The sequence below is a fragment of the Nycticebus coucang genome, chromosome X, assembly GCF_027406575.1.
Source record: "Nycticebus coucang isolate mNycCou1 chromosome X, mNycCou1.pri, whole genome shotgun sequence".
NCBI classification, from domain to species: Eukaryota; Metazoa; Chordata; class Mammalia; order Primates; family Lorisidae; genus Nycticebus; species Nycticebus coucang.
The window spans coordinates 107700866-107772954 of NC_069804.1; positions in this window are offsets into that span (position 1 = coordinate 107700866).

A 72089-nucleotide genomic window follows, 5' to 3' on the forward strand; every position below is an offset into this window, starting at 1 on the left:
GCTTTGTTAACCTGTGTGATGAAAATGTGTCAAATGATCCATAAAACTAGTGTATGGTGCCCCATGATGGCATTAGTGTACACAGCTATGATTTAATAAAAAAAAAAAATTAGATCTCTTGAAGAGACTAATATCAAGCACCAAAATTGAAAAAACAATAAAAAGCTTCTAACAAAAAATAAATGTCCTGGATCAGATGGTTCGACTCCAGAATTCTACCAAACATTCAACTTCATATCTACGTTGTGGAACCTAATCCAAAATATTGACATTGAAGAAACCCTTCCCAACTTGTTCTGTGAAGCATATATCACCCTGATATCAAAATCAGTCAAGGATCCAACAACAACAAAAAAGAAAACTAAAAACCAAAATAATTAATGAATCATTAATGAAATGCTCACAAAAATCCTCCAAACAGAATATAGCTATACATCAAAAAATTATATATTATGATCAGGTAAACTTTATTCTAGGGATACTAAGTTGGTTGAATATAGGCAAATTGAAAAATGTAATTCACCACATGAATAGAAGCAAAAACAAAGACCATATCATCCTGTCAATAGATGCATAAAAATCATTTGACAAAATACAGCATCCTTTTCTGGTAATAACACTTAAGAAAATAGGCATAGATGGGAAATTTCTGAAACTGTTTGATGCTATCTATAACAAACTCCAAGCCAACATCATACTGAATGGAGTAAAACTGAAAGCATATCCACATAGAACTTGAACCAAATAAGGATATCCACTATTGCCACTACTATTTAACATAGCACTAGACGTCCTAGCCATTGCAATCAGGCAAGAGAAGGAGATCAAAGGTAATAAAATGGGGATAGAAGAGGTCAAGCTTTTACTCTTTCCTGATGATATGATTTAATACTTAGAAAGTGCCAGAGACTCAGCTATGAGACTCCTGGAAGTGATCATGAAATACAGTAATGTATCAGAATATAATATCAAAGTGTATATATCAGTAGTAGCTTTCATATATGCCAACAACATTCAAATTGACAATCAAAGACACAATTCCCTTTATAGTAGTTTCAAAGGAAATGAAATGCCTGGGAATATACCTAACAAAGGATGTGAAGGATATCTACAGAAAGTACTATGAAACCATGAGAAAATAAATAGCTGAAAATGTTCACAAATGGAAGAACATACCATGCTCCTTCCTGGGAAGAATCAACATTGTTAAAATATGAATACAACTCAAAGTGGTCTACAGATTTAATCCAATCCCCATTAATACATCAACATCATACTTCGCAGAACTTAAAAATAATTGCTTTTTGTTTCATATGGAACCAGATAAAACCCTGAATAGCCAATGCTATTCTTAAAAATAAAAACAAATCTGGAGAAATCATTTTAGTGGACTTAAGGTTACACAGAAGTCTATAGTAATCAAAACAGCACAAAAATACTGGTAGATGGTACTGGCACAAAAATAAAGACATATATCTATGGAACAGAATAGAAAAACTAGAGATGAAACAAACATCACCATCTGATCTTTGATAAAGCAAACAAAAGCATACAGTTGAGGAAAAAAATCTCTATTTAATAAATAGTGCTGGGAGAACTGGTCAGCCTCATGTTCTAATGGACCTGAACCTCTACAAAAATTGACTCACAAGAACCAAAGAATAAAGGGAACTTAAACTATCAACAAGAAAAGAGCAAACAATTCCATTTATTATTGGGCAAAATACATGAATAGAACCTTCCCCCAAGGAGGCAGATGATGGCCAACAAACCCATGAAAAAATATTCATTTGCCCTATTCATCAGAGAAATGCAAATGAAAACCACCCTGAGATATTACCTAACCGCAGTGAGAATAGTTTACATTAGAAAGTCCTAAAGATGCAGATGCTGGCAGGAGTATGGAGAGAAGGGAATCCTTTTACACTGCTGGTGGGATCGCAAACTAATTCAACCTTTTAGGAAAGAATTATGGAGAATCCTCAAAGAGATAAAAGTAGAAAAAGTATCCAATCTACTCAGCCCTACTATGAAACTAATTTATGGCTTTCACATGAAAGCTATAACCCAGTTATAACCTAAGAATATGGGGACGGGAGAGAGGGAGGGGGGAGGATGGGCAGAGGGAGTGTGATTGGTGGGATTACACCTACGGTGCATCTTAAAAGTGTACTTGTGAGACTTAGTAAATGTAGAATATAAATGTCTTAACACAATAACTAAGAAAATGCCAGGAAGGCTATGTGTGATGAAAATATGTCAAATGGTCTATAAAACTAGTGTATGGTGTCCCATGATCACATTGATGTACATAGCTATGATTTAATAATAATAAATAAATTAATTAATTAATTAATTAAATCAAATTAAAAAGTAGACCTTCCATTTAATCCCCTGATTCCATTACTAGGTGTCTACCTAGAAGAAGGAAAATAACTTTACCATAAGAACATTTGCACTAGAATGTTTATCACAGCTCAATTCACAATTGCCAAGATGTGGAAACTACCCAAATGCTCATCAACTCTCAAATACATAAATAAACTATGGTATTATGTACACTATGGAATACTGTTCAACCATAAGGAAAGATAGAGACTTTACATTTTTTGTATTTACCTGGATGGATTTAGAGAATATCCTTCTGAGTAAAGTATAACAAGAATGGAAAAACAAGCATCCAATGTACTCAATAGTAATATGTAACTAATAGATAAACAACTATGCACCCACACTAGAGAAAAACACAATAAATTTTAAGAAGGTGAGGAGTGGGCAGAAAGGTGGGAGGAACAGGAGACAGAAGGAGGTTTGGTAAGCTCTCCCCTAACAGTCACAAGGTGGGGATATGTGGCACACCTCCTGGGTGAAGGGCTCAACTACAACTTGGACTTTTCCTAATAAATGCAAACAATGCAACCTAATCATATGTACCATTATAGAAATCTGAAATTTTAAAAAAGTTTAAAAAAGAGTAAGAAAGGCAGAGAAAAAAGTCTCAACTAGAAAATATAAAATCATATACTAGAAATTAAATATACAATAATATAACTGTGAAAGTGTACTAAACTTTCTAGATAAAGCAAAAAGGTTGTTTAATTGCTTTAAAGGATTGATCCATGGGCAGACACAGTGGTTCATGTCTGTAATCCTTGCACTTTGGGAGACAGAAGCTGGAGGATTGCTTGCAACCAGGAGTTGAAGATAAGCCTAAGCAAGACTGAGACCCCACTTCTACCAAAACTAAAAAAAAAAAAAAATTGGTAGGCCTGTGGCACACAACTGTAGTCCCAGCTACTAGGAAGTTGGGGTAGGAGAATCACTTGAGCCCAGGAGTTTGAGGTTGAAAAGAGTTATGATGGTATCACTGCACTCTAGCCTGGGCAGCAGAGTGAGATCATGTCATGTCTCAAAACAAACAAACAAACAAACAAAAAAATTCAGGCATTAAACCATTTTTGAAGAACCTGAAATAATTGGAAAACATATACCAGTAAACTACTAACCAAGAGAAATCTGTTATGAAAGGATTTTAAGGCAGAAGTGTTTTGAGGAATAAAAAGGGCTATCTTATAATGATAAAGTACATCTTACCTAAAAGATAGTAAAATTTTAAACATATGCAAGAAATAACATAATTATAAAGTGAAACATATAAATTCCCACTGTTAGTGTAAGATTTTTCAAATGATCATTTCAATGAGTGGTACATCAAGTAGACAAAAACTTTAATAAAGATATGGGAAGTTTAAATACCACAACAAAGAAGCTTAATTTAATGAATTTATTAATAATCCTGAATCTAAGGAGTGGAAAATAAACATTTTCCTCAAGTGCACATAGACCATTTATGGAAATTGAGCATAAAGTAATCCACATATAATGTTACAATAAATTTGTAAAAATAATTTATAGACCACATTCTAAACAGTGTTACAGTTTTTATAAAACAAATTAGCTAAAAATAGCACCATACTTCTGAAAATTTTGCAAAAAGTACTCTCTATAACTCATAGGTCAAAGAATCATAATGAAAAAAATACAAAATACTTAGTACTAAACAAAAACAAAGGTAACACTTAATAAAATTTGTGAGATGCAAGTAGGATAGAGTTTAGAGGAAATTTTCTGGCCTTAAATGTTTATACTCAAAAGGATTAGAAGAGACTAAAAATTAATAAGATTATTATTAACCCTGAGAAATTGAAAAAATATCAACAGAAGGGGCGGCGCCTGTGGCTCAGCGGGTAGGGCGCCGGTCCCATATGCCGGAGGTGGCGGGTTCAAACCCAGCCCCGGCCAAATTAAAAAAAAAAAAAAATATCAACAGAATAAATTCAAGGACAGCGAGTGTCAGAAAAATAATAAAAATTGAAGAGAAATGAACTTTCACAAAGAAAAATTCATGATGTTAGAAAGTCTTTGCTATAGAAGGGTTAAACAAAAAACAAATCACAAATAGATTAGTCTTTGGCACGACTTGTCAGAAAGGAACGGGCAAGTATTAGGATAAACAAGCAGCATTAAAAATGAAATGGGGCATTTCATCTCAAATAGATATGCAGTAGAATTTAAAGCATAATGACTACAACTATGAACAATTTTATGTCAACAAGTCTGGAGAAAGAAGACAAAATTGACTATTTTGTGTAACCTCAAAACTGAGTCAATACAAAAATAGAAACCCTGACTAGAATTATAACCACTGAAGTAATCAAGTAAATAGTTAAAACCCTTTCCCATCCAGCCCCTGATACACAAGATAATGGGTCCAGACTTTCACACATTCATTCTACCTAACACTGGAAGAACTGATAATTTAAAATGTTGAAACACCTTCCAGATATTAGAACAGAGAATTCTTCCCAACTCATTTTCTGAGGATAGCATATGCTTGACACTGAAAACAGATAAAGAAATTTGGAGAGAAAAAGTTATTGGCTAATGCCATTTTCAGAATACAGATGCAAAAATTAACCAGGTAACACTTAAAAAGATGGAGACTTTACATCATTTGTATTAACCTGGAGGGAGCTGGAACACATTCTTTTTAGTAAAGCATCATAAGAATGGAGAAGTAAGAATCCAATATACTCAATTCTAATATGAAGGCAGTAGATGAACTAATAGAAGGGGGGTAGGGGAATGAGCAAGTGGGGAGAGGAGAGGAGAGAGAGGGATGGGGAGTGTATGGCACACCTCTTGGAGATGGGAAACAATTATAAAAGAGACTTTATCTAAGAAATGCAATAAGTGTAACATAATTCTTTGTACCCTCAATCACTCCCATACAATAAAAAAAATTTCAAAAAAATTGACCAGATATAAGCAATAGAATGGAGACTATATACTAAAGATCATGACCAAATTGAATTTATCCTATCAAAGCAAAGCTGATTTAACATTTGAAAATATATTTATATAATTAAATATATTAATGGATTAAATGCAGAAAAACTGTATAATTACCTCATTAGATGTAGAAAAATCATTTGACAAAATTTGTCATGTTCAGTTAGCATATTGAAAAGGGTAAAACACTACTTTATTCTCATTAAGAGTATTTTCCAAAAACTCTAGTAAATATTATACTTAATAATATAATGTTAGAAGCTTTTTATGTACAAATTAAAAGTGAGACAAAGATGCTTGCTATCACCACTTCTCATCAACATTATAATGAATATCTCAGTCAAGTCAGTGGGGTGATCACTTACAAGAAGGAAAGAAATGAAACAAAATGTTCATTACTTGCTGTCAAGAAGATTGCACACATGAAAAATCCAAGAGAATTGATAAGTTTTCAGAAAGGTCTGTGAATATAAGATCAATATTTCAAAACCAATTGCATTCCTAATCACTAGCAGCAAATAGTTATAAAATGTAATATTACAAAGGATGTCACTTAAAATAGTATCAAATATTAGGTACCTAGAAATTCAACAGATGTGCAAGACTTTTAAAAAAATCATTTGAAAATTCAGTTGAAAGGCATTAAAGAAAATACACATAGCTGTAGAGAAAACTTCATGTCCATGGCTTGGAAGAATTGATGTCATAAAGATGTGAACTTATACTAGTTATTCTATAAATTTAATTCACTTCAATTTCAATCAATGTTTTTTTTGCAGAAATTGACAAATTTATTTTAAAATTTATGTGGTATTCTTCAGGATTCTCTGAAGAAACGAGCAACAGGAAACATATACAGGTATATATGTATGTATGAGGGGGAGATTTAATGTAAGAATTGGCTTTTGTGATTATGGAGGTCAAGAAGTCTCCTGACTTTGATCTTTAAGCTAGAGAATTAGAGAAATTAGCAGTGTAACTCAGTTCAAAGTCCTGATAACCAGGGGAGCCACTGGTACAAATCCCAGTTGGAGTCCAAAAGCCTCACTTCAATGTATAAGGACAGGAAAAAAAATAGATATCCTAGCTCAAACAGAAGCAAATTTACTCTCCCTTCACTTTGTTGGTGTTTTTGGGCTGTCAAGGAAATAAATAATGCCTATCATCATTGGTGAGGGTTATTTTTATTCATTCCATCTATTCAAATGCTAATCTCTTCCAGAAACATTCTGACAAACACATTTGGAAATAATGTTTTACCTGTTATCTGAGCATCCCTTAGCCTGGTCAACACATAAAATTAATCAAATCAAGAGTATTGAAATACAATGGGCCAAGAATAGGTGAAACATACTTAGAAAAGAGGAATGAAGTGGAGGAATTTCCCTAATATATATTAACATACCAGAAAAGTATTGAAGTTATTCCAGTGTTGTATTGGCTCAGAGATAGGCAGACAAACTAAAAGAACAAAACAAAACACAGAAATGTGTGTGCCCTGATAAAAAATTGGTAAGTGAATTTTTTAATAAATTAGGCTTAGAATATGAATTATCTATACAAAAAATGTAATAAGCCTTATATCTAATTGTATCCAAAAAGAAATTTCAGTTGATTTTAGGCTTAAGTATATAAAAAAAAAACTTTTAAACTTTTAAAATATAAAAATATGTGCATATATCAATCACTTTGAGTAAAGAAGACAAAAGATGCTAATCCTTACAACCTCATAAAACACATCGATAAATTGAACCAAATTAAAACAAACAAGCCAACAAAATTACTGTGCATAATGAAAATATTATAAACAAAATTAAAGCAAAAAACCAACTAGAAGAAAATATTTGCAAAACATATACTTTACAACAAACTAATATCCAATATTCCAAATTTGTAAATAATTACTGCAAAATAAAAATCCAACATTAATGCAAAAATAAATACTATATATAAATGTATAGTTCATAAAAGTGGCCCAAAGCATGTGAAAAGACACTCAAATTCACTAATATTCAGTGAAATGGAGACTAAAGCTAGAAACATACCATTTTCCATTCACTAAAATTCAGAAATTTAAGTCTGATTGTATGAATTGTTGTCGAAGGTGTAGAACGTTGAAAATGTTCAGTCCATCTGGAAAATAATTTGACATTATGTGATAAATTTGAACATTAGCATACCCTGTGGCCTAGAAATTCTAGTAATAATATCAGCTTCAAAGAAATTTGTGCACATGGGTACAAGGAGATATATATAATAATGTTTATAGAACATTATTTGTGAAGGCAAAACAGAGGAAACATTAATGTATACCAAAAAAATTAAAAAGAATGGATAATTAACTTGTGTTATATTAATTCAAAAGAATACCACCTTAAAATGAAAATTAATGATATGGATCAACAAATATTAGCATGAAAATATCAAAAATATGGTGTTGAAAAAAACACAACTTGCAAATTCTACCATTTATATGAAGTTTTCAAATATTAAAAGTATTATTATGTTATTTTATTGTGTACATATGTAACATACAGTGTAAAATAGGAATAGAAATAATATAAACCAAAATCAGAACAATGACTTTTCTGGAGTGGAAGGAGGAAAATCTGACTGATAAAGATACACACAAGTCTTCATTGTCTTTATTTTACTCATTTCTAAAGCCGATGAGGGTATTTGCTTTCTTTATTAGATTTTATATTGTTGCTTTATTATATATTTTATGATGTATAAACTCATTCTTAATAAATTTAAAGAAGGGAGAAAGATTTTTTTTCTCTTTTTAATATGCATCTTAGGTGAGGTGCCACCAAATAACCTCCCTCCTCCCAGTCTCCCCTTCCACTCCCCTCTCCCTCCTCTTCCCTCTTTTTTTTCTTTTTCTTTTTTTTTTTTTAATTGTTGGGGATTCATTGAGGGTACAAGAAACCAGGTTACACTGCTTGCATTTGTTAGGTAAAGTTCCTCTTACAATCGTGTCTTGCCCCCAAAAGGTGTGGCACACACCAAGACCCCACCTCCTCCCTCCTTCCCTCTTTCTGCTTTTCCTTTCCTCACCCCTCCCTCTTTATTTCTCTCTCTGCTCCTCCTCCTTCTTTTTATCATTCATATGAATGTGTAGGTGATTATGTTTGTTTCATAGTAGTATTCAGTACACTGGATAGTTTTTCTTCCATTCTTGAGATACTTTACTAAGAAGAATATGTTCCAGCTCCATCCAAATAAACATAAAAGAAGTAAAGTTTCCATCTTTTTCATGGCTGCATGGTATTCCATGGTATACATATACCACAATTTGTTAATCTATTCGTGAGTTTATGGGCACTTGGGCTGCTTCTATGTCTTGGCAATTATGAACTGGGTTGCAATAAACATTCTGGTGCAAATAAATTCATTGTAAAATAATTTTCGGTCATCTGCATATATACTCAGTAGAGGAATTGCAGGATCGAATGGTAGGTCTACTTTTATTTCCTTAAGTATTCTCCAAATTTCTTTGGGGAAAAAGGGCCATATTAGTTTGCATTTCTACCAGCAGTGTAGAAGTGTTCCCTTCTCTCTGCATCCACGCCAACATCTGTACTTTTGTGATTTTGTGATGTGGGCTAATTGGACTGGAGCTAGATGATATCTAAAAGTGGCTTTGATTTGAATTTCTCTGATGATTAAGGATGATGAGCATTTTTTCATGTGTTTGCAGGCCATGCGCCCGTCTTCTTCAGAGAAGTTTCTGTTTAAGTCTCTTGCCCACAAAGAAATGAGGTTATTTGTTCTTTCCTTATTGATTATTTTGAGTTCTCTGTGGATTCTGGTTATCAGACCTTTGTGGGAAATATAACCTGAAAGAATCTTCTTCCATTTGGAAGTTTGTTTGCTTTACTTACTGTGCTCATGGCTATGCAGAACCTTTTTAGTTTGATCAGATCCCAGTAATGTATTTTTGGTGTTGCTTCAATTGCCTGGGGCGTCCTCCTCATAAAATATGTTTTCCTCAAACATTTTTCCTGCACTCTTTCTAGTATTTTTTATAGGTTCATGTCTTAAAGTTTAAATCTTTGATCCAGTGAGAATAAATTTTTGTTAATGGTGAAAGTTGGGGGTCCAATTTCAGTCTTCTACAAGTTGTAAGCTGGTTCACTCAGCATGATTTGTTGAATAGGGAGTCTTTTCCCCAAAGAATATTTTTGATTGGCTTATCAAAGATCAAATGACAATAAATGTCTGGATCATCTCTTGGTTCTCTTTTATGTTCCATAAATCTACCTCTCTGTTTTGTGCCAGTACCATGCTGTTTTGATCACTATAGATTTATAGCATACCCTGAAGTCTGGTAACATGATGCCTCCAGATTTGTTTTTATTTCTGAGTAATGTATTTGCTATTCTAGATTTTTTCTGATCCCATATAAAATAAAGTACTATTATTTTCCAGGACTTTAAAGTATGCCAATGGGGCATTAATAGGGATTGCATTAAATCTGTAGATTGCTTTGGGTAGTATGGACATTTTAACAATGTTGATTTTTCCTAGCCATTAGCATGGTATGTTTTTCCATTTGTTAACATCTTCAGCTATTTTTTTCTCAAGGTTTTATAATTCTCTTTATAGATCATTCACATCCTTTGTTAGATAAGTTACAAGATATTTCATCTTCTTCGGCACTACTGTAAAAGGAATAGAGTCATTGACTGTATTTTCGTCTTCACTGCAGTTGGTATATATAAAAGCTATTGATTTGTATTTATTTTGTATCCTGAGACACTGCTGTATTCCTTGAACACTTCTAAGAGTGTTTTAGTCCAGTCTCTGGGATTTTCCAGCTATAGGATCATATCATCCATGAAGAGTGAGATTTTGATCTCCTCTGACCACATTTGGATACACTTGATTGCCTTTTTTTGCCTGATTGTGATTGCTAAGGCTTTCATTAATATGTTGAATAGCAGTGGAGACAGTGGGCATCCTTGCCTAATTGCTGATCTGAGTGGAAATGTTTTCAATTTTACTCCATTCAATATGTTATTGGCTGTGGGTTTGCAGTATATGGCCTCTATCAGTTTAAGAAATGACTCATCTAAGACTATTTTCTTAACTGTTCTGATCATGAAATGATGCTGAATATTATCAAAAGCTTTTTCTTCATCAATTGAGAGAATCATATGGTCTTTGTTTTTTATTTTATTTATGTGATTTATTATATGTATAGATTTATGTATGTTGAACCAACCTTGTAACCCTGGAATAAAACCAACAATCATGATGTATAATTTTTTGATATGCTGTTGAATTCTGTTTGCTAGGATGTTATTGAACATTTTTGCATTGATATTCATTAATGATATTGGTTTATAGTTTCCTTTCTTTGTTGGGTCTTTTCCTGAACTATCAGCATATCTACATGAACTCCATAAATATTAGTTGAGGCTGAGAAGCTTGCTTTTCTACCTATTTCCCTATTTATGTTGATAAAAGTAAAAATCTCTGGTTTTCATCATGTGATTTTTTTTCAGAATATATTCTCTTTGATTTCATTGTGTCAGATGTTATGGTGTTCTTTAATGTTGAGTTTAATTATTTGTACAAAAAGCAGATAATTTTTCAAAGTCTCTGTTTTAAAAATTTATAAAATTTGTCTTTAAATAATTAACAGGCACAGTAACTGAGATAACGCCAGAAAGGCTATGTTAACCACTGTGATAAAAAAGTGTCAAATGGTTTATGAAGCGAGTGTATGATGCCCCATGATCATATCAATGTATACAGTTATGATTTAATAAAAAACAAACAAACAAAAAATAAATAAAAAGATAAAAATCCAAGATTCTCTTATCAAATATTTTGAACATCCTTTTTGTAATTTATTAAGTCATAGCTGTGTACATTAATGCAATCATGGGGTACAATGTACTGGTTTTATATACAATTTGAAATATTTTCATTGAACTGGTTAACATAGGCCTCATGGCATTTTCTTAGTTACTGTGTTCAGACATTTCTATTCTGCATTTACTAAGTTTCACCTGTACCCTTCTAAGATGCATCGTAGGTGTGATCCCACCAATTACCCTACCTTCACCTCTCCTCCCCCATCCCCTTCTCTCCTTTGCCCCTTTCCCCATATTCTTGTGCTGTAATAGGGTTATACCTTTCATATGAAAGCTTTATAAATTAGTTTCATAGTAGGGCTGAGCACATTGAATAATTTTTCCTCCATTCTTGAGATACTTTGCTAAAAAGAATATGTTCTAGCTCCAACCATTTAAACATGAAAAGGTAAAGTCTCCATCTTTCTTTAAGGCTGCATAATATTCCATGGTGTACATATACCACAATTTATTGATCCATTCGTGGGTCGATGGGCACTTGGGCTTTTCCATGACTTAGCAATTATGAATTGGGCTGCAATAAACACTCTGGTACAAATATCTTTGTTATGATGTGATTTTTGGTCTTCTGGGTATATACCTAATAGAGGAATTATAGGATCAAATGGCAGGTCTATTTTTAGATCTCTAAGTATTGTCCAAACTTCTTTCCAAAAGGAACGTATTAGTTTGCATTTCCACCAGCAATGTAGAAGTGTTCTCTTTTTTCCACATCCACGCCAACATCTCTGGTTTTCGGATTTTGTGACGCGGTCTAATCTTACTGGAGTTAGATGATATCTAAAAGTAGTTTTGATTTGCATTTCTCTGATTATTAAGGATGATGAGTATTTTTTCATGTAGGCCATGCACCTGTCTTCTTCAGAGAAGTTTCTCTTCAAGTCCCTTGCCCAGCCTGAGATGGGATCACTTGTTCTTTTCTTGCTAATACGTTTGAGTTCTCTGTGGATTCTGGTTATTAAACCTTTGTTGGAGACATAACCTGCAAATATTTTCTCCCATTCTGAGGGCTGTCTGCTTGCTTTACTTATTATGTTCTTGGCTATGCAGAAGCTTTTTAGTTTGACCAGGTCCCAGTAGTTCGTTTTTGATGCAGCTTCAATTGTCTGGGGTTTCCTCCTCAGAAAATATTTGCCCAGGCCGATTGTTTCAAGAGTTTTCACTGCACTTTCTTCTAGCATTTTTAGAATTTCATGTCTTAAGTTTAAATCTTTAATCCAGTGAGAGTCTATCTTAGTTAAAGGTGAAAGGTGTGGTTCCAGTTTCAGTCTTCTGCAGGTTGCCAGCCAGTTCACCCAGCACCATGTGTTAAATAGGGAATCTTTTCCCCACTGAATGTTTTTAATTGGCTTGTCAAAGATCAAATAACGGTAAGTAGCTGGGTTCTTCTCTTGGTTCTCTATTCTGTTCCATACATCTACCTCTCTGTTTTTGTGCCAGTCCCATGTTGTTTTGATCACTATTCATTTATGGTATAGTCTGAGGTCTGGTGGCGTAATTCCTCTGTCTTTGTTTTTATTTCTGAGTAATGTCTTGGCTAATCTTGGTTTTTCCTGAATCCATATAAAATGATGCATTATTTTTTAGAGATCTTTAAAGTATAACAGTGGAGCTTCAATAGGGATTGCATAAAAATTGTATATTGCTTTGGGTAGTATAGGCATTTTGACAGTGGTGATTTTTCTCAGCCATGAGCATGGTATGTTTTTCCATTTGTTAACATTTTCAGCTATTTCTTTTCTTAGAGTTTCATAGTTCTCTTTATAGAGATCGTTCACATCCTTTGTCAGGTAAACTCCCAAATATTTCATTTTCTTTGGCACAACTGTGAATGAAATAGAGTCCTTGACTGTTTTTTTTTTTTAGCTTGGCTATTGTTGGCATATACAAAGGCTACAGATTTATGAGTATTGATTTTGTAACCTGAGACACTGCTGTATTCCTTGATCACTTCTAAGAGTTTTATAGTAGAATCCCTGCTATTTTCCAGATATACAATCATATTATCTGCTAAGAGCGAAAGTTTGATCTCTTCTGATCCTATATAGATACACTTGATCGCCTTTTCTTCCCTAATTGCAATGGCTAAAACTTCCATTACAATGTTAAAGAGCAGTGTAGACACTGGGCAACCTTGCCTGGTTCCTGATCTAAGTGGAAATGATTTCAATTTAACTCCATTCAATATGAAATTGGCTGTAGGTTTGCTTTAAATGGCCTCTGTCAGTTTACAAAATGTCCCTTCTACACCAATTTTCTTAAGTGTTCTGATCATGAAGGGATGCTGGATATTATCAAAAACTTTTTCTGCATCAATTGAGAGAATCATGCGGTCTTTGTTTTTTTTAATTTATGTGCTGAATTATATTTATAGATTTACGTATAATGAATCAGCCTTGAGACTCTGGGATAAAACCCACTTGGTCATGGTATGCAATTTGTTTGATGTGTTGCTGGATTCTGATTGCTAGGATCTTGTTGAATATTTTTGCATCAATATTCATTAGTGATATTGGTCTATAATTTTGTTTTCATATTGGGTCTTTTTCTGGTTTGGGGATCAGGATGATGTTAGCTTCATAGAATGTGTTGGGTAGTATTCTTTCTTTTTTTTATGTTTTGAAAAAGGTTGAGTAATATAGGTACTAGTTCCACTTTAAAGGTTTGGTAGAATTCTGATGTGAAGCCTTCTGGTCCCACACTCTTCTTTTTAGGGAGATTTTGCATAGTTGATGCCATTTCAGAACTTGATATAGGCCTGGTCAACATTTCCACTTGATTCTGGCTAAGTCTTGGAAGGTGACGTGCTTCCAAGTATTGGTCAATTTCCTTCAGATTTTCATATTTCTGAGAATAAAGTTTCTTGTAATATTCATTTAGGAATTTTTGAATTTCTGAGGAATCTGTTGTTATTTAATCTTTAGCATTTCTGATTTGTGAAATTAGAGATTTTACTCTTTTTTTACTGGTTAGGTTAGCCAAAGGTTTATCTATTTTATTGACCTTTTTAAAAAAACAACTTTTTAATTTATTGATCTGTTGTATAATTATTTTGTTTTCAATTTCATTTAATTCTGCTCTAATTTTGGTTATTTCTTTTCTTCTGCTGGTTTTTGGATTGTAATATTCTTTTTTATCCAGTTGCTTGAGATGTCCCATAAGTTTTTAACTTCCTCTCTTTTTTGTTCTCTTGAGGAAGGCTTGCAGTGCTATAAATTACTCTTTTAGGGTTTCCTTTGTAGTATCCCAGGGGTTCTGATAACTCATGTCTTCATTATCATTTTGTTCCAACAATTTCATAATTTCCTTCTTAATCTCATCTATGACTCAGCCATCATTCAGCCTAGGGTTATTTAGCTTTCTTGTTTTTGTATGAGTATGCAGATTCCTGTTCTTACTGAGTTCCACTTTTATTCTATTGAACATTCTTTAGTGAAATATGACCCTAAATTACTTGCTCTTAGCTGAGTCCGAGAGATTTGTAAAATATTAATAAGCTAGAAAGGTATCTTTCTATTTAGGAGAGTAGAATTTTTCTACATATGCTATAAGCTTGCCTGTTCATTTTACACTGTAATGTTTAGGAAACAAAAACTTAATCCTTTTACAGTGGAAGGGAGGCTTAACATAACTAATTTCATTTTCTTCCTGACCCCCTGTAGTAATATCTTTCAGGTTAAAAGCTTCTGTTAAGCTCTTCATATAGGCTAAGAGAAGGATAATAATTGTCCTTTCCCAAATCTAACTCCAGGGGACATAAGAAAAGTATACACACCAGTAACAATGCTAAAGATTTATAGGAATCATGGCCTGTCCTATTCATTTAAAATTAACTGATGAAGAGCAAAGAAATGTTTCAGCCTCCTCAGACATTCACTGAAGCCCATATGTCTGCAGTCATTTGTTATCTCTTGCAACCTCCCCACCGAACATAAAAAGAAGCCTAAATTTTATACTTACTTAAGCCTAAATTTCATACTAACTGGACTATACTAACTTAAGGTGATTCCTTAAAGACACTAGTCCACCATCTTTGTTCGTTTGCTTTCTGAGTAAAAGTTGCTTTCCTTGCTCCAACACCTTGTCTCTCACCTTATTGGCTGTTCTGCCATGAGTGGTACAACTTGGCCTTGATTATACTCCAAATTCATGTTTTGTCATCTTTTAATTATTGACCCTTTTATTTGAGTACATGAAAATCTTTATTAAATAAGCACAATTCATATGAGAATGTAAATTTGGTGTACAATGGACCTATGTGAAAAAGGTTTAGTGTTTATTTATGAAATACTATTTTGGGAAAAAGGTGCCAATTATGTTGATTTAAGCTCTGAGATGTTATGAGGTTTAATGTTCCAACTAAAAAATTTCAATTAAAATGACTGGATGGATATTTGGTACTATATTTTAAAAGTATTGCACAAGGTATAGTAATAATAATATAAAACAGCTTTAGTTCATTCAGTATGATTTTTTATTGGCCTAAATGTGCAATTAGGTTGGTAGAATAGATTGATAAAAGCAATATCACCAGAAATACAACCTGGTTACCTTGACTTTCTATGTACAGTAGCCATCCAGAACTTACAAAAAAAGATCTTTCTCCACAAAAAGTTTACTCTAGTCTAGATGAATAAGTGTCCTAGTTAGTCTGGGCTGCTATAGCAGAATACAATAGACTGGGTAGCTTAAACAACAAACATTTATTTCTCATAGTTCTGGAGATTAGGAGTCCAATAGAAAGATGCCAGTGGATTCAGTGATTTGTGAGGGCTCACTTCCTCATTTATATATGGCCATGTTTTTGCTGTGTTTTTGTGTGGGGGAAACAGAGCATACAAAGATCATTTTTATAAGAGTTCTAATTTCACTCATGAGGGCTCTACCCTCATGACCTAAATATCTCACAAAGACCTCCTCTCCTCATACCATCACATTGGAGGTTAGGATTTCAACATATGAATCTTCAGGAGATGCAACCTTTCAGTCCCTGAAAATAAGATGCTCCTAGAAACTTACTAGATATACAATAGCTTTTAGGTAAAAACTCTTTCATAGTATGCTATAGCTATATTAAATAAATAGTTACCAATTGACCTAAAAGACTGAGCACATTATTCAAAGTTGATAACACTTGGAGAGTAAGCATAGTCATCTGGTAAGGTCTTTTTTTGTGCCACCTAATATAAATTGCTTCAATTCCATTTGGTAAGGTACACTATACTCTTGTCTCTAATTCACAATTCTGTTAAACTCAAACAAATAGAAAGTGTAATATTACCATTGGAATAAGACATAAGGAAACTGCATTATCGCCAGAGGTGAGAAAAGTAAAAATTGTATAAACACACACACGATCCAAGTATGCCACTGCACAATGTTGTTTAATAACGTCTCTATTTCCACAGCTTTTGTAAATGAAATTAAACTAGAAATATAAATTAAACTAAAGAAATAAATACACTAGATCTTCACATATTTCCTGTTCCAATGCTCTTTTCAATCAGTATTGTTAGTGAATTCGGATTTACAATTTCGAATCCCTTTGTTAATGGTCCTTACTTTACCCAAAATCTTGTGCCTTGCCACTATTTCATACTTATTTGTATTTATTTTTATTCAAAGGTTATGGAGATCACATTAACAATGAAGCTACTTTTCAAGTAAATATTGAGTTAGATGAAATCTGGGCCAGGACAATAATCTCCATATCTACTTAGGGAGTATTTATAAGAATAGAAGCAAAAAGTAGCTTCATTAAGTTCAGCACCTAATTCTCTGGGGACCCACATTAAAGAAAAGCTATTGTCTTGGTCAAAGAAACAAGGATGGGAGAAGTCGTTGATGTTATTCTTTTGGAAAAAGGAGTTAAGAAGAACCTCAGTTTAGGCAAAGGGTTAAACTTTGTTGAACAAGAAGCCATCAATAGGGCGGTGCCTGTGACTCAAAACAGTAGGGCACCAGCCCCATATGCCCGAGGTGGTGGGTTCAAACCCAGCTCCGGCCAAAAACTGCAAAAAAAAAATAAAAAAGAAAGAAGCCATCAATAAAAGGATCTCAGAGTTTTAAAGAAGTCTTGTAGTTTCTATTACAATAAACTCAAATATGAAAGTAGACTCTTACTAAGGGGAGCAAATCAATGTTTGACACATTTAAAAAGGTTACCTAAAACAACCTTCCTGAAGTTTGTGAATATGTCTCTCTGTGCCTTACATTCTTTACACAACCAATGATAAAGCAAATTATATCAGCTCACAGTTTTAGTATGAATTTCAATTGATTGCCAATTGTCACAAACTTACAGCATTCTATTGGATAGATCCATTTTCCAAAAAGGAAGTATGTTTGACTCATTATATGTGTTTTGTCAATCACATTCCAAATTGTCTCAGGGCTCTGTAAGATTTTTCGGGACAAATAGTACATGTTGGAATTGGTAGTTTTGGCCTATCCCTCCTGATTTACTTAACAAGTGTTTCCTGAATGCATGCTACAATATGGTACTGTCAATTTTTCGCTCTGAAACTATTCAATCATTTTCTTTTCTTCACTCTTGCTCAGCTGTTAAGTTCTGAATGAAGAAGACTTTTCTTTAGAATGCTTCCTATGGTCCTTGAAGTATTTTTTTTGGCCAGGGTTGGGTTTGAACCCGCCACCTCTGGCATATGGGGCCAGTGCCCTACTCCTTTGAGCCACAGGTACCGCCCTCTCAAAGTATTTTTTATGAACTGCTGGAACACCAACCCAAGCTCATGGCATAATAAGCTGACTTGATTTAAAGCAGACAGAAAATATACTTCTTAAGGATATGTTGAAAGAAAAGACGAAATGAGACTTCAGGCAGTTTTAAAACTTTAAAACAAACTAGATATATATATATATATTTTTTTTTTGTAGAGACAGAGTCTCACTGTACCGCCCTCGGTAGAGTGCCGTGGCTTCACACGGCTCACAGCAACCTCCATCTCCTGGGCTTAAGCGATTCTCTTGCCTCAGCCTCCCGAGCAGCTGGGACTACAGGCGCCCGCCACAACGCCCGGCTATTTTTTTTTTGGTTGCAGTTTGGCCGGGGCTGGGTTTGAACCCGCCACCCTCGGCATATGGGGCCGGCGCCCTACTCACTGAGCCACAGGCGCCACCCCAAACTAGATATATTTTTTAAATAATTTTATCATATTAAGAATAAAAAAATTACTAAAATGTTAAAATTATAAAGCAAGTCTAGATAATCAAAATGCATTTAAAGTTTTATTTTATATTCATAGGAATTCTGTTATTCTTATCAATGTCCTATTGTTTAAGAGTGTATTATTACATACTTAATATCACTACTAATAGTTATGTAAATATTGAAATACATTTACATAATATAATATATGTAAATATATTAAAATGTAATTTTTTAATTTTTTTAACTATTAGATTTGACTTTATTTGTTTATTTATTTCATTATTAAATCATAGCTGTGTACATTAGTGCAGTCAAGGGGTACAATGTGCTGGTTTCATATACAATCTGAAATATTTTCATCAAACTGTTCACTATAGCCTTCATGGTATTTTCTTAGTTGTTGTATGAAGACATCTCAATTCTGCATTTAGTAAGGTTCGCCTGTACCCATTCTAAGGCAGGCAAAAATGTAATTTTTAGTAACATTTTTACTGAGGCATCATTTACATAACATAAAATTCACTTGTTTAAAGTGTATGATTTATTGTTTTTTAGTATAGTCATAGAATTTTGAAACCATTACCACTAATTCCAAAGGATTTCCATCATCTACTCTTTAGAATTTGCTTTCTCTTCCCTCTACAGCCAAAAATTAGGCCACTAGTAATCTACTTTCATTCTACATTCTGTACATTTTATTTAAATGTGCCTTTTGTGTCTAGTTTCTTTAACTTACATAATGTTTTCAGGGTTCATTCATATTATATCAGTATCTCATTCCTTTTTATTATCAAATAGCATTCCTTTGTAAGAACATATACTATATTTTGTCTATCCATTCACTGGTAAGTGAACATTGATTTGGTTTCCATATTTTGACTATTTTGAATAAAGCTTCTATGAACATTTATGTACAAATTTTTGTGTGAAAATATATTTTTAGTTTTCTTGGGTAAAAATCTGGGGAGTAGAATTTCTGGGTCATATGATAGTATATGTTTAACTTTTTTTTTTAATTTTTTTTTTATGTTTAACTTTTTAAGAAACTGCTAAAATTTTCTAAAGTGGCTATACCATAATACTAAAACATCTCATTTTAAAAGTAGAACTACCATCAGGATTATTTCATTCAACTTATAATCTTTAATATCTTATAAATACTACTATTTGAACAATATAGTTTAGAAAACCTAGCGAAGTCTCCTACACCTTTTCAACTTAGTATGTATTAGGTTATCCCTTGGGTGTGTTTGACCTTTTGTAAGGGGTAGAAGTAAGAATTGCAATATTAATTACTCATGTCTGTAGTGCCTATTCATGTATTTGGAAAAAATTATATTTAGACTCAAATGGAAATTCTCTTCATATAAGACATTTTATCTTCATGAATTTTCAAAATAGAAGTCTTTGTAAATCTTTTTCTTTCAGTAAGAAAATGAGATCAATTTTTGGTGGCTGGAAATAAAGACAGAACTGGGATTTTGAGATCCCATTTAAACTTTTAATAATATATTTAATTTAATCTTTTAAGTTACTCCTCTGTATTTGACCAACCTAATTCTCAGAGTTACTCTCTCAGAGGTGCTGGAGAACTTTGTTAATTAATCTCACAAATGCTGAAAAGGCCTCAAAAGAACAGACTTACATAAATCTTATGGTATGTAATATAATGTGACCAAAAGGATTTAAGACTTTTTGCTGTGTTTTAAAAACTGGTTACTCTCTTACAAAGAAACACAAATTAATCTTTGGCTTTCACTTTTTTTCTGGGAATCTTGTAAGATCAATGTTCTTATACTCGACTTTAGTCATGAGATTGTTGAAACAGTAAGCCTAAGATTTTGTTTTTGTATTTTTTTTTTTTTTTTGATGCAGAGTCGCACTATGTCACCCTTGGTAGAGTGCCATGGCGCCACAGCTCACAGCAACCTCCAACTCTTGGACTTAAGTGATTCTCTTGCCTCAGCCTCCCAAGTAGCTGGGACACAGGCACCCACAACAATGCCTGGCTATTTTTGTTGTTGTTGTTACAGTTGTCATTATTTTTAGCTGGTTGATGCAAACCCGCCAGCCTCAGTATAACCACTATGTTATGGGCCCAAACCCCCTAAGGGTTTTTGAAATACTTCCCCACATTCAGTTTTCTCCACTAATTTGTGCTGAATAGTAGTCTCATTATTCTTTTTGAGGAATTTACTTCATTATCTGGGAAACTGAACACCTCCTGAAAAGAGATAGACTATCTTGCTTATGATGTTTATGAAAAAGAAAAAAGTTCAAGGTTGAGGTAGTTAAATGACTAGATGCAGAAATATCTATGTTGTTTTATCCCTCTCATGTGACTTGAAACTCTGATTATACTTGGTCCACTAGTTACCTACTTTGGGGAATTTTAAAACTAGATGGGGAAGTTGGAAATGGGTAGAGACAGAAAAGAGATACTAGAGACAAAACAAGAGGTTGAAATGGAGTAGCTGAGATCAGAATTTTTTTCCTGGACAATGTATAGGTAAGGGATGGGAGTTTGAGTTTGAGGAAGAGGAGAAGCACAAAACTGTTGGCAGTGTAAGTGTTGTCATCTTTTTCATATTCTCCCACCAAGTCCTTCATGAAATGCTGATTAATGTATTAAGGAACTTCTTATCTTTTGACTGGCAAGCTTGTCAAAATGCTAGTTCACATAGCCTTTCCGGCGTTATCTCAGTTACTGTGCCAAAACATTTACATTCTACATTTACCAAGTTTCACAAATACCCCTGTAATCATATCATTGTATACAGTTATGATTTAATAAAAAAAAAAAAATAATAAATAAATAAATAAATGCTAGTTCAAGTACTAGCTAATTACTTGTGCTGTATAATCTCAGGGTGTTCTGATGAGACCACAATATGATATAACTTGATCATAGGCCACTAGTGTGTTCTAAGATCTTTCAGAAACCTTTCAGTATTAATTTGCTATTGCTGCAAGCCCCATTGCCAGAAACTTCATGGCTTAAAACAATACAAATTTATGATCTCACAGTGTCTATAGGTCAGAAATCTGGGAATAGCCTAGCTGTTCTCTTTCTTTTTGTTATTGTTTTGTATTTTATTATTTTTCTTTTTTATTAATTTTAAATCATAGCTGTGTACATTAATGTGATCATAGGACACCATACATTGGTTTTATAAACAGTTTGACACATTTTCATCACACTGGTTAGTATAGCCTTCCTGGCATTTTCTTAGTTATTGTGTTAAGACAGTTGTATTCTACATTTACTAAATTTCACATGTACCCTTGTAAGAGGCACAGCAGGTATAATTCCACCAATCACCCTCCCTCCACCCACCATCCCCCCTCCCTCCCCTCCCTCTCCCCATTCCCCAAATTCTTAGGTTATAACTGGGTTACATCTTTGGTATGAAAGCCAAAAATTAGTTTCATAGTAGGGCTGAGTACATTGGATACTTTTTCTTCCATTCTTGAGATACTTTACTAAGAAGAATATGTTCCAGCTCCATTCATGTAAACATGAAAGAGGTAAAGTCTCCATCTTTCTTTAAGGCTGCATAATATTCCATGATGTACATATACCACAGTTTATTAATCCATTCGTGGATCGATGGGCACTTGGGATTTTTCCATGACTTAGCAATTGTGAATTGGGCTGCAATAAACATTCTGGTGCAAATATCTTTGATGTAATGTGATTTTTGGTCTTCTGGGTATGTGCCTAGTAGAGGAATTATAGGATTGAATGGCAGGTCTATTTTTAGATCTGTAAGTGTTATCCAAACATCTTTCCAAAAGGAATGTATTAATTTGCATTCCCACCAGCAGCGCAAAAGTGTTCCCTTTTCTCCACATCCACGACAACATCTCTGGTCTTGGGATTTTGTGATATGGGCTAATCTTACTGGAGTTAGATGATATCTCAAGGTAGTTTTGATTTGCATTTCTCTGATGATTAAAGATGATGAGCATTTTTTCATATGTCTGTAAGTCGTGCACCTGTCTTCTTCAGAGAAGTTTCTCTTCAAGTCCCTTGCCCACCCTGCGATGGGATCACTTGTTCTTCTGTTGCTTATCTGTGGATTCTGGTTATTAAACCTTTGTTGGAGACATAACCTGCAAATATCTTCTCCCATTCTGAGGGCTGTATGCTTGCTTTACTTACTGTGTTCTTGGCTGTGCAGAAGTTTTTAGTTTGATCAGGTCCCAGTAGTGTATTTTTGAAGCTGCTTCAATTGCCTGGGGGGTCCTCTTCATAAAATACTCACCCAGACTGATTTCTTCAAGGGTTTTCCCTGCACTCTCTTCTAGTATTTTTATAGTCTTGTGTCTTAAGTTTAAATCTTTAATCCAGTGAGAGTCTATCTTAGTTAATGGTGAAAGGTGTGGGTCCAGTTTCAGTCTTCTACAGGTTGCCAGCCAGTTCATCCAGCAGCATTTGCTAAATAGGGAATCTTTTCCCTACTGAATGTTTTTAATTGGCTTGTCAAAGATCAGATAACGGTAAGTAGCTGTATTCATCTCTTGGTTCTCTATTCTGTTCCAGACATCTACTGTTTTTCTTCAGAGTTTCATCAGGTGGTAATGCAGATGCTGCAGTTTCATAAAGGAAAACAGTGCTGCAGTTTTATCAAGGAAACATCTGCTTCCAAGCTCACTCAGATTGTTGTTACAGAGTACTTTTGTCACTGCTTCTGGAATAAGGGCTTTTTTTTTCTTCAGGATGTCCTCTGTTTCTAGAGACCATCTCACAGTTCATTGCTATCTTGGACTTCTCCAGTATGGCCAGTTACTTCATGGAAGCCTGCTTCTTCAAAGCCATCAAGGAAAAGAGAGCAAGTCTGCTAGCAATTTGGAGTCTTATGTAATGTAAGTTTATAATGGAAGGGGCATCTTGTCACCTTTGTTATATTTGATTTCTTAATAGCAAGTTGCGGATCCCAGCGAGATTGAAGGAAAAGATATTTCACAAAAGTAAAAATCCCATTACCCTTTAGAATCTGCCCACCCACCTTGTATGTTATTGCCAGTGCAACTCAGTATCACCAGTGCCAATTAAATCTCTTCTTGATCTAGGATAAGCCCTCAGGGAACAGATTTCTCATTTACATTTTTGTTTAATAGAAGATCTAGGAGATGTGTCAGGGAAGCACAAAAGTCTAGCCAACCTAGGGTTGGAGAGAAACAGAACGAACATTTAGAAAACTGGGGAAATGGTTAAAAAAAATACCTGCCTTGTTAGCTCAAATGTATTGAACAAGGCTCTTGAGAATGAATTTTCCTGGGGCAAATTCTCCCTATGTAGACTTTTTAGGACCTCAGTAGTAAATTAAACCAGCAAAAGAGATGTTAATAATGTCTTTATATTTAAAGAGGAAGTGAAACATCAACATTAATGAAATGTTTTTCATATGCAAGTGAGATAGACATATTCTTCACACAAATTTCTGCAGGAATTGGATGCAATGTAAGAAAAATGAATTGCCCTTTTGAGGAGGCTTGCTTATTTCAGAATGTTTCTGATAAGAAAGGTGCTAAGCTTATCTACAAATGTGGAAAACAGGGGAGGAGAGATTAAAGTGAAGATTTCATTGAAAAGTAATGAGAGTATAGATCTGAATTGATGTTTCATACCTCTTGATTATTTGATACTTCATTTGATATTCTTAACTTCCAAGTTACTGCACTACTGTAAATGTATGTCCAGCACTGATCCGTTGTATTTCCTTGCCCAAAACAACACACACACACACTTCCATTCAGTACTAATTAGTTATTTTACCAGACATATTCCTTTTGTTGCAGGAAGATGAGGCCCAACAGAGAGAAAGAGCACCCAAACACCACATTTATAAGAGGAAGGGCTTTATTCACCAGCCGAGAGCTTAAGGCATAGAAGCATTCCAAATGTCTGCACTCCCCGACTGGCTAGGTCTTCCTCTTTTTATCAACAGTCAAAAAGTTCCACCCCATAGGTACCCTTCTCAGTAGCCAGTTTGAATCAAGCAGGAGATGCTATTCCTAGCCCCTACAGAACTACAAGATTTAACGGAAATTTCCATATTCCAGAAAGTTAAGTTTACAAATTCCCAAGAGCTGAGTCACCATGGAGATGACCCCGAAGGTGTATCCTTGTGGTCTCCTTAAGAAGATCTGTTCTCCTAAACCTCACCCTTCTCAGGTATCCTCTCTCACTTTGAACAAGTCTCATGCATCAACTATTTGGTCAACAACTACTTAAGGGTTAGGATAATTTCAAAGCCTAAAGGCACATTATAGGCTGTTTAACATATGCCTTTCATTTTACATTTGAACAAACACACTCATTGAGGATATGTGATTTGTCCAAAGTTGCACATTTTTGAGCACAGTGGCAAGGTGGATGTGGAATGAATCCTTTTCTCTTGACTTCTTACTCAATGCAGCACAGCATAGCACCTACAATTAAGCACCTCAGTTCTGTGGCTACTTTATAGGACAATAACATACAACTTAAATATGATTAATAAAAACAATTCCTATACATATGTTCTTTTTTAGTTGTTAAACTGTATTTTTATTTGTAATAATATTATTATTTTAATATTATTTCAGATTAATATGATGATACAAATGTTTAGGTTACATTGTTTTCAATTCCAAGGTAAATTGCGAGCTGTACTTGAGCCCTTCACCCAGGGGGCATGCTGAACAACCTCCCGTTGTGCACATTAGGTAAGATCTTGCAAATTGCCTTCCCTCCTCTCCTCTTCCTTCTTCCCTTTGCTTTATTCTTTTCTGTGGACATGTAGTTGTTTATATATTGGTTTCATATTAGTATTGAGTAAATTGGATATTTTTTTCCATTCCTGAGAAATTTTACTAAGAATTGTGTTTCAACTGCATCCAGGTAAACACAAAAGATGTAAAGTCTCCATATTTTCTTAGGGCTGAATAGTACTCCATGGTATACATATACCACAGCTTGTTAATCCATTCATGGGTTAATCGGCACTTGAGTTGCTTCCACATTTTGGTAATTGTGAATTGAACTGAAATAAACATTCTAGTGCAAATGTCCTTGTGGTAAATTGACTTTTGTTCTTTTGGGTAGGTACCTAGTAATGGGATTGTGGGATCAAATGAAGGTCAACTTTTAATACTTTATGAATTCTCCATACTTGTTTCCATAAAGGTTGTATTAGTTTGCAATCCCACCAGCAGTGCAAGAGTGTTCCCTTCTCTCTACATCCACAACAATTTTTCTTTGCTTTTTCTTTACTAAATTCCTCTGCACTTATTCCCATAGGTGTATAATACCACTGCATATACAACAACAGCAGTAGAAGATAGCACACATAATGCTTATTTTATATTACATACTCTTTCAAATACTTTACATAGATCAAATAATTTAATCCTCAGAAAAAATCTGTGAGGCCTAGTCTATTATTATTCTTATTTTTCAACAGGGAAAATTGAGACAGAGGGTCCAAGTCACATTTCCAAAGCTACACAGGTACTAAGCAATATTCTAATATTTGACCTTTAACACTGTAGCTTTTGGGTCCATACTCAATAAAATTAATTATCAAGTACATTTCCATAAATAAAATCAGTGTGCAATTGATGTTCAGACCAAAATGTAGTTAGTTGCAAGAAATAATGTGCAAACCAACACATAAAGAAAATTAGACATAACTGTTGAAAATGCTTTAAAACCATATTTAAAGAAAATTTGATAAATATATCAAGTAAGTTTCAAAGGGCAAATGCTTTAACAAAAATTATGATGTTACATTTACTTAAAATGTATTCTTTTTTATTTTTTTTTATTATTTCAGGTTCATTGAGGATACAAAGAATTAGGTTATCCTTATAATATTATATTTGTTAGGTAAAGTCATTCTTCTAATTGTACCCTGCCATCAAGCAGCGTGCCATACACCATAATCCCTCAACACTCTTCCCCCATCCCTCTCTCTACTCCCTCATTCCCTTGTCACCCACCTTGAATTGATTTGAGTTTTTATCTTATAGGGATATATATTAGATTGTCTACTGGATTTTTGCTTTTCCATTTCTATGATACTTTACTAAGAAGAATGTGTTCTAACTCTACCCAGGTTAATGCAAAAGATATAAAGTCTCCATTTTTTTAAACAGCTGAATACTATTTCATGCTATATATACCACAGCTTGTTAATCCAGTCCTGGGTTGATGGGCATTAGGTTGTTTCCATATTTTAGAAATTGTAAATTGAGGTGCAATAAACAATCTAGTGCAAATGTCCTAATGATAAAATGATATTTTGTCTTCTGGGTAGATGCCTAGTAATGGGATTTCAGGATCAAATGGGATGTCTAATTTGTGTTCTTTGAGGATTCTCCATCTTTCCTCACAAAAAGTTGTATTATTTTTCAGTCTCACCAGCAGTGTGAAAGTGTACCCTTCTGTCAACGTCTATGCCAGCATTTTCTGCTTTGAGATAATGTGATGTAGGTTACTCTCAAAGAGGGTGGGTGATGTTTAGATTTGCATTTCTCTAATGATTAAGGATGATAAGAATTTTTTCAAATGTGTGTTAGCCATTCATCTGTCTTCAGAGATGGTTCTGTTCATATCTCTTGCCCAGTGATAGTTGGGATTGATTACTCTTTTTTTGTAGATGAATTTGAGTTCTCTGTAGATTGTAGTTATCAACCCTTTGCCATATTGATACCATGCAAAGACCTTTTCTCATTCTGAAGGTTGTCTTTATGCTTTACTAGTTTTGTCCTTAGCTGTGCATAAGCTTTTCAGCTTAATTCTCATTTGTTAATTTTTATTGTTGTTGCTATGGCCAATGAAGTCTTTGTCATAAAATCATTCTTCAGTACAACATCAAGAAGAGTTTTTTCCACACATTATTCTTTTTTTTCTTATTAAATCATAGTTGTGTACATTGATATGATCATGGGGCATCATTAACTAGCTTCACAGACCATTTGATACACTTTCATCACACTGGTTAACATAGCCTTCCTGGCATTCTCTCAGTTACTGTGCCAAGACACTTACATTCCGCATTTACCAAGTTTCACACATAACCTTGTAAGATGCACCGCTGGTGTAATACCACCAATCCCCTTCCCTCTACCCACCTCCCCGCTCCCTTCCCTCCCTTTCCCCCTTCCCCCTATTCTTAGGTTGTAACTGGGTTATAGCTTTCATGTGAAAACCCTAAATTAGTTTCATAGTAGGGCTGAGTACATTGGATACTTTTTCTTCCATTCTTGAGATACTTTACTAAGAAGAATATGCTCCAGCTCCATCCATGTAAACATGAAAGAGGTAAAGTCTCCATCTTTCTTTAAGGCTGCGTAATATTCCATAGTGTACATATACCACAATTTATTAATCCATTCGTGGATCGATGGGCACTTGGGCTTTTCCCATGACTTAGCAATTATGAATAAGGCTGCAATAAATATTCTGGTACAAATATCTTTCTTATGATGTGATTTTTGATCCTCTGGGTATATGCCCAGTAGAGGGATTACAGGATGGAATGGAAGATCTATTTTTAGATCTCTGAGTGTTCTCCATATCTCTTTCCAAAAGGAATGTATTAATTTGCATTCCCACCAGCAGTGCAAAAGTGTTCCCTTTTCTCCACATCCACGCCAATATCTCTGGTCTTGGGATTTTGTGATATAGGCTAGTGTCACTGGAGTTAGATGATATCTCGAAGTAGTTTTGGTTTGCATTTCTCTGATGATTAAAGATGATGAGCATTTTTTCATATGTCTGAAGGTTGCACACTTGTCTTCTTCAGAGAAGTTTCTCTTCAAATTCCTTGTCCAGCCTGCGATGAGATCCCTTGTTCTTTTCTTGCTATTGTGTTTGAATCTCTGTGGATTCTGGTTATTAAACCTTTGTCAGAGACATAACCTGCAAATATCTTCTCCCATTCTGAGGGTTGTTTGCTTGTTTTACTTACTGTGTTCTTGGCTGTGCAGAAGCTTTTTAGTTTGATCAAGTCCCAGTAGTGTATTTTTGAAGCTGCTTCAATTGCCCGGGGGGTTCTCCTCATAAAATACTTGCCCAGATCGATTTCTTCAAGGGTTTTCCCTGCACTCTCCTCTAGTATTTTTATAGTTTCATGTCTTAAGTTTAAATCTTTAATCCAGTGAGAGTCTATCTTAGTTAATGGTGAAAGGTGTGGGTCCAGTTTCAGTCTTCTGCAGGTTGCCAGCCAGTTCACCCAGCACCATTTGTTAAATAGGGAATCTTTTCCCCACTGAATGTTTTTAATTGGCTTGTCAAAGATTAAATAATGGTAAGTAGCTGGATTTATGTCTTGGTTCTCTATTCTGTTCCAGGCATCTAATTCTCTGTCTTTGTGCCAATAGCATGCTGTTTTGATCACTACCGATTGGTAGTATAGTCTGAGGTCTGGTAGCGTAATTCCTCCTGCTTTGTTTTTATTTCTGAGTAATATCTTGGCTATTTGAGGTTTTTTCTGATTCCATATAAAACTAAGTATTGTTTTTTTACATACACATTATTCTAGTTTTTTTTTTTTTTTTACTATTTTTTGTCTTAGATTTAAATCTTTTATCATCTTGAGTCAATTTTTGTAAGTGGTAAAAGGTGTGAGTACAATTTCAGTTTTTTACATGTGGTTATCCTGTTCTCCCAATACCATTTGTTGAATAGGGATTCTTTTCCTCACTGTATGCTTTTGTTTGGTTTCTCAAAGATCAGATAGCAAGTAGAGATTGGTTTTATCTCTGCATTTTCTATTCTGTTCTATATGTCTATGTTTCTATTTTTTTGCCAATACAATTCTGTTTTGATTACTGTGGACTTCTAATATAGCCTGAAGTCTGGTAGGATGATGCCTCTGGCTTTGTTTTTATCACTAAGTATAGCCAAGACTATATAGGGTTTTTCTGGAGCCAAACAAACAAAGTGCTATTTTTCCAGTTATTGTTTCTGCAATCTCAATGGTTAACATTTTTCTGTTCAAGAGATATATTTCTTCCTTTATAAGTCCATGAGGATGATGTGATTCTCAGTATTTGTCCATGTCCTTCACATTATCAAAATTTCTGGGGATAGTGTTTTTGGTAGTGGTCAGAAATAATCTATTGTATCTGTGTGGTATCAGTTATTATTTCCCCCTTTTCATTTCTGATTGAGGTTATTAAAGATTTCACTTTTCTATATCTAGTTAATCTGGCCAATGGTTTATCAATTTTACTTATCTTTTTGAAAAACCAACATTTTTATCCAAGAATTTCACCTTACAGTAAAGGATAAAAATAAACTCAAGGTGAAGGGATGGACATCTATAATTCAGGCCAATGGAAATTAGTAAAAAATCAGGTGTTGCAATTTTATTTGCAGACACAATAGGCTTTAAACGAGCAATGGTAAGGAAAGATAAAGATTGTCACCTCATATTTGTCAAGGGAAATACCCAATGTGAAAAGATTTGGATTATTAAAATTTATGTGCCCAACAAGAATGCCTCATAATTTATAAAGGAGACCCTAACAGACATGAAAAAATTTGATGTCCTCCAGCACCATAATAGTCATAGAATTTAACACCCCTTTGGCGGTGTTGGATAGATCCTCCAGGATTAAACTAAGTAAAGATATTTTGGATTTGAACCTGACCATAGAACAAGTTGGCTTAACTGACATCTACAGAACATTTCATCCTAACAAAACTGAATACACATTCTTCTCATCAGCCCATGGAACATCCTCCAACATTGATCACATCTTAGGTCACATCTTAGGTCACAAGTCTAAACTCAGCAAATTTAAAAGAATAGAAATTATTTCTTGTATCTTCTCAGACAATCATGGAATTAAAGTTAAACTCAATAACGGCAGGAATCTTCACACTCATACTAAGTCTTGGAAGCTGGATAACCTTATGCTGAATGATAGCTGGGTCATAGAAAAGATTAAGAAGGAAATTACCAATTTTTTTGAACAAAATGACAATGAAGAGACAAATTATCAGAACCTATGGGATACTGCAAAGGCAGTCCTAAGAAGGAAATTTATAGCATTGCAAGTGTTCCTCAAGGGAACAGAAAGAGAGGAAGTCAACAACTTAATGATACCGCTCAAAAAACTGAAAAAGTTAGACCATTCTAACCCCAAACCCAGCAGAAGAAAAGAACCCAAATTAGAGCAGAATTAAAAGAAATTAAAAACAAAAGGATTATTCAAAAGATCAATGTATCAAAAAGTTGGTTCTTCAAAAAGATTAATAAAATTGATTAACCTTTAGCTAACCTAACCAGAAGCAGAAGAGTAAAATCCCTAATATCATCAATCAGAAAGATTAATACAAATTGACACTCACAAATCCGTAGCTTTTATATATATATCAATAATAGTCAAGGTGAAAAATCAGTCAAGGTCTTCATTCCTTCTGCAGTAGTGCCAAAGAATGTGAAATATTTGGGAAATTGCCTAACAATGGATGTGAAAGATATCTACAAAAAGAACTATGAAACTCTAAAAAAGAAAAAGCTGAAGATGCTCACAAATTGAAAAACATGTTATACTCATGGCTGGAAAGAATCAACATTGTTAAAATGTCCATACTACCCAAAGCAATACACAATTTTAATGCAATCCCTATTAAAGCACCACTGTCATACTTTAAAGACCTGGAAAAAATAATACTTTTTTTTATGTGGAATCAGAAAAAACCTCGATTAACCAAGACATTATTCAGAAATAAAAACAAATCGGGAGGAATCACACTACAAGATTTTAGACTATACTATAAATCTATAGTGATCAAACAGAATGGTACTGGCACAAAAACAGAGAGGTAGATGTATGGAACAGAATAGAGAACCAAGAGATGAACACGGCTACTTATTGTCATAGGCTGGCTGTAGAAGACTGAAACTGGACCCTTACCTTTCACTATTAACAAAAACTGATTCTCACTGGATAAAATATTTAAACTTAAGACACAAAACTATACAGATTCTTGGAGAGAGTTCAGGGAAAACACTTGAAGAAATTGGCCTGGGAGAATATTTTATGAGGAGGATCCCCGCAGCAATTGAAGCAACACCAAAAATACATTACAGGGACCTGATTAAACTAAAAAGCTTCTGTATAGCCAAGAACACAGAAAGTAAAGCTAGCAGACAGCTCTCAGAATGGGAGAAGATATTTTCAGGTTATGCCTCTGATAAAGATTTGATAAACAAAATCCACAGAAAACTTCAAAGTATTAGCAAGAACAGAATAAGTGATTCGATCTCATTGTGGGCAAGAGATTTGAATAGAAATTTCTCTGAAGAAGACAGGCGCATGGTCTGCAGACACATGATAATATGCTCATCATCCTTAATTATCAGAGAAATGCAAATGAAAACCACTTTGAGGTATCATCTAACTTCAGTAAAAGTAGCCCACATATCAAAATCCCAAAACTATAAATGTTGTCATGGATGTGGAAAAAAGGGAACACTTCTGCACTGCTGATGGGAATACAAGCTAACATGTTCCTTTTGGAAAGAAGTTTGGAGATCACTTAGGGATCTAAAAAATAGACCTGACATTTGATCCTGAAATTCCTCTGCTAGGTATATATCATGAAGACCAAAACTCACTTGATAACAAAGATATTTGCACTAGAATATTTATTGCAGCCCAATTCATAATGGCTAAATCATGGAAGAAGCCAAAGTGCCCATCAACCTATGAATGGATTAATAAATTATGGTATACTTACACCTTGAAATATTATGCAGCCTTAAAAAGATGGAAACTTTACCTCTTTTATGTTTACATGGATGGAACTGGAACATATTCTTCTTAGTAAAGTATCTGAAGAATGGAAGAAAAAGTATCCAATGTACTCAGCTCTAGTATGAAACCAATATATAATCACCCACACTTCCATATGAAAGATATAACCTAACTATAGCCCAAGATGAAGGGAGAAGAGGAGGGAAAAGGGAGGGAAGGGAGAGAATGGGTGAAGGGAGATTAATTTGTGGGACCACACTTATGGTGCATTTTACAAGGGTACATGTCAAATCTACTAAGTGTAGAGTATAAATGTCTTAACACAGTAGTTAAGAGAGGCTATGTTAACCATTTTGTTGTATTTCAAATTGTATATAAAACCAGCACATTGTACCCCATAAATGCATTAATGTACATAGCTATGATTTAATAAAAAAGAGAAAAAACAACTTTTGGCTTCATTAACTTTCTGAGTGATTCTTTCAGTTTCAATTTCATTTATTTCTGATTTAATTTTGGTTATTTCTTTTCTTTTTTTTTATTAAATCATAACTGTATACAATGATATGATTATGGGGCATCATACACTCACTTCATAAGCCATTTGACACATTTTTATCACAGTGGTTAACATAGCCTTTCCGGCGTTATCTCAGTTACTGTGCCAAAACATTTACATTCTACATTTACCAAGTTTCGCAAATACCCCTGTAATATGCACCACAGGTGTGATCCCTCCGAAGGGTTATTTCTTTTCTTTTGCTAAGCTTTGAATTGAATTGTTCTTCCTTTTCCATTTTTTAAAGATGATTTATTAGTTTGTTGATATTCTTTATTTTTTTGATGTAAGTAACTAATTCAATAAATTTCCCATTTAGCACTACTTTTTCAGTGTCCCACATGTTTGAGTATCTTGTGTCTTCCTTGTTGTTATGCTCAAGGAAGTTAATGATTTCCTTTTTTTTTGAGACATAGTCTCACTTTGTTGCCCTTGGTAGAGTGCTGTGTCAATCACTTCTCACAGCAACCTCAAACTCTTGGGCTCAAGCAATTCTCTTGCCTCAGCCTCCCAAGTAGCTAGGAATACCACAGACTGCCATAATGCCTGGCTATTTTTCAGAGACAAAATCTTTCTCTTGCTGAAGCTGGTCTTGAACTCGTGAACTCAGGCAATTCACTTGCCTCAGTCTCCCATGTGCTGGGATTACAGGTGTGAGCCACTGCACCCAGCCTTGTTAATAATTTCCTTTTGTGTCTTTTCCTTGGCACAACTGTCATTCAGCATAAAGTTGTTCATTTTCCATTGATTTGTGTGGGTATGACAATTTTTAGTGGAGTTGAGTTCTACCTTTATTGCCTTGTCTGGGCAGGACACACGTTATAATTTCAATTCTTTTGATTTTGTTGAGGTTTGATTTGTATGCTAGGATATAATCTGTTTTTGAGAATGTTGCATGAGCTGATGAGAAGACTGTATATTCCTTAGGTTTGGGATGGTGTAATCTGTATGTCTATTAAGCACAGTTGTTCTAGGGTCATGTTTAAGTCCCTTGTATCTTTGTTTATGATTAGAAGAGTGTTAAAGTACTCTACTATGAGGATGTTATAAGATATGATATTACTGAGACTAATTAACGTCTGTTTTATAAATCTGGGATCCTTTAAGTCGGTTATATAAATATTAAGAGTTCTAACGTCTTCTTGTTGTATTGTTCCCTTGACCAATATGAAGTGTCCATCTTTGTCTTTTTTGCTTCTAGTTGCTTTAAATCCACTTATATCTGAAAAGGAAATTGTGACTCCTCCTTTCTTCTGATTTCCATTTGTCTGAAAAATTGTTTTGCATCCATTAACCCTGAGTTTTACTTTGTCCTTTGAGGCTAGGTGTGTTTCCTGCAGGCTACAAATGGATGGCTTGTGCTTTTTTACTCAATCAGCCAGACTGTACCTCTTCAGGGAGAATTCAAACCATTAACATTTATTGAGATAATTGATTAAAGTGTTTTTGAGTTCTATTCATCTTATTTTGTGAAAGTCCATTGCTTAGCTTTAACTTTTGCATCATTGTGGAAGGTAGGTTTTGTCCTTTAGTTCTGTTTAGTTTCTGAGTGATTAGTTTGCTAGTTGTTTATTGTAATGGTCAGTATGTAGAATAGGTTTACATATTTCCTGTAGTGGTTTTGTTGTGGCAAACTTCATCTATCTTTGCCTATCAGTATATGATTTGATTTATCTATCAATTTTAGAGCTTAGCTTAGCAGGATATAGAATTCTGGCAGGAAAACTGTTTGGTTTAAGTAGGAGAAACATAGATCACTCTTCTTTTCTGGCTACAAAAGTTTAATTTGAGAGGTCCGCTGTCACCTAGATGGATTTGCCACTCTATGCAAATGGCACTTACTGCTGGCTGCTTCCAGAATATTCTCTTTCATCTTGTCTTTGTACAGGTTCATAACAATGTGTCTTGGAGAAGCAATTGAGACAAGCTCAGGTTTGATATTCCTATGAAAGGAATGGGTCAGAATCTTTGGTGATACTTGGGAAATTTTCATTTATGATATTCTCCAGTGTGACTTCCATTTCTCCTGTGTCTTATTCTTCCCTTTTTGAGATACCTATAATTCGTATGTTTGAACACTTCATGAAGTCACACAATTTTATCAGTGAGAATTCTCCTTTCTCTCTTTTTCACTTTTTTTTTGTTATTAAATCATAGCTGTGCACATTAATGCGATCATGGGGCACCATACACGGGTTTTACAGACCTTTTGAGACATTTTCATTACACTGGTGAACATAGACTTCCTGGCATTTTCTTAGTCATTCTGTTAAGACATTTATATTCTACATTTACTAAGTTTCACATGTAACATTGTAAGATGCACTGCAGTTGTAATCCCAACAATCACCCTTCCTCCACCCATCCTCGCATCTCCCTCCATTCCCTCTCACCCTTCCCCATATTCTTAGGCTATAACTGGGTTATAGCTTACATATGAAAGCCGTAAATTAGTTTCATAGTAGGGCTAAGTACATTGGATAGTTTTTCTTCCATTCTTGAGATACTTTACTAAGAAGAATATGTTCCAGCTCCATCTATGTAAACATGAAAGAGTTAAAGTCTCCATCTTTCTTTAAGGCTGCATAATATTCCATGATGTACATATACCACAATTTATTAATCCATCGTGGATCGATGGGCACTTGGGGTTTTTTCCATGACTTAGCAATAATGAATTGGGCTGAAATAAACATTCTGGTACAAATATCTTTGTTATAATGTGATTTTTGTTCTTCTGTGTATATACCCAGTAGACAAATTATGGGATTAAATGGCAGATCTATTTTTAGATCTCTAAGTGTTCTCCAAACATCTTTCCAAAAGGAATGTATTAATTTGCATTCCCACCAGCAGTGTAGAAATGTTCCCTTTTCTCCACATTCATGCCAACATCTCTGGTCTTGTGATTTTGTGATATAGGCTAATCTTACTGGAGTTAGATGATATCTCAAAGTAGTTTTGATTTGCATGTCTCTGATGATTAAGGATGGTGAGCATTTTTTCATATGTCTATAGACCATATGCCTGTCTTCTTCAGAGAAGTTTCTCTTCAAGTCCCTTGCCCACCCTGTGATGGGATCACTTGTTCTTTTCTTGCTTATACGTTCAAGTTCTCTGTGGATTCTGGTTATTAAACCCTTGTCAAAGACATAAACTGCAAATATCTTCTCCCATTTTGAGGGTTGTCTCCTTGCTTTACTTACTGTGTTCTTGTCTGTGCAGAAACTTTTTTCTTGTTTTATTGTTAAATCATAGCTGTGTACATTAGTGCAATCGCCTGTACCCATTCTAAGATGCACCATATATGTGGCCCCACCTATTACCCTCCCTCCACCAAAACCTCCCCCCTCCCTTCCCCTTCCTTGGCCCTTTCCCTATAGTCTTGTGCTATAGTTGGGTTATAGTCTTCATGTGAAAGCTATAATTTAGCTTCATAGTAGGGCTGAGTACATTGGATACTTTTTCTTCCATTCCTGAGATACTTTGCTAAGAAGAGTATGTTCCAGCTCCATCCATGTAAACATGAAAGAGGTAAAGTCTCCATCTTTCTTTAAGGCTGCATAGTATTCCATGGTATACATGTACCACAATTTGCTAGTCCATTTGTGGGTCGATGGGCACTTGGGCCTCTTCCATTACTTAGCAATTATGAATTGAGCTGCAATAAACATTCCGGTACAGATGTCTTTGTTATATTGTGACTCTTGGTCTTCTGGGTATAAACCTAGTAAAGGAATTATAGGATCTAATGGCAGGCCTATTTTTAGGTCTCTAAGTATTCTCCAAAAATCCTTCCAGAAGGAACGTATTATTGGGCATTCCCACCAGCAGTGTAGACGTGTGCCCTTTCCTTGTTTGATCGGGTCCCAGTACTGTATTTTTGAAGCTGCTTAAATTGCCTGGGGGGTCCTTCTCATAAAATACTCACCTAGAACGATTTCTTCAAGAGTTCTCCCTGCACTCTCTTCTAGTATTTTTATAGTTTCATGTCTTAAGTTTAAATCTTTAATTCAGTGAGAGTCTATCTTAGATAATGGTGAAAAATGTGGGTCCAGTTTCAGTCTTCTACCGGTTGCCAGCCAGTTCACCCAGCACCATTTGTGAAATAGGGAATCTTTTCTCCACTGAATGTTTTTAATTGGCTTGTCAAAGATTAAATAACGGTAAGTAGCTGGATCCATCTCTTGGTTCTCTATTCTTTTCCATACATCTATCTCTCTGTTTTTAGTGCCAGTACCATGCCATTTTGCTCACTATTAATTTGTAGTATAGTCTGAGGTCTGGCAGTGTGATTCCTCCTGCTTTACTTTTATTTCTGAGTAATAAAAGTCTTGGCTATTAGAGGTTTTTTCTGATTCCATATAAAACGAAGTATTATTTTTTTCAAGATCTTTAAAGTATGACAGTGGAGCTTTAATAGGGATTACATTAAAATTGTATATTGCTTTAGGTAGTATGAACATTTTAACAATGTTGATTGTTTCCAGGTATGAGCATGGTATGTTTTTCCATTTGTTAACTATTTCTGCTATTTCTCTTCATAGACTTTCATAGTTCTCTTTATAGAGATTTTTCACGTTCTTTGTTAGATAAACTCCCAAATACTTCATCTTTGGCACTACTGTGAATGGAATAGAGTTTTTAACTGTTCTTTCAGCTTAAATATTGTTGGTATATATAAAGGCTACTAATTTATGAATGTTGATTTGCTACCTGAGACACTGCTGTATTCCTTGTTCACTTCTAAGAGTTTTGTAGTAGAATCCCTGGCATTTTCCAGATACACAATCATATCATTTGCTAAGCGCAAAAGTTTGATCTCTTCTGATGCTATATGAATACCACCCTTGATCGCCTTTTCATCCCTAATTGCGATGGCTAAAACTTCCATTACAATGTAAAGAGCAGAAGAGACAATGGGCAGCCTTGTCTGGCTCTTGATCTGAGCGGAAATGATTTCAATTTAACTCCATCAATCCGATATTGGCTGTTTGTTTGCTGTAGATGGCCTCTGTCAGCTTAAGAAATGTCCCTTCTATACTAATTTTCATAAGTGTTCTGATCATGAAGCAATGCTGGATATTATCAAAAGCTTTTTCTGCATCAATTGAGAAAATCATATGGTCTTTGTTTTTAAATTTGTTTATGTGCTGAATTATATTTATACATTTACATATATTGAACCATCCTTGAGTCTCTGGGATAAAACCCACTTGGTCATGATGTATAATTTCTTTGATGTGTTGCTGGATTCTGTTTGTTAGGATCTTGTTGAATATTTTTGCATCTATATTCATTAGTGATATTGGTCTATAATTTTCTTTTCTTGTTGGGTCTTTTCCTGTTTTGGGGATCAGAGTGATGTTTGCTGAATGTGTTGGGTAGTCTTTCTTCTTTTTCTATATTACTATATTTGGGGATCAGAGTGATGTTTCCAGAACGTGTTGGGTAGTCTTTCTTCTTTTTCTATATTTTGGAACAGGTTGCGTAATATAGGTAGTAGTGCCTCTTTAAAGGTTTGGTAGAATTCTGACGTGAAGCCATCTTGTGCCAGGCTTTACTTTTTAGGGAGATTGTGTATAATTGATGCTATTTCAGAACTTGATATCGGCCTGTTCAACATTTCCACTTGATTCTGGCTAAGTCTTGAAAGATGACGTGCTTCCAAGTATTGGTCAATTTCCTTCTTATTTCCATATTTCTGAGAATAAAGTTTCTTCTAATATTTATTAAGGATTTTTTGAACTTCTCGGGAGTCTGTTGTTATTTTATCATTCTCATTTCTGATTGATGAAATTAGAGGTTTTACTTTTATTTTTCTTGGTTATATTCTCCCAAGGTTTATCTATTTAATTGATCTTTTCAGAAAGCCAACATTTTGATTTATTGATCTGTTGTATAATTCTTTTGCTTTCAATTTCATTTAATTCTTCTCTAATTTTGGTTATGTCTTTTCTTCTACTGGGTTTGGGGTTGAAATGTTCTTCCTTTTCCAGTTGCTTGAGATGTCCCATTAAGTTGTTAACTTTCTCTTTTTCTGTTCTCTTGAGAAAGGCTTGTTGTGCTATAAATTTCCCTCATAGGACTGCCTTTGTGGTTTACCAGAGGGTCTGATAATTTGTGTCTTCATTTTCATTTTTTTCCAAAAAATTCGCAATTTTATTCTTAATCTCATCTCTGACCCAGCTATCATTCAGCATAAGGTTATTTAACTTCCATGTTTTTGTATGAATATGCACATTCCTATTGTTACGGTGTTCAACTTTTATTCCATGGTGGTCCAAGACGATGCAAGGAATAATTTGTATTCCTTTAAATTTACTGAGGTTTAACTTGTGACCTACTATGTAATCAATTTTGGAGTATGCTCTGTGGGCTGATGAGAAGTATGTGTATTCAGTTTTCTTGGGATGAAATGTTCTGTAGATGTCTGCTAAATCCAAATGTTGGATGGTTAGGTTTAAATCTAAAATTTCTTTGTTCAGGTTCTTATAGGAAAATCTATCTAATGCTGGCAAATGAGTGTTGAAATCTCCGACTATTACTGAGCTGGAGGAAACCAAGTTGCTCACGTCTATTAGAGTTTTTCGTATAAATTGAGGTGCATTCTGGTTCGGTGCATAAATATTAATGATTGAAATCTCATCATATTGAGTATTACCCCTTAACAAATATGAAGTGAGCATTCTTATTCTTTTCATTTTTGTTGGTTTAAAGCCTATTGTATCTGCAAATAGAATTACAACACCTGCTTTTTTTCTGATTACCATTTCCCTAAAATATGGATGACCATCCTTTCACCCTGAGTCTATATTTATCTTTTAAGGTAAGATTTGATTCTTGTATGCAGCAAATATCTGGCCTGAGTTTTTTATCCAGTCAACTAACCTGGGTCTCTTTCAAGGACAATTTAAGCTGTTAATATTAATGGAGAATATTGATAAGTCTGGTAAAATTCTGGGTATTGAGTTTTTGAAAGTCCAGTGGACATTTTTGTTCCTTTTGCAACTGTGGAAGTTGGAGTTTGATCAAAAGTTTTGGAGTGAGTTTACTTTTGTGGTAGAGGATTTGGCTGGTCATTATGGAGGATAGGTCTGAGAATATCCTGAAGAGCTGGTTTGGTTATGGCATATTTCTTCAGCATATGAATGTAATAACATATTTAATTTCTCCATCATAAATGAAACTCAGTTTAGCTGGAGACAGGATCCAGGGTTGAAAGTTATTATTTTTTTTAGGAGATTAAAGTTCGATGACCACCCGTTTCGGTCTTGAAAAGTTTCAGCAGACAGGTCTGCAGTCATTCTAATATACTTCCCCTTGTAGGTAATGTTTCTCTTACTTCTGGCTACTTTCAGACTTTTCTCCTTCATTTAACTTAATGAAGTTAATTATGATGTGCCTAGAGTATGTCTTATTCATGTTGTGTTGTGCTGTCGTTCTGATACTGTCTGCTATCTGAATTTCAAAATCTCTTGGCATGTCTGTAAAATTCTCTTTCATAATTTTATGGAGATGTGCCTCTGTGCCTTGTGAAGCCACTTCATCGCCCTCAGGGATTCCAATGAGGCAGAAGTTAGCCTTTTTTGAATTATTCCAGAGCTCTCTGAGAGAATGATCTGTTGTTGCTCTCCATTTCTTTTCCTCTTTGAGTGTTTGGGAGCATTCAGAAGCTGTGTCTTTAATGTCAGAGATCCTTTCTTCTGCTTGCTCCACTCTGTTACTGAGGGACTCTACTGTATTTTTCAGATCTTTGAGGGCTGCAAACTCTTGCTTCAGTGCATCAAAATCTTTGGTGGTTTGTATTTAAATTTGTTAAATTCTTGAGACAACTTTTGTATTTCTCCTCGAATTGCTAATTCTAAGTTTTCCTCCATTCTATTAATCTTGTTTGCAATTTAAATTCTGAATTCTATTTGTGACATCTCAGCCAGCTGTTTATGAATGGGATCTTTAGTTACATCTGCCATATCATTCCTTGGGGGGGGTTGATCTATTCTGGTAATTCATCTTACCAGAGTTTTTCCACTGATTCTGCCACATGGTTATTTTACACCATTTGATTTTTCCCCTGGAGCTTTGTTGAGGTCCCATACAGTGGTATGTCCTGAGAAACTGAGGACCTGTTTGGTGTGGTGGGGCTAAGTGGTTCTCTCTTGTTTTCAGCTGGTCTCTGTCCCACCCTAGTGAAACAGTTACTCGGGTTTGAAGTTTCATCTTTGGAGAAATACTAGCAATTAAGTCACAGGTAACAATTGGAAAAGAAAAATCAAACCTTCCTACAAGCACACACCCAGGGCACCACTTGAATAGTCCTCAGGCAATTGGCTCAGTTCAAAAGGTCCAAATCAATTGTCTCAGTCAGCACCTGTCTCAGGTGGGAGAGTTTAAAAGGTCTCTGGCAACTAGACCACAGGGGTCTGCTGACAGTCAAATATGACTTGCTCCGGTGCTTTGTGAAGTCAGGAGGACCCACCCTGCAAATAGATTAGTCTGGGAAGGTTGATGCCTCCTTCCATACCTTGCACCTCTGTCACACCCAGTCACTGATAACCCCGCAGGGCTGTGACCCAGTTGCCTCCAATGAACAGATACTCCAGAAATTTGCACCTACCTGAATCACAAGGCAATCTATGTATGCTCAGCCAGGCCGCTGTTCTTTGCCTCTATCCGGCAGGGGGAGGTGAGACCTGACAAACTTGGGAGGCTGTTCACTCAGTTCCAGCCCCACCCCTGTTTGATGTTACTGAAAGAATAGAACAATTTTGTGGAAATTTGTTTCTGTCCCTGCTAAATTCCCCTGTAGAAGAGAAGCTGTTTTGAGTTCTCCGAACCTTTGCCTCAGACCCTGTCTTTGTTGCTGTACCATCTCAGCTGTAATTTGTATTCACATCATGGTTACCTGTCAGTTCCAGCCCCTGCCTGCACTCCTTTGTTTAAGCTGATGGTCCCCTGGGGGCCAGGTGCACCTTAGGCTCAGTAAAGCAGTCCTCTGGGTCAGTCTTGCCCTGGGAATCTCATGGCTCTGCGCATGCATTTTCTAGTTTCCATGCTCCACCCAGGCAAGTACTGCCTCAGGGAAAACCTTTACTCATGTGGCCTGCATTTCCATCCCAGATCTGTTCCGCAGTGGTTACCACCTGAGAAGATGCCTGGCCTCCCCTCGTTGCCCAGAGAGACAGGGGGTGTGACTTTGGAATATCCAAGAATGAGCCCTATTATTGCCAAAAATGACTGCTGATCTGCGCCTCGGGGCACTGCCCCTCCGGCATTATTCCCTCATTCAACCATCCTCTCTTCACACCCTTGCCACAGAATCAGCATGGACCAGCAGCAGTTGAGGCCCAGTACACAACCCTCAAGAAATCACCCAAGAATCTGGACTCCTGGGAGACAGGCCTCCAGACCTCAGAGTGAGAGTGGAGGGGAGTGCTGGAATTTCAAAAATACAGGTAGAGAATATATACAGTTTTGCACAGTTCTATGCCTGGCAGGAGAGCACCTTGGCACCCTAGTAGTGGAGGTAGGTCCAGTTTTTATTACTTATTTATTTATTTTTACCTTACATTTAAAGTCTTTTTTATTATTAAATCATAGCTGTGTTAATTAATGGATCATGGAGCACCATACACTGGTTTTATAAACTGTTAGACACATTTTCATCACACTGGTTAACATAGCCTTCCTGGCATTTTTGTAGTATTGTGTTAAGACATTTATAATCTACATTTACTAAGTTTCACATGTATCCTTGTAAGATGCACCACAGGTGTAATCCCACCAATCACCCTCCCTCAGCCCATCCTACCTCTCCCTCTCCTCCCTGTCCACCTTCCCCATATTCTTAGTTTATAACTGGGTTATTGCTTTCATATGAAAGCCACAAATTAGTTTCATAGTAGGGCTGAGTACATTGGATACTTTTTCTTTCATTCTGGAGATACTTTACAAAGAATATGTTCCAGCTCCATCCATGTAAACATGGAAGAGGTAAAGTCTCCACTTTTCTTTAAGGCTGCATACTATTCCATGGTGTACATATACCACAATTTATTAATCCATTCATGGATCAATGAGCACTTGAGATTTTTCCATGACTTACCAATTGTGAATTGGGCTGCAATAAACATTCTGGTAAAATTATCTTTGTTATAATGTGATTTATGGTCTTCTGGATATATACCTAGTAGAGCAATTATAGGAGATTTATTTTTAGATCTCTAAGTGTTCTCCAAACATCTTTCCAAAAGGAATGTATCAATTTGCATTCCCACCAGCAGTGTAGAAGTGTTCCCTTTTCTCCACATCCACGCCAACATCACTGGCCTTGAGATTTTGTGATTTGGACTAATCTTACTGGAGTTAGATGGTATCTCACAGTACTTTTGATTTGCATTTCTCTGGTGATTAAAGATGATGAGCGCTTTTTCATATGTCTGTAGCCATGCACCTGTCTTTGTCAGAGAAGTTTCTCTTCAAGTCTCTTGCCCAGCCTGTGATGGGATCACTTGTTCTTTTCTAGCTTATACGTTTGAGTTCTCTGTGGATTCTGGTTATTAAACTCCTTGTCAGAGACATAACCTGCAAAAATATCTTCTCCCATTCTGAGGGTTGTCTCCTTAGTTTACTTACTGTGTCCTTGGCTGTGCAGAACGTTTTTAGTTTGATCAATTCCCAGTAGTGTGTTTTTGAAGCTTCTTGCCTGGGGTGTACTCCTCATAAAATACTCGCCCAGACCAATTTCTTCAAGAGTTTTCCTGAACCCTCTTCTATTATTTTTACAGTTTCATGTCTTAAGTTTAAATCTTCAATGCAGTGAGAGTCTATCTTAGTTAATAGTGAAAGTTGTGGGTCCAGTTTCAGCCTTCTACAGGTTGCCAGCCAGTTCACCCAGCATCATTTCTTAAATAAGGAACCTTTCCCCACTGAATGTTTTTAATTGGCTTGTCAAAGATCAAATAGCGGTAAGTAGTTGAATTCATCTCTTGCTTCTCTATTCTGTTCCATACATCTATTTCTCTGTTTTTAGTGCCAGTACCATGCCATTTTGATCACTATCGATTTATAGTGTAGTCTGAGGTCAGGTAGCATGGTTCTCCTTGTTTATTTTTATTTCTGAGTAATGTCTTGGCTATTTGAGTTTTTTTCTGATTTCATATAAAACGAATTATTATTTTTTCAAGATGTTTAAAGTATGACAGTGGAGCTTTAATAGGGATTGCATTAAAATTGTATATTGCTTTGGGTAGTATGGACATTTTAACAATGTTGACTCTAACCAGCCATGATCATGGTATGTTTTTCCATTTGTTAACATTTTCAGCTATTTCTTTCATTAGACTTTCATAGTTGTCTTTATAGAGATCCTTCACGTCCTTTGTTAGATAAACTCCCAATTATTTCATCTTCTTTGGCACTACTGTGAATGGTATAAAGTCCTTAACTGTTTTTTGGGCTTGACTATTGTTGGTATATATAAATGCTACCGGTTTATGAATGTTGATTTTGTATCCTGAGATGCTGCTGTATTTCATGATCACTTCTGAGAGTTTTGTGGTAGAATCCCTGGTGTTTTCCAGATAAATGATTATATCATCTGTGAAGAGTGAAAGTTTGATCACTTCTGACTCTATATTGATACCATTGATAGCCTTTTCTTCCCTAATTGTGATGGCTATAACTTTCATTACAATGTTAAAGAGCAGCAGAGACAATTGGCAGACTTCTCTGTTTCCTGATCTGAGTGAAAATGATTTCAATTTAACTCCATTCAATACGATATTGCCTGTGGGTTTGCTATAGGTAGCCTCTATCAGTTTAAGAACTGATATACCAATACCAATTTTCTTAAGTGTTCTGATGATGAAGGGATGCTGGGTATTATCAAAAGCTTTTCCTGCATCAATTGAGAGAATCATATTGTCTTGGTTTTTTAATTTGTTTATGTGCTGAATTATACTTATAGATTTACGTATATTGAACCAGCCTTGAGACCCTGTGATAAAACCGACTTGGTCATGATGTATAATTTGTTTGATGTGTTGCTGGATTTTTCTTGTTGGGATTTGATGAATATTTTTGCATCTGTATTCATTAGTGTTCTTGGTCTATAATTTTCTTTTCTTTTTGTGTCTATTCCTGGTTTGGGGATCATGGTGATGTTTGCTTCATAGAAAGTTTTGGGTAGTCTTCCTTCTTTTTCTACATTTTGGAACAAGTTGAGTAATATTGGTACTTCTTCCTCTTTAACGATTTGGTAGAATTCTGATGTGGAGCTATGGTCTCGGGGTTTTCTTTTTAGGGAGATTTCGTATGGTTGATGCTACTTCAGAACTTGATATTGGCCTGTTCAACATTTCCACTTGATTCTGGCTAAGTCTTAGAAAGTGATGTGCTTCCAAGTATTGGTCAATTTCCTTCAGATTTTCATATTTCTGAGAGTAATGTTTCTTGTAATATTCATTAAGAATTTTTTGAATTCTGAGGAGTCTGTTATTTTGTCTTGGTCATTTCTGATTGATGAAATTAGAGATTTTACTCTTTTTTCCTTGTTAGATTAGCCAAAGGTTTATCTACTTTTTTGACCTTTTCAAAAAACCAACTTTTTGATTTATTGATCTGTTGTATAATTTTTTTGTTTTCAATTTCATTTAATTCTGCTCTGATTTTTGATATTTCTTTTCTTCTACTGTGTTTGGGGTTTAAACGTTCTTCCTTTTCCAGTTGCTTGAGATGTCCCATTAAGTTGTTAACTTCCTCTCTTTCTGTTCTCTTGAGGAAGGCTTGCATTGCTATAAATTTCCCTTTCAGGACTGCCTTTGCGGTATCCGAGAAGTTCTGATAATTCATTTCTTCATTGTCGTTTTGTTCCAAAAATTTGGCAATTTTCTTCTTAATCTCATCTCTGACCCAATATCATTGAGCATAAGGTTATTTATCTTCCATGATTTTGTGTGAGTGTGCATATTCCTGTTGTTACTTAGTTCAACTTTTAATCCATGGTGGTCCTTGAAGATGCAAGGAATAATTTCTATTCCTTTACATTTACTGAGGTTAGACTTATGACCTAAGATGTGATCAATTTTGGAGTATATTCCGTGAGCTGATGAGAAGTCTGTGTATTCAGTTTTGTTCGGATAAAATGTTCTGTAGATGTCTGTTAAATCCATATGCTGGATGGTTATGTTTAAATCTAAAATATCTTTGCATACCTTCTCATTGAAGGATCTATCTTACACTGACAAAGGAGTGTTGAAATCTCTGACTTTTATGGAGCTGGAGGAAATGAAGTTGCTCATGTCTGTTAGAGTTTTTCCTATAAATTGAGGTGCATTCTGGTTGGGTGCATAGATTTATTTATTTTTTTTATTAAAGCATAGCTGTGTACATTGATATGATCATGGGGCATCATACACTAGCTTCATAGACCCTTGGACACATTTTCATTACAATGGTTAACAAAACCTTCCCGGTATTATCTCAGTTACTGTGCCAAGACATTTACATTCCACATTTACCAAGTTTTGCATATAACCCTGTAAGATGCACTGCAGGTGTAAACCCACCAATCCCCCTCCCTCTACCCATAACCCCCTCCCTCTCCTCCCTTTTCCCCTTCCCCCTATTCTTTGGTTGTAACTGGGTTATAGCTTTCATGTGAAAGCCCCAAATTAATTTCATAGTAGGGATGTGTACATTGGGTACTTTTTTTCCATTCTTGAGACACTTTACTAAGAAGAATATATTCCAGCTCCATCCATGTAAACATGAAAGAGGTAAAGTCTCCATCTTTCTTTAAGGCTGCATAATATTCCATGGTGTGCATATACCACAATTTATTAATCCATTCGTGGATCGATGGGCACTTGGGCTTTTCCCATGACTTAGCAATTATGAATAAGGCTGCAATAAACATTCTGGTACAAATATCTTTGTTATGATGTGATTTTTGGTCTTCTGGGTATATGCCCAGTAGAGGAATTACAGGATTGAATGGCAGATCTATTTTTAGATCTCTAAGTGTTCTCCATATCTCTTTCCAAAAGGAATGTATTAATTTGCATTCCCACCAGCAGTGCAGAAGTGTTCCCTTTTCTCCACATCAACGCAAACATCTCTGGTCTTGAGATTTTGTGATATAGGTTAGTCTCACTGGAGTTAGATGATATCTCAAAGTAGTTTTGATTTGCATTTCTCTGATGATTAAAAATGATGAGCATTTTTTCATATGTCTGCAGGCCGTGCCCCTGTCTTCTACAGAGATGTTTCTCTTCAAATCCTTTGCCCAGCCTGTGATGGGATCCTTTGTTTTTTTCTTCGAATGCATTTGAGTTCTCTGTGGATTCTGGTTATTAAACCTTGGTCGGAGATACAACGTGCAAATATCTTCTCCCATTCTGAGGGCTTTTTGCTTGCTTTAATTACTGTGTTCTTGGCTGTGCAGAAGCTTTTTAGTTTGATCAAGTTCCACTAGTGTGTTTTTGAAGGTACTTCAATTGCCCGGGGGTCCTCCTCATAAAATACTCGCCCAGACCGATTTCTTCAAAGGTTTTCCCTGCACTCTGATCTAGTATTTTTATAGTTTCATGTCTTAAGTTTAAATCTTTAATCCAATGAGAGTCTGTTTTAGTTAATGGTTAAAGATGTGGGTCCAATTTCAGTCTTCTGCAGGTTGCCAGCCATTTCACACAGCACCATTTGTTAAATAGGGAATCTTTTCCCCACTGAATGTTTGTAATTTTCTTGTCAAAGATCAAATAACGGTAAGTATATGGATTCATCTCTTTGTTCTCTATTCTGTTCCAGACATCTACTTCTCTGTTTTGTGCCAATACCATGCTGTTTTGATCACTATCGATTTGTAGTAACGTCTGAGGTCTTGTATTGAGATCCTCCTGTTTTGTTTTTATTTCTGAGTAATGTCTTGACTATTTGAGGTTTTTTCTGATATCATGTAAAACGTAGCATTGTTTTTTTTCAAGATCTTTAAAGTATGACAGTGGAGCTTTAATAGGGATTGAGTTGAAATTATATATTGCTTTTTGTAGTATAGACATTTTAAGAATGTTGATTCTTCCCAGCCATGAGCATGGTATGTTTTTCCATTTGTTAACATTTTCAATTATTTCTTTTCTCAGAGTTTCATAGTTTTTTTATAGAGACCTTTCACATCTTTTGTTAGGTAAATTCCCAAATATTTCATCTTCTTTGGTACTACTGTGAATGAGATAGAGTCCTTAACTGCTTTTTCAACTTGACTGTTGTTGGTTTATAAAGTCTACTGATTTATGAATGTTGATTTTGTAGCCTGAGACGCTGCTGTATTCCTTGATCACTTTTAAAAGTTTTGTAGTAGAGTCCCTAGTGTATTCCAGATAAACTATCATATCATGTGCGAAGATCTAAAGTTTGATCTCTTCTGATTCACGGATACCCTTGATCGCCTTTTCCTCCCTTATTGCAGTGGCTAAAACTTCCATTACAACTTGAAAAAGCAATGGAGACAATGGGCAGCCTTGTCTGTTTCCTGATCTGAGTGGAAATGATTCCAATTTAACTCCATTCAATATGATATTGGCTGAGGGTTTCTGTAGATGGCCTCTATCCGTTTAAGAAATTTCCATTCTATACCAATTTTCTTAAGTGTTCTGATCATGAATGGATGCTGGATATTATCAAAAGCTTATTCTGCATTACTTGAAAGAATGATATGGTCTTTGTTTTTTAATTTGTTTATGTGCTGAATTACATTTATAGATTTACGTATATTGAACCAGCCTTGAAACCCTGTGATAAAACCAACTTGGTCATGATGTATAATTTGTTTGATGTGTTGCTGGATTCTTTTTGTTAGGATCTTGTTGAATATTTTTGCATCTATATTCATTAGTGATTTTGGTCTATAATTTTCTTTTCTTGTTGTGTCTTTTCATGGTTTGGGGATCAGGGTGATGCTTACTCATAGAACGTGTTGGGTAGTCTTCCTTCTTTTTCTACCTTATGGAACAGGTTGGGTAATGTAGGTATTAAATCCTCTTTAAAGGTTTGGTAGAATTCTGACGTGAAATCATCTGGTCCCGGGCTTTTTTTGGGGGGAGGTTTTGTATAGTTGATGCTCTTTCCGAACTTGATATGGGCCTGTTCAGTATTTCCACTTGATTCTGGCTAAGACTTAGAAGGTGACGTGCTTCCAAGTATCGGACAATTTCCTTCAGATTTTCATATTTCTGAGAATAAATTTTCTGTAATATTCATTAAGGATTTTTTTGATTTCTGAGGAGTCTGTTGTTATTTCATCTTTGTTGTTTCTGATTGATGAGATTAGAGATTTACTTCTTTTTTGTCTTATTAGGTTGGCCAGAGGTTTATCTATTTTATTGACCTTTTCAAAAAAAAACACAGCTTTTTGATTTATTGATCTTTTGTATTATTTTTTGTTTTCAATTTCATTTAATTCTGCTATAATTTTGGTTATTTCTTTTCTTCTACTAGGTTTAGGGTTGGAATGTTCTTCTTTTTCCAGTTCCTTGACATGTACCATTAAGTTTTTAACTTCCTATCTTTCTGTTCTCTTGAGGAAGGCTTGCGTGCTATAAATTTCCCTCTTAGAAATGTCTTTGTGGTGTCCCAGAGGTTCTGATAGTTTGTGTCTTCATTGTCGTTTTGTTCCAAAAAATTGGCGATTTCTTTCTGAATCTTGTCTCTGATCCAGCTATCATTCAGCATAAGGTTATTTAACTTCCATGTTTTTGCATGAGTATGCAGATTCCTGTTGTTACTCATCTCAAGTTTTATTCCATGGTGGTCCGAGAAGGTGCAAGGAATAATTTCTATTCCTTTAAATTTACTGAGGTTAGACTTGTGACCTAAGATGTGGTCGATTTTGGAGTAAGTTCCGTGGACTGATGAGAAGTATGTATGTTCAGTTTTGTTTGGATGAAATTTTCTGTAGATGTCTGCTAAATCTAAATATTTGATGGTTAAGTTTAAATCCAAAATTGTTTTGCTCAGCTTCTTGCTGGAGGATGGATCCAACACTGCCAAAGGAGTGTTGAAATCTCCAACTATTATGCAGCTTTTGGAAATCAAGTTGCTCGTGTCAGTTACATTTTCTCTTATAAATTGAGGTGCATTATGCTTGGGTGCATAGATATTAATAATTGAAATCTCATCATATTGAGTATTACCCAAAACAGAAATGAAGTGACCATTCTTGTCTTTCCTTACTTTTGATGGTTTAAAGCCTACTGTATCTGCAAATAAAATTGCAACACCTTTTTTTTCTGATTACCATTTGCCTGAAATATGGATGACCATTATTTCACCCTGAGTCTGTATTTGCCTTTTAAGTTAAGATGTGACTCTTGTATGCAACAAATATCTGGTTTGAGTTTTTGTATCCAGTCAGCTAACCTATGCCTCTTTAGAGGAAAGTTTAAATGGTTCACATTAATGGAGAATATTGATAAGTCTGGTGGAATTTTGGGTATCGAGTTTTTCAAAGCTCCAGTGGACATTTTTAATCTTTTCGCCAGTGGGGAAGTTGGAGTTTGATCTGACGTTTCTGAGTGAGTTTACTCTTGTTGTCTAGGATTGGGTTGCTCATTGTGGAGGATAGGTCTGAGAATATCCTGAAGAGCTGGTTTGTTTATGGCAAATTTCTTCAACATATGAATGTCATTAAAGTGTTTAATTTATCCATCATAAATGAAACTCAGTTTAGCTGGATTCAAGATCCTGGGTTGAAAGTTATTTTTTTTTAGGAGATTAAAAGTCTATGACCACCCTCTTCTAGCTTGAAATATTTCAGCATAGAGATCTGTAGTTATTCTAATACATTCTGTGTATGTAATGGTTTTCTTTCGCCGGGCTGCTTTGAGAATGGTTTTCTTTCGCCGGGCTGCTTTGAGAATCTTCTCCTTCTTATTAACTTTAGTGAAACTAATTATGATATTCCTGGGAGATGACTTATTGGGGTTGAATCGTGTTGGGGTTCTGAAGCTGTCTGCTATCTGAATTTCAGATTCTCTAGGCATGTCTGGAAAATTTTATTTCATAATTTCATGCAGAAGGGCCTCTGTGCCCATCGAGGCCACTTCATCATTTTCAGAAATTCCAATTATTTGTATATTGGTGTTCTCCGAATTATCTCAGAGTTCTCTGAGAGCATGATCTGGTTTTGCTCTCCATTTCTCTTCCTCTTTGAGCGTTTGGGAGTGTTTAAAGGCTTTATCTTCCATGTCAGAAATCCTTTCTTCTGCTTGCTCCATTCTGTTGCTGAGGGATTCTACTTCTTTTTTCAAATCTTTGAGGGCTATAAATTCTTGCTTCAGTGTGTCTAAGTCTTTGGTGGTTTTGTCTTTAAATTCGTTAAATTCTTGAAACAACTTTTGAATTTCTCCTTGAATTCCTAATTCCATTTTATTAATCTTGTCTGCAATCCAAATTCTGAATTCGATTTCTGACATCTCAGCCAGTTGTTTATGAATGGGATCTTCAATTACATCTGCTGTAGCTTTTCTTGGGAAGGTTGATCTATTCTAGTTATTCATGTTAACAGAGTTTTTCCACTGATTTTGCCCCATGCTTATTTTACTCCCTTTGATTTTTCCCCTGGAGCTTTATCAAGGGCCCATACAGTGCTGTGGTTTGAGAAACTGGGGCCCAGTTTTGTGTGATGTGGCTAAGTTGTTCTGTCTTGTTTTTAGCTGGTTTCTGTTTGACCCTGGTGTAACATTTACTCTGGTTGAAGTCTCAGCTGTGTGGAAAAACCAGCAATTAAGTCATCCTGCCTGCCCACTTCTGGCACCAATTGGAAAAGGAAAATCAAACCTTCCTACAACCGCACACCCAGGGCACTGCCTGAAAAGTCCTCAGTCTATTGGTTCTGTTCAAAAGGTCCAAATCAATTTTCTCAATCAGCACCTGTGTCAGGTGGGAGAGTTCAAGAGCTCTCTGGGAACTGGATTACAGGGGTCTGGTTACTACTCTGATATGGCTTACTCCAGTGCTGCATGGAGTCAGGATGAGCTACCTAGCAAATAGATCAGTCTGGGAAAGTTGATGTCTCCTTCCCAACTTTGCCCCTCCATCAGACCCAGTCACTGGTATCTCTGCAGATGGCTGACCCAGTTGCCTGTAGTGAATAGATACTCCAGGGTGTTGCACCTGCCTGAATCACAAGGAAATCTGCCAGGCCTCTGCAGTCTGCTGCTATCTAGCAGGAGGAGGGGAGGCCTGACATCCTGTGTACTTGATGCAGGTGGGGGGGAGGTGTTCACTCAGGCATAGCTCAGCCCCTGATTGATGTTGCTAAAAGAACAGACAACTTTGTGGGATTCCATCTCTGTTTCTGCTAAAATCGCCTGCAAAAAACAGGCTGTTCTGAGTTCAAACATCTTTGCTACTGAAGGCTTGTGTCCCATTACCTCTCTGAGTTGGCCCCGCCCTGGAAGCTTCCTGGGTCTGTGAGCAGCGTCAGGCAAATCCTTTACTCACTGGTGGCCTCCTCTGGTTGCCGATGGAGACAGGGAGTGTGGCTTCAGAATATCCAGAAGTGAACCATTTTGCTTTTGGTTGTGTCCCTGTGGTCGCAGTTTGCCTCAGCGGTGTTGATGTGGATTCTTCAACCTTCTCTCTTGGTGGAGCTCAAATCCACCTGGTTACTTAGTAAATTTTTGTCCCTTAACTCTCCTTCTGGAAGGGAACCTCTGTGGAAAGCTGGCTTCAGTCCACCATCTTGTCTCCCCTCTGGATGCATAGATATTAATAATTGAAATCTCATCATATTGAGTATTACCCTTAACAAATATGAAGTGACCATTCTTATCCTTCCCTTTTTTGTGGGTTTCAAACCTATTGTGCCTGCAAATAGAATTGCACCACGTGCTTTTTTCTGTTTACCGTTTCCCTGATATATGTATGACCATCCTTTCATCCTGAGTCTATATTTATATTTTAAGCTACGATGTGACTCTTGTATGTAGCACATATCTAGCCTGAGTTTTTGTATCCATTCAGCTAACCTTTGCCTCTTTATAGGAAAATGCAGCTGTTCACATTAATGGAGAATATTTGTAAGTCTGGTAAAATTTTGGGTATCAAGTTTTTCGAAAGTCCAGTGTACATTTTTAATCCTTTTGCCTTTCTGGAAATTAGAGTTTGACAAAACTTTCTGAGTGAGTTTACTTTTGTGGTAGAGGATTGGAGTGGTCATTATGGAGGATAGGTCTGAGAATATCCGGAAGAGCTAGTTTGGTTATGGCAAATTTCTTCAACATATGAATGTCGTTAAAGTATTTAATTTCTCCATCATAAATGAAACTCAGTTTAGTTGGATACATGATTAGAGGTTGAAAGTTATTTTGCTTTAGGAGATTAGAAGTGAATGACCACACTCTTCTGGCTTGAAAAGTTTCAACAGAGAGATATTCAGTCATTCTAATATTCTTCCCCTTTTAGGTAATGGATTTCTTACGTTTGGCTGCTTTCAGAATTTTCTCCTTAATATTAACTTTAGTGAAGTTAATTATGATATGCCTGGGTGATGTCTTATTTGGATTGAGTCGTGCTAGGGTTCTGAAACTGTCTGCTATTTGAATTTCAGAATCTCTTTGCAAGTCTAGAAAATTCTCTTTCATAATTTCATGGAAAAGGACCTCAGTGCCTTGCGAGGCCACTTCATCACTTTCAGGGATTCCAATGGGGCAGATATTAGCCCTCTTTGAATTATCCCAGATCTCCCTGTGAGAAAGATCCATTTTTGTTCTCTATTTCTGTTGCTCTTTGAGAGTTTGGGAGCATTCATTAGCTTTGTCTTCCTTGTCCGAAATCCTTTCTTCTGCTTCCTCCACTCTGTTCCTGAGGGATTCTACTGTATTTTTCAGATCTTTGAGGCCTGCAAATTCTTGCTTCAGTGCATCAAAATCTTTGGTGGTTTTGTCTTTAAATTCGTTAAATTCTTGAGTCCACTTTTGAATTTCTTCTCGGATTTCTAATTCTGACTCGTGAATTGTTCTTCAAATTTCTAATTACAAGTTTTCCTCCATTCTATTAATCTTGTTTGCAATCCAAATTCTGAATTCTATTTCTGACATCTCGGCCAGCTGTTTATGAATGGGATCTTCAGTTACATCAGCCATATCTTTCCCTGGGGTAGGGGTTTGATCTATTCTGATTATTCATGTTACCAGAGTTTTTCCACTGATTCTGCCCCATTATTATTTTATATCACTTGAATTATCCCCTGGAGGTTTGTCGAGGACATGTACAATGCTATGGCCTGAGAAACTGGGGACCTGTTTGGTGTGGTGGGGCTAAGTGGTTCTGTCTTGTTTTCAGTTGGTCTCTGTCTGACCCTCGTGAAACAGTTACTCTTGGTTGAAGTCTCAGCTATGGAGGAATACCAGCAATTAAGTCACCCAAACCCCCACAGGCAACAACTGGAAAAGGAAAATCAATGCTTCATACAACTACACACCCAGGGCACCACTTGAATAGTCCTTGGGAGATTGGCTCAGTTCAAAAGGTTCAAATCAATTTTCTTAGTCAGCAGCTGTCTCTGGTGGGGGAGCTTAAAAGTCTCTGGCAACTGGATCTCAGGGGTCTGTTGACAATACAAATATTTTGAAATGTGCTTGTTTGTTTGAGGGGCACTCTGAGCCGTTTTCTTGGGGGATGGGACTCCCATCTGCTTGGTGATGGATTTTGTACCTTTTCTTTTTATCCTTGGGTTCGCAGCTTATCTCAGAGGTGTTGATGTGCGTTCTTCAACCTTCTCTCTTGGTGAAGCTCTAATCCACCTGGTTGCTTGCTAAATTTCTGTCCTTTAACTTTTATTCTGGATGGGAGCCTTTGTGGAATGCTGGCTTCAGTCAGCCATCTTGTCTCTGCCTCTGAAAATAGTTTCTTTAAGTCAAACGTGCCTCAGCAGGGAACATGAGCAGTTATATAAGTGATCTCTTAGCTCGGCTCCCCTCCTGCAGCTTTGGTGGGTTCTTTCTGGTTGTTATCTCTCCCTCCTGACTGGAGTTTTTATTGAGAGCTGGCTCCAATCAGCCATCGTCCTCTGTTCCCCTTGTTCTTGTTGAATGTGAAATTTGGAGTTAGGGAATAAAGCCAACCCGAGGATTTAGTAAAACACAAAACTCATTGAAACCAAATGGTTAAATAAACAGATAAAATGGCTACCAGACACACAAGCCCACAGATGCACAATCAATCAGAAACACATAGACATATAGACAACAACAACAAAAAACAACTACACTAAAATTAATGATAATTAAAAAAGGTAAAAAATAAACAAACAAAATGAACAAACAAACAGAACCTCTAAAAATCTGATGTAAGTGCTCTCAGAAACCATAAGAAGAGAAGAAGAGTAAGAGAGAAGGGGAAAGGGAAAAAGAAAAACAAAGTGGTGTTCATAAAAAGGTTAATAATGAAGAATGAAAAAATTAAAAATAGAAAAAATAAAAATAAAAAGTATCTATATAGAAGAAATAATAAAAAAATTAACAATAGCTTCTCCAAGAAAATGATGAGGAAAAGAAAAAAGTCACCAACCACAAAAATATTATTGTATATTTGTAGAAAAATACATCTATATATATGACGTAGGGATCAATTTTCGTAGGACTGTATTTACCATGCAATATACTTTGTGGACACCAGGTGGCGCTGTGAGTGGGTTTCAGGCTTATACCTGGTTCACAGTTTACACTGTTATCACGGTAACCACCCTACCTGGCTGATCGCCATTTCGGAGTTTCTGTACATGTTTATTATCTAGTTATTGTCCAACCTCAGCTGCTCTGTTCCAGACACCACTCCTATCCGACTTCCCAAATCAGTGGAGGAGTCCATGCTTCACAAAATTATCCACTCTGTTCCCACTTTCTCCTATAAACTGGCAACTGCAAACAGCTGTGGGGTAGGGTGCTGCCTGCTGTTGGTTTTAGCTGCTGCCGGCTCCCATGGCTACAGCATACGGAGACCTTATCCTCAGTTTTTGTGGCTCAGAGTCTCACTTTTGAATCTGGACTTTTGAGTCCGGCCATCCGCCAGTTCACCACACAGCCTGTACTGCCAGCCCACACCAATATTCCCCACCAGGAATGGTCCAGTCTATTTAATCACTCCTGTTGTTCTGGGGGTAGTTGTCCACCATTTTGGACAATTCAAAATGTCTGTTTTCCAGGCGGGATCTGTTCCCTTCAATTTTCCATCGGGTTGCTTAACCCCTTGTGGCTCTGAGTGGGACCTCTTTGGGGTGGCTAAACTCGGCTCAGGAATAAATTTTTGTCAACTGTTTTTTTTCAGGAATTGCAAGCTGCTTTCCTCCGTGAAGGAGGGGCCTGCCAGCCAGCAGGGCCGAGCAGGGAAAATCTCTACAAGAGTCTGTGGTTTTAAATTTACCTCATATACAGCAATCCGCCAATTCACTGCGTTTCTCCAGCTGCCTGTCCACATCAATAATCCACTCGGGGAAAAGGTCCAGACCCCCCTTCCTCTCACCTGATGACTTGGGAGATTTAGGCGCTACATGTCCTTCCTATATGCCATCATTCTCCGCCACCTTCATAGGTCCAGTTTTTAGAGGGTCTCTCCCATGGAGTATAGTTGGAAGACTTTGGAACTCTGCTTGTTTGTTTGTGGGGTACTCCAAGCTGTTCTCATGGGGAAGGGTACTCTCATTAACTTGGTGATGGATTTTGTACCTTTTGTTTGTATCCTTGGGGTCGCAGCTTGCCTCAGCAGGGTTGATGTGCATTCTTCAACCTTCTCTTGGTGCAGCTCTAATCCACCAGATTACTTGCTAAATTTCTGTCCTTTAACTCTCCTTCTGGATGGGACCCTCTGTGGAAAGCTGGCTTCAGTCAGCCATCTTCTCTCTCTCTTTTCTTTTTGTTTCTTTTACTGCCTGTGTTAGCTGAAGAGTTTTATCCTCTAGCTCTGAGATTCTTTCTTATGCATGGTATATTCTGTTGCTGATACTTTCTACTTCATCTTTAAGTTTCTTGATTGCTTCAATTCCTTAAGTGGAAATATATTTTTTCTATATTCTTCATATCGTTCATCTCTTACATGATTCTGTTTTTGGTATTCCACTTGGTTATTTTCCATTTTGCAACAATTTCTTTTCATTTTTTTACCATCTATATTTTAAATTCTCTTTATATCATTTATGACATTTTTTACAGGTGAAATCCTCTGCAGTAGCTACTTCATGATCCTTTGGAGGGAAGATATTACTCTGTTCTAGTTTTTCATGTTATCAGGATTTTTCTGTTTTGTCTTTCTCATGAGTGTTTTCTTTTTGTCTGTTTCCTTGCCCTACTTTTTCCTTTCACTTCCTCCTCTTTAAGTTACTGTTTCTCTGACTTAAGATCTTATGCTGTCCTTTTGTTATAGGACCAAAAGGAAGAGGAGAATAAAGAGCAAGAAAGGGTTAAAAATTAATAAAAACAGAGAAAAGAAAAAGGAAAGGGGTAGTGAAAGAGAAGATTGACAAAACTAGGAGAGGAACAGAAAGAAAGAGACAAGAATAACAGTGGTAGACAGTAGGGTACTTTGACCTACATTCACAATTTCCAGTCTCTGGGGAGATAGGTTTGGTGGGTTCCTGGAGTTCAGGAACTCTTTGCCAGCCTGAGCAGGTACTAGAACCATGTCCACCAAACAAAGAAGAAAAACAAAAATAGTATGAACAGAAACAAAATGAACAAATAAAAGACCTTAAGAAATAAAATTGGGGGAAGAAAAAGAATTACAGGTGCTGAAAAACTAGCAAAAATGGAGCCCTTATTATTGAATAAGGAAACAATGAAAATTTGTAATCACAAGAGGAAAGGGGGAAAAAGGAAAAAGGAAAACCTAGGGGGTTAAGCTGAAAAAAATTTAATAAAGGAAAAAAAATATATACATATATATATATATATATATCTTGTTGTGTATTGCCTCGGCAATAGGTGATCTTCTGGGGTATAAGATGCTAATCACAATGTATTAATCTGTAATCTGTATTAAGCGGTATTAATCACATCTAATACAGCTGTATAAGATGCCTACTGGAAGCTTCTGTCTTGCTGAGTTTGTCTTCCTGGCTTCTTTGCTCTCAAACACCACAGGGTTGGGAGGCTGAAGCTCTCTATAGCCCACTTAATAGATACGCCTTGACTTTCTATTTTTTTTTTTTTGTTGTTGTTGGGTACCTACTTCTTTTTTTTTTTATTAAGTCATTTGTGCATAGATCATAAATACGTTTATTCTATTATGAGATTCAATGTGTCGATTATTTGTACAAATTGGAGCGCTTACATCCTACTAATCAACATAGCTTTCACCTCATTTACCCAATTACAGCATTAAGGTATTTTTGTTCTACACCTGATAGATCCAACTTGTACTTGCATTGTGCTCCATGGGTGTGGTTCCCCTACTAACCCTCCCTCTATCAACCCACTTCCATCCCCTCCCCTCTTCTTCCCCTTCCCGCCTTCATCCTAGGCTATAGTTGTGTTTCATTCTTCATATGCAATTGTGGTTTCACAGTAGTACTAAGTACACTGGATTCTTTTTATTCCATTCCTGAGATGCTTTAATAAGAAGAATATTTTCCAGCTCCATCCATGTAAACATAAAAGAGGTAAAGTCTCCATTTTTTAATGCTGCATAATATTCCATGATATACATATACCACAATTTATTAATCCATTCATGGGTTGATGGGCACTTGGGCTTCTTTCATGACTTGGCAATTATGACCCTTAAATTTCTAAAACATGTCCCTTGGCCACACAGTGGCTTTCCCAGGAAAGAGTGTGTCACTCAAATCTTCCCATGAGTGGCTGCCCAGCTTATCAGGCCCACCAGAACCAACTTCACACTAGGACCCTGAGAGCTACTCCTGCAAGACAACTTTCCTACAAAGGCTGTTCCTGGCCTGCAGCCAAACAATGAAAGCTCTGTTCTACATGTTAGCTCAGTCCCAGCCCCTGGGCACTATTCAAAATCACTTGCTCACTCTCCCAAGCCTCCTAAAGTAAATCAGCAAAGTGTCCAGGTCCCCCCCCCAAAAAAAAAAGAAAAAGAAAAAGTAAAAAGAAAAGGAAAAAGAAAAGAAAACCACAGGGCAGGCCTTCTCTATGTGTAAACTGATGATGCCATCACACTGCCTGACCTCTACCGGCATACAAGTACTTGCCCTTCTGCTGCTTCTCCCCTGTTTCCAACTTCCTCTTCTGGTTCTGAAGTCTCCTTTGTCTCTCTGTGCCCCTAAGAGATGTTTCTGGGCAGATACCAGAGGCCAGAGGTGCCTGGAGAATTTTCCCCTCAATTTCACCATGCACAGCTGGAAAACGGTGTCTCTAGTTGGCCTTCTTGCTCTTCTTCCATTAAAATGTATTCTTTTTTGGAGTAGATTTATCTTGAGAGAAGAAATTTCCTATTAGTTGCCTTATTTTAGGAAATAGACATGTCCCAACCAAAGACAACTACAATTGTTTACATCTATGATTTAATGCTGCACACAAATTGAATTACTAAAAAGAAAACTTTTCATGTAATTTCTCATTATATTTTTAATAATTCCTTGGTAAGTTCATTGTAAGACAAGGTCTTATCTACCAATATAGCAGTTGTGTAAATCTATTATTTTTATAGACTACATTGTCAAACACTTATATATTATATAACTCCTAACTTAGGTATAATACCAAATCGTTATCCCAAGTAATTTGTCATCTATAAAACTTTTAAAGTTAAATTATATCCATTTTTATATCTTGGAGACAAAAAAAATAATTCCTCCATCTGTGACATTTATAAAACATACTACATATAGATTATCACAAAATGCAAACAATACAGACAGATATTAATATAATGGAAAGCAGTGAGACTCCCTTTTCCTAGTGCTCATTTCCAAAGGTTACTGTTTTCAAAATTTCTTGGACACCCTTTTAGATTGAAAAAACACACAAATTTATTTTATTTTATTTCATTTTATTTTGTTTTCAGAGACAAGTTTGCTCTCAAGGGATTCTCTCACTACAAACTCCGGAATAGCTGGGATTATAAGCATAAGTCACTGTACCCAGAAAACATCCTAGTAAATGGACATAATCAATTCCTTTCTATTTATGGGAATGGTATTTTACTCCATTGTACTCTAGAGACTGTAATAAGTTTTTTTTCCCCCTTTGGATTAGTATATTTTCTCATCTGCACTTACAGATCAAATTTATCCTTTTAAATGGTTACTTATTACTTTATATACATATTTTTTTTGTGTGTGTTTTTTTTGGCCGGGGCTAGGTTTGAACCCGCCACCTCCGGCATATGGGACTGGCGCTCTACTCCTTGAGCCACAGGCACTGCCCTATTTATATTTTTATAAAATATGCACATACATGCCAAAAGTACCAATAAACAGTTTTAAGGTAAATAAATATTTATACATATACATATATGTATATGTGTGTGTGTTGTACAGTTTTTTACTATTAAGAAAAATTGAAAAGAAAATTAATGCCCATATATCTTTGTATATTTTGGCTAATAAATATGGGAAATAAATCTATAGCTATGAAATTTTTGCATTAAGTAGTATGTGAATTTACTACTTTTATAGGTATAACTGAATATCCTCCAAAAAATTTAACCAATTTGGCTTTATATCAACTGTATTAGAGAGTGCTTTGTTTCTTCAACTCTCGCCTATACTGGATTTTCATTTATTTGCGATCTAGCCTTTCAGGTAGCTCAAAATACTGTCTTTTGTGGGTATGAATTTCTTAAATTTTGAGGATGTTAGAGGAGAATTTAAAGTTCCTTCTACTCCTTTTTTAAAAATAAGTTAACTAGGGGAGGCTCCTGTGGCTCAGTCCGTAGGGCGCTGGCCCCATATACCGAGTGTGGTGGGTTCAAACCCCGCCCCAGCCAAACTGCAACCAAAAAATAGCTGGGCATTGTGGCGGGTGCCTGTAGTCCCAGCTGCTCAGGAGGCTGAGGCAGGAGAATCGCTTAAGCTCAGGAGTTGGAGGTTGCTGTGAGCTGTGTGAGGCCACGGCACTTTACCGAAGGCCATAAAGTGAGACTCTGTCTCTACAAAAAAAAAATAAATAAATAAATAAATAAGTTAACTAATTATATTCTTTACCTAGTTTAAAAAATTGATTTATTTACTTTTTTCTTTTTCTGGTGCAAAAGATCTATTTAAACTACAAAAATATATTTTTTGTTTGCTGGAACTATTATATTTCCCCCAATTTTTAATTTATCCCTTGATTACATTTATGCTATCTTTTTATGTACTATTTAAAAAATGTATATAATAAATTTATTATCAACCTTGTTATATAACAACTCCCCTTGTTATATCCTCACAATTATAAAGTTAAAGATTAGTATTGATGTCTTACATCTAATACATTTTACCTTGTCTAAAACAGTACAATCATCCACTGTAAGTATAAGTCATTCCACAGTTTAATTCACTCAACAGAAAACAGCATCAAAGATTCTGCTTCAGCTGTTTTTCTTAATCTTCTAGACCTCTGAACCAATGCCCAGCTGAGCCAAATTGAAGCCTGAGGCAAAGAGAAAATGCTGATCCTGTTTTAACTTAAAATTTTGATATTTTGTTCAAGGATTTTTGCATGGAGTTTGATTTTTAAAAAATACTGCATTAAAATAGTATTTTTCTTAGTTGCTGAGGTTTTTTTCCCTCTTAAATTTTGTGCCTGGTGTGAGTAACCCACTTAGCTTTATTCTAATTTTAGCCCTGCTCTAAACATTGGATTTCCCAGGACTCAGTACACAAGTTCTTGGACTTCTTCTTTTTCCTAACTGCATCTATTTCCTTAATGATCTCATACCTTGACTCTAAATGTTACTTATACACTGAAGGCACATAAATTAGTATTTTTTTTATTTATTAAGTCATTTGTACATAGATCATAAATACATTCATGCCATTATGGGATTCAATGTGTTGATTATTTGTACAAATTGGAGTGCTTACATCCTACCAATCAACATAGCCTTCACCTCATTTACCCAATTACAGCATTAAGGCATTTGTGTTCCACACCTGATAGATCCAACTTGTATTGGAAATATGCTCCATAGGTGTGGTCCCCCTACTAACCCTTTCTCTATAGACCCACCCCTCTCCGTTCCCCTCTCCCTCCTCTTCCCTATTTTATTGAAGGGTTAGTTGTGTTTGACTTTTCATATGCAAGTATGAGTGAATATAAATTGGTTTCACAGTAGTACTGAGTACATTGGACATTTTTTTCTCCACTCATGGGATACTTTACTGAGAAGAATATTTTCCAGCTCCATCCATGTAAACATAAAAGAGATAAAGTCTCCATTTTTTAATGCTGCATAGTATTCCATGGTATATATAAACCACAATTTATTAATCCATTCATGGGTTGATGGGCACTTGGGCTTCTTTCATGACTTGGCAATTATGAATTGAGCTGAAATGAACAATCTGGTGCAAATATTTTTATTGCCAAATGATTTTTAGTCCTTTGGATATGCACCTAGAAGAGAAATTGCAAGATAAAATGGCAGGTCTACATTTTTGTCCCTGAGTGTTGTCCAAACTTACATCCAAAAGGAACGTACTAACTTGCATTCCCACCAGCAGTGCAGGAGTATTCCCTTTTCTCCACATCCACGCCAACATCTGTTGTTTTGGGATTTTGTGATGTGAGCGACTCTTACTGGAGTTAGATGGTATCTCAGAGTGGTTTTGATTTGCATTTCTCTGATGATTATAGATGATGAGCATTTTTCATGTGTCTGTAGACCATGCACCTGTCTTCTTCAGAGAAGCTTCTGTCCATGTCTGTTGCTCACAATGAAATGGGATCACTTGTTTTTTTCTTAGTAATAAATTTGAGCTCTGTGGATTCTGGTTATTAGACCTTTGTTGGAAAGATAACTTGCAAAAATCCTCTCCCATTCTGAGGGCTGTCTATTTGCTTTACTTAGTGTCTTCTTGGCAGTGCAGAAGCTTTTTAATTTGGTCATATCCCAGTAATGTATTTTTGATGTTGTTTCAATTGCCTAGGATTGGCTTCCTCATAAAGTATTCTCCCAGGCCAATTTTTTCAAGCTTTCCCCTGTAATTTCTCTAAGAACTTTTATAGTTTCATGTCTTATGTTTAAGTCTTTTAACCAGTGGGAGTCAATTTTTGTTAGAGGAGAAAGGTGTGGGTCCAGTTTCAGTCTTCTACATGTTACCAGCTAGTTCACCCAGCACCTTTTGTTGAATAGGAAATATTTCCTCCTATTTATATTTTTAATAGGCTTATCAAAGATCAAATGATGATAAGTGTCTGGGTTCACCTCTTGGTCTTCAATTCTGTTCCATACATCTACTTCTCTATTTTTGTGCCAGTACCATGCTGTTTTGATCACTATCAATTTATAGTATAGTCTGAAATGTGGTAGCATGATTCCCCCTGATTTGTTTTTATTTCTGAGTAATGTATTGGCTATTCAAGGTTTTTCTGTTTCCATATAAAATGAAGTACTAATTTTTCCATATCTTTAAAGTATGATAAAGGTGCTTTAATAGGGATCACATTAAATCTGTAGATTGCTTTGTGTAGTATAGACATTTTAACAATGTTGATTCTCCCAAGCCATGAACATGGTATATTTTTCCATTTGTTAATGTCTTTAGCTATTTATTTTCTCAGAGTTTCATAGTTCTCTTTATAGAGATCTTTCACATCCTTAGTTAGATACACTCCCAGATGTTTCATCTTTTTTGACACTATTGTAAAGAGAATAGCGTCCTTGATTGTTTCTTCCCCTTGACTATGGTTGGTACATATAAAGGCTACAGATTTGTGAGTGTTAATTTTGTATCTTGAGACATTGATGTATTCCTTGATTACCTCTAGGAATTTTGTAATTGAGTCCCCGGGGTTTTCAAGATATGCAATCATATCATCCAGGAAGAGTGAAAGTTTGATCTCCTCTGGTTCTATTTGGATCCCTTTGATTGCCTTCACTTGCCTGATTGCAATAGTTAAGACTTTCATTACAATGTTAAAAAGCAGTGGAGACAGTGGCATTCTTGCCTGGTTCCTGATTTGAGTGGAAATGATTTCAATTTTACTCCATTAAATACGATATTGGCTGTGGGTTTGCTGTAGATGGCCTCTATCAGTTTAAGAAATGTTCTTTCTATACCTATTTTCTTAAGTGTTCTGATCAAGAAAGGATGTTGGATATTGTCAAAAACTTTATGCATCAATTGAGAGAATCATATGGTCTTTGTTTTTTAATGTGTTTATGTGATGCATTATTTTTATGGATTTACATATATTGAACCATGTTTGGGACACTGGGATAAAACCCATCTGGTCATGATGTATAATTTGTTTGATGTTTTGTTGGATTCTGTTTGCTAGGATCTTATTGAATATTTTTTGCATCAATATTCATTTTCATCAATATTCATTAGAGATATTGGTGTATAATTATTATTTTTTGTTGGATCTTTTCCTGGTTTGGGTATCAATGTGATATTTGCTTCATACAATGTGTTGGAAGTATTCCTTCTTTTTCTATGTTTTGGAAGGTTAAGTAATATAGGTGCTAGTTCCTTTTTAAAGGTTTGCTAGAATTATGATGTGAAGCCAGCTGGTCCCAGGCTTTTCCTTTTGTGGAGATTTCTTATAGTTGATGCTATTTTAGAACTTTTTATAGGCTTGTTCAACATTTCCACTTCATTCTGGCTAGGTCTAGCAGGGTGGCATGTTTCTAAGTATTTATCTATTTCCTTCAGATTTTCATACTTCTGAAAATAGAGTTTTATGTAATATTCATTAAGGATATGTTGAATTTCTGAGGAGTCTGTTCTTATTTGGCCTTTATAATTTCTGATTGATGAAATTAGGGATTTTACTCTTCTACTTCTGGTTAGGTTTGCCAAAGGTTTATCTATTTCTTTGAACTTTTCAAAAAACCAACTCTTTGTTTGGTGGATCTGTTGTATGATTCTTTTGTTTTCAATTTCATTTAGTTCTGCTGTAATTTTAGTTATTTCTTTTCTTCTGCTGTTTTTAGGGTTGGAATGTTCTTTCTTTTCCAGTTGCTTGAGATGTCCCATTATGTTGTTGAATTCCTGTCTTTCCATTCTTTTGAGAAAGGCTTGCAACGCTATAAATTTCACTCTTAAGACTGCCTTTGTGGTATCCCAGAAGTACTTATAGTTCATGTCTTCATTATTGTTTTGTTCCAAAAATTTGGTAATTTCCTTATTAATCTCATCAATGACTCAGCTATCATTCAGCATGAGGTTATTTAGTTTCCATGCTTTTGTATGCTTATACAGATATCTGTTCTTACTGAGTTCAACTTTTACTCTATGATAATCTGAGAAAATACAAGAAATGATTTCTATTTTTTAAAATTTGCTGAGTTTAGACTTGTGACCTAAGATGTGATCAATTTTAGAGGAGGATCCATGGGCTGAAGAGAAGAATGTGTATTCAGTTTTGTTAGGATGAAGTGTTCTGTAGATGTCTGAAAGATACAAATGTTGAATGGTTAAGTTTAAGTCTAAAATTTCTTTGCTTAGCTTCTTTTTGGAGGATCTATCCAACACTGCCAAAGGAGTGTCAAAATCTCTGACAATTATGGTGCTGGAGGAAATCAAGTTGTTCATGTATGTTAGAGTCTCTCATAAATTGAAGTGCATTCTGGTTAGGTGCATAAATGTTGATAATTGAAATCTCATCACGTTGAATGTTACCCTTAACAAATATGTAGTGACCATCCTTATCTTTCTTTACTTTTGTTGGTTAAAACCCATTGTATCTGCAAATAAAATTGCAACACCTGCTCTTTTTCTCCTTTCCATTTGCCGAAATTATAGATGATCATCCCTTCACCCTGAATATATGTTTATCTTGTAAGGTAAGGTGAGATTCTTGAATTCAGTACATGTCTGACCTGAGTTTTTGTATCCAGTCAGCCAGCCTGTGCCTTTTTAGAGGGAAATTTAAGCCATTCATATTAATTGAGTGTATTGATAAGCCAGATAGTATTTTTTGGTATTGAGTTTTTCAAAAGCCCAGTGGGCATTTTTAAACCTTTCACCACTGTGGAAGTTGGAATTTGATCAAAAGTTTCTGAGTGAATTTACTTTGGTGGTGCAGGATTGTGCTGTTCATTATGGAGGATAGGTCTGAGAATATCCTGAAGAGCTGGTTTAGTTATGGCAAATTTCTTCAAAATGTGAATGTCGTTAAAGTATTTAATTTCTCCATCATAAATTAAACTCAGTTTATCTGGATACAGGATTCAGGGTTGAATATTATATTGTTTAAGAAGATTTAAGGTTGATGACAACCCTCTTCTAGCTTGAAAGGTTTCAGCAGAGAGATCTGAAGTCATTCTAATTTTCTTCCCTTTGTAGGTTATGGTTTTCTTCTTGCTACTTGCAGAATTTTCTCCTTCATATTAGCTTTGGCAAAGTTAATTATAATGTGTCTATGAGAATTTTTATTTGGGTTGAGTTGTGCCAGTGTTCTGAAACTGCTATCTGAATTTCAGAATCTCTTGGCATATCTGTAAACTTCTCTTTGATTATTTTATGAAGTAAAGCATCTGTATCCTTCGCAGCAACCTCATCACCTTCGGGTATGCCTATAAGGCGAACATTGGATCTCCTCAAATTATTCCAGAGCTCTCTGAGAGAATGATCCATGTTTGTTCTCCACTTTTTTTTTTCCTATTTGATCATTTTGGAGCATTCAAAAGCTTTGTCTTCAATGTCAGAGATCCTTTCTTCTGCCTGCTCCATTCTGTTACTGAGGGATTCTACTGTATTTCTCAAATCTTTGAGGGTGGAACGTTCTTGCCACAGTGTATTAAAATCTTTGGTGATTTTGTCTTTGAATTCATTGAATTCTTGAGGCATCTTTTGAATTACTCCTTGAAATTCTCATTCAAGGAGTAATTACAATGTAAATTCAATGTTTACCCCCATTCTGTTGATCTTATTTGCTATCCAAATTCTAAACTCAATTTCTGACATCTCAGCCATTTGTTTTAAATAGGATCTTGTGCTGTGTCTGCCATATTGTTCCTTGGGGGAGTTGATCTTCTCTGATTATTCATGTTGTCAGAGTTTTTCTGCTGATTGTGCCTCATGATTGTTTTTCACCTTTGGCTAGATGGGCAGATAAGGTGAAATTGGATTGGGAGTTCCTGGAGTTATGGTTAACCAGCCCTTTGTCAAAGGATCTGGAACTGATTACTGCAGCTTTTCCCCCTATAGCTTTGCAAAGGACCCGTACAGTATTACAGTCTGAGGCTGAGGAGACTTTCTTGGTGTGGTGGGGTTAGGTGGCTCTGTCTCTTATTCAGCTGGTTCTTGTCTGATCCTATTGGATTACTGACTCGAGTGAAGTCTTAGCTGAAGTTTGCTTTGTTGGAGTCACAGCTTTCCTCAGCAGAGGTGACCTGCAGTTATTACTTCTCCCTTGGCTCTGCTCCCAGTCTTCAGCTTAGTTGGGTACTTTCTGGTCATTATTCTTTCCTCTGAACAGGAGCTTCTGTCAGAGGCTGACTCCATTTGGCCATATTGCCCCTCCCATCAAATTAGTATTTTCAATTTGGACATTACATGTGAACTGCAGACTCATATTTCCATCTACATTCTCTACAACTCCACCAGCTATGGAGATATAACAGCTATGTAACAGCTATGTTAGATATAACATGTGGAAAACCAAATCTTGAATTGTGCACATATCTGTTCCTTTTCCATTTTTTCCTGTCTCTGTACATTTAACCTCTATTTATATAGATACTTAAAACAAAAACTTAACCATTATTATTGACTTTTCTTTTTTTTTTTTTTTGTAGAGACAGAGTCTCACTGTACCGCCCTTGGTAGAGTGCCGTGGCGTCACACTGCTCACAGCAACCTCTAACTCTTGGGCTTACGCGATTCTCTTGCCTCAGCCTCCTGAGCAGCTGGGACTACAGGCACCCGCCACAACGCCCGGCTATTTTTTTGTTGCAGTTTGGCCGGGGCTGGGTTTGAACCTGCCACCCTCGGCATATGGGGCCAGCGCCCTACTCACTGAGCCACAGGCGCCGCCCATTATTGACTTTTCTTATTTCTTTGCCTCTCTCTCAATCTAATCTACCAGCGAGTATTAGTCCCTTATGTGTGTACCTCTGAAATGTATTCTGAAACCATCCACTTCTTTTTATCTCCATCATCATTACCTTAGTCCAAGTTCCCATATTTTTTGCCTGGATTATTGAAATACCTTCTGCTTCCACCCTTGTTCCTCCCATCATGTTCTTCTGTACACAGCAACCAGATTTATTTCAAAACATAAGTAAGATTATGTAACTTCTCTGCTCAAAACCCTGTAATGATCTCCAATCTTGTTTAAAGTGAAATATCCATACCGCAGCCTCCAGTACCTTTACCTGAACTTTTATGAGTTCATATCCTGCTCTTTTCTCTTAACTCTGTTACATTTGTCTTATTTCTTGTCTATGTAAATACCAATCATGTTCCCACCTTGAGGATTTTGTGTTGCTGTTCTTTACCTGGAATGTAATATTTCGCTGACATCTGCATGGCTCATGCCTTTGCTTTGGTCTGATCTATGTTCAAATAACATCTTATCAGAGAGACTAGCAATACCGTCCTGCATAAAACTGGACTCTTTTCTCACTACCCCTGGCACTGTCTGACCTCCTTCACTTCACTTTTACCTCTTTAAGGACTTTTCACCATTAGGCATACTGTTTTGTGTTTATTTATTTTTATTGATTTTTAGCCCTTATCCTATGAAATATAAGCTTTATGGAGGTCTGATTTGTGTATGTGAGTATTTACTGGTATAGTCTCAGCATTTAAAACAGAGCTTGGAACAAAATAGGCACTCAATAAATACTTGTTGAATAAAGGAATGAACTGAATCCATGACTCATCCTTACAATGCCTGTTTAATATATCTTTCCACTACCCTTTGTTCTAATTTTGTGCTAACATCTCGATGTAGTTCACTCAGAGAAAAATTTCTATCATATTTTGCTTAGATTAAGATTATCAAGTATAAATTTCCCAAACTATACCTAACCATCTTAAGTTTAACTTATTTTTGCACTAAATTTTAATGTACTCTATTGTTTTAGAGTTACCTCTTTACTTATATTTCAGCAACTTTTGTTAGCAGGAGGCAGATAAGTGCAATCGTTAAAAATAATGGTTCTTGGATTCAACTTTGTGAATCTTCCATGTACATACAGCAAGTTACTTAATGGTGCTTTTCCTCAGTGACCTCTTATACAGGATGGAATCAATAATATTATCTACCTCGTAGTATTATTTAGAGTTTTAATAGCTTAAAACATGCATTCAAATCATCATCTTAAAAAACATCACTCATATATCATGTGATATATGCCAAGTACTTTTCTAAGTATTTAAAATATATTAGATGTTTTGTTCATAACTCCCCTTTGTAATATCTGTGGGGTTTTTTTGAGTATTTTTTATTTTTTCAAATTAATATGAGGACACAATTTTGGGGTTACATTTTTCTCACTTCCAGGGTAAAATTCCATTTGTGGAAGAGCTCCTCAACCAGAGGGTGTGTTACACACACTCACAAAGTGGACATTAGGTGAGATTTCCTCCTCATGCCCTCCCTTCTTTTGCAAAATATCCTCCCCACTCTTGTTTCCCTCTCCCCCAAACTGGACTATATTAGTCTTTTATTGTTTTTATGAGAATGTAATTGTTTATTTTTGATTTTACATTAGTATGGAGTACATTGCACATTTATTTTTCCATTCTTGTGATACTTTACTAAGAAGAATGCATTTCAACTCCATCCAGGTAAATGTAAAAGATGCAAAATCTCCATCTTTCTTAATGGCTGAATAATATTCCATGCTCTACGTATATCACAGTTTGTTGATCCATTCATGTGTTGATGGGCCCTTAGGTTGCTTCCACAACTTGCCAATTACGAATTCATCCTTAATAAACATTCTAGTGCAGATGTCTTTGTGTTGAAATGATTTTTGTTCTTTTGGATAGATACCTAGTAATGGGGTTGCAGGGTCAAATGGAGGGTCTACTTTTAGGTATTTGAGGATTCTCCATACTTGTCTCCAAAAAGTCTGTATTAGTTTGTGATCCCATGAGCAGTGTAGAAGTGTTCCCTTCTCTCCACATCTAGGCCAGCATTTGGTGTTTTGGGACTTCATGATGTGGACTAATTGCTGGAGTTAGGTGATATCTTAGAGTGGTTTTGATCTGCATTTCTCTGAAGATTAAAGATGATGAGCATTTTTTCATGTGTTGGTTAGACATTCATCTGTCATCCTTGGAGAGGTTTCTGTTCAAATCTCTTGTCCACTTTTAGAGAGGGTTGTTTGAACTTTTCTTATTATTTAATTTGAGTTCTCTGTAGATTCTAGTTATCAGGCCTTTGTCAGATTCATAACATACAAAAATCTTTTCCCATTCTGAATACTGTTGGTTTGCTTTATTTGTGGTATCCTTAGCTGTGCAAAAGCTTTTTAGCTTGATCAAATCCCAGTTATTTACTTTTGATGTTGCTGCAATTGCTGGGGGGGTTTCTTCCTCATAAAGTTATTTTTCCCTGGCCAACATCTTCAAATGTTTCCCCCATACTCTTTTCTAGAATTTTTTCCCCTTTGTAATATCTCTATGATTATTTGTTGATGGTATTTCTCTCTCCTTATTTATTATTATGTGTTATTCATGGTTGAACATTTCTCTTTGAAATGTTTTGAGTCATACAGCATTTTATTCTTAGTGTCAATGCAATATCTCATCACTATCATCTCATTTCTCATAGTGTGATATATCTTATTTTTCTCAAATACACATTTATTTATTTTGTAGTGTGATATATCTTATTTTTCTCTACACTCCTGAACAATTCACTGTGCTAGGCACTATAGAGATCATGATTATATATATGTTATCAACATTTAAAAAATAATGGTCAATGCTGGCAAGTTTATCATAGAAATTTTGGCATTTAAAATCGAAAAGGAATATGGATATTTATAATAAAGCCAGTAAAGACATGCACTCCCTTTATTAAGCACTATCTGTTATAGAAATATATGCTAAGGTGATATTTTATAGTATGTGATAAACTATATGAATGGAAATGTTTATTATAGCATCTCTTATAAGAGAAAACAACCAGAACATTATGTAAAAAGTAAATAATGATTATTTAAGAAATTTATTTTGAATAACATCATAGTATATTAACAGAATCTAATATTCCACCATTAATCAAACTTAAAGCTTCTAATTATGAACATTATTTAGAAACATAAAAATATTTATAATGTATTATGTTTTAAAGTGTACAACCAGATATACCAAAGTATTTCAATTTTGTAAATGATATTTTCATGTGCATAAAAATTATAAAATAATGGTATGCAGAAAAAATTATGGTACGGTGGTAATATTTTTGATGAATTTTTTTCCTTTTTATCACAATCATCTTTAACATGACTATTTCTATTGTCTTTCACTTAAAACTGGGGAAAATAGAAAATTATGTAGTGTGTATGGTCCTTATCCTTGGTGAACTTAAGAATATGGCACATACATTAAACATTTAATAAAGGGATTCAATAAAGCAAAAGATTCAGCCATCATTCATTCGATGAGTTTCAATTAACATACACAGTATATTATACATATATATACACCAAAAACATACATATGTGTAGTGATAAGTGTTGTAGAGAAAACAAATGAGCATGAGGCCTTTGGGGAGCAGTCAGTAAATAAGTTTCAAGTTCTATATCCAGTTTTGGTCCTTTACTTTTAATTCTAGAATTTCTAGTGTTTTGTTTGGAAACATATTCCTGTAACTTGGTATCCCCAGCAATAATTCCTTTCATTTTCTGATCTTTGGAAGGAGATTTGCTACTAAATAAGAGCAAACTAATTACAATCTAGTTTTATTTGCCACAGTGAAACTAATAACTTTTCTTGTCAGCTTATTGAAGGTAATCTATTACATTTGTTATGTACATGAAAATATTAGCATTTTGATGGTGGTTGAGAAAGACATGAAAATTAGTGAAGGATTAGGGAGGTCTTATGAAAATTAGAGATATGTGAATCTGTAAATCTAGGACAAAATGAGTTTTCAATGAACAGTGGTGATCCTCTAAATTAACTATATTTACTATCACATGCTGAGTATTATCTAAGAACTCCATAATATAAACTTTTCAAATAATTTACCATTACTTGAATTTCTTCCTTTTGAAA